We start from the raw sequence: 72,089 nt of genomic DNA, 5'->3' as shown, positions 1-72,089 counted from the left end.
GAACGGCCAGCCGTGATGAATGGGCTCCTGAGGGAATCAGGCTGGGCTTAAACATAAAATATTACACAATAAAAGCTTGCAAGGCAAACCATGATTTAAAGAGAGGGAGAAAATCTAATCCTGATGAGCTTGAGATGCATTAAATACACTGCAGTTTTGAGAGCTTCCCAGAGATGCCTTCTGGCACATAAACCATGGAATCCTGGGGTGCTTTGGGTGGAAGGCACTTCAAGGACCTCATCCCACCCCTGCCATGGGCAGGGATACCTTCCACCAGCCCAGGTGGCTCCAAGCCCCATCCAACCTGGCCTTGGACACTTCCAGGGATCCAGGGGCAGCCACAGCTTCTCTGGGCACCCTGTGCCAGGGCCTGCCCACCCTCACAGGGAACAATTCCTTCCCAAAATCCCATCTAACCCTGCCCTCCTGCAACCTAAAGCCATTCCCCCTTATCCTGTCCCTCCATCCCTTGTCCCTCCAGCTCTCCTGGAGCCCCTTCAGGCACTGGAAGGGGCTCTGAGATCTCCCCAGACACTTCTCCAGGATGAACAACCCCAGAAAGTTGAGGCATATGGGATGAATACAACTAAAAAAATCAACCAAACACCTGGAAAAGAGAATCAAATAATTCCTTCAAAATGTGTATTCACTACTGAGAACACACAGAAGGATTTCACACGGTCTCAATTCATTTGAGGGGGAGACAGCTGGGTTTGGAGTTTTTTTAAGGGAACATAATAAAGTACATATAAAACCCTGTTCTGCCCTTCACAGGACCTGAAGGGACCTTGGAAATAAAGAGAAATTTGAAGCAATCACACTACAGCAATGACCTTAGATATTTGCTTGGGGTTTTCTCTTATTTTCTGCAGTAAGTCTAACAGTGTCTAAATGAAACATTATTTAAAACCTTACAGTGTTAATTCCTAATGGAAAAGCCACTTGCTGGCACTGGCAGCCTTCTGCCATCTAGCAAAGACTCTGAATTTTAACAGGGGCCCTAAGTGGGTGTCACTACCTGGAAGAAGGCACTGGGTGAGGTTTGTTCTCTCTGAAATCCTGACCCTGCAAAGGCGTGGAGGAAGCAGAGCAGAGGAGCTGAGCCCCTCTCCCAGCTGAGATGTGCAGCTCACACTGCAGCTCCGGCCACCCAAAACCAGAGCTTACAGGAAGAAGGTCCCAGAATAAATCCTGATATGGAGGAGTTTGGGTGGTTTGATTTTTCTGGGACTTTCATGTCTGCAGTGGAACAAACCTGTGCTTAGCACAGCGTTATATTTAGCTCAAAAACAATGCAGTGCACAGCCTTTGGGTCTTTCATAGCAGAAAAGTCTGTAATTTAATTCCAAAGACTGCAATTGCCAGGGCTGCAGTGAGCTGAAACCATTCCAGCAACCAGAGCTAATCCTGTAAAAAACATGGAATATAAAAATAGCAGCCCTTCAAATGAAGGGAAAGTCAGTGCAGAGAGAACAGGCTACTGCTTTACAGGCATTTTATTGCAACACCTGTCACAGGGCACTGGCTTCATTTCTGCATCAATACCAGCACAAATTGATCAAATCTAGAGGTCTGATAAAGCAAAACATATTCGGTATGAAACACACCAAAGACAGGAGGGGTTGGATAGAAGTCAGAAAATCCACAGTTCACCCAACTAACCAAAAGCTTATTTCAATCAAGCCTAAACATGCTTTGTGAATTTTATTTTATTTTATCCTATTTTATTTCATTTACAAAATACATCTGAAACCCCTTTGTGGACACTGGTCTTTAGCTGAAAACACCACCACCATCATTTGGTGCCTCTTTACCCATCTTACCTTGTTATGTGATTTTCCTGAAAGTGCAAAGGCAGGGAAAAGAAAGGGCAAATAACAGTCATTCAAATATAAAAGAAAAATAGTCTATCCCAAAATTCAGGACTTTTCCTTGCACTGCAATCTGTTCTAATTTTAAACACAGAGTTCTGGTCACAGCTTTTAATTTTGTTGCTTATATTTTGCATGTATATGGGTTCCATAATTCCTGCATCCTTGGAGTCCATGAGAGTTTGCCAGACTCTCTGCTTTCCTTAAAGAGAAATGGTTCCACATGTAACAGCTGAATTTATAACACTGATTTGATATGAAAGAAATGAAAACAATGACCAGGCTGCCACAGAGGAGAAGATTAAGAAAAAGGGTCTTAAAAACTAAGGGAATAAAATCACAGCTGCTGCAGACACATGGGGCAGGCCTGGCTCACAGTTTTTAATGCCTCATGGGCACAAGGCTAAGTGCTTTCACCCAAAAGGCAAAATAAGAGACTCCCTCTGGATGAAAAGTCTTTTTTTTTTTTTTTTTTTTTTTTTAAGCATTAAGGAACAATGAATCATTTCCTAAAGAAGCATTTCTTCTTGGAAAAATCTGGGAAAGATTCAGAATATTCTTCATGAATGCAGTATTTAACAAATTCCTCCATGAAGTCCTTTATAGACTCTCCTAAAAAAACAAGTACTTTCCATGTTACAGATCACTCAATTCATCAATAAAGAGATTAATTTTGCAGTATAAACTATATTTAGATTCCTTACCTCCCCTGAACTGTGTTGTCCATCAGAAATAAACCCTCCTTGGTACAAGGCAGGGGTTGCTGTGACCCCCTTAGTGCTGTGCTGAGCTCTACAGGACAAGAATTGGACCAAGAGTTTCATGGATGTCTCATGCTTTTATAGGGAGGTGGTGGAGTTTCCATCCTTGGAAATAAAGAATAAAAATAAAAATATATAATGAATTTGAGAAAGCTACAGTACCTTCAAAATTAGCTGTGCTCTAAGGGAGAGAAGATGAAGATGACCACAGGAACTCTTCTGAGTTAAGGAATTGGAGTTAATAGAAATAGAAATAATAAAATTATTCTGTTTAACAGAATAATAAATAAAACAACTTAATTTACTAACTAAAGAGTAAGTTCAAATATAAAACATAAATAATTGAATAAAGTGAAATTCTATTATTCTGAGAAGCAGCTACAAAATTATGTGCTCTTTGAAGTACAAAATTGAGCTTTACTACATGAAACAACTCCATTTTTCATGTAGGCCACAAATCATCTTCCTAAGTACCTAAGACAGGTGATAACAAATTAGATTCCCACTCACAGAAAAACTTGCTCTCTCTTCTTCTGTACAGCAGCAGGTGCTAGTTTTAAAATGCTTTGCTTTAAGCACATATTTAAAGCAAATTTATGGGTAGGTTGGGAAAGAATATATCATTAAAAAAAGAGCATCGGAGAAGAACAGGGAGGTGGTGGAGTCCCCATTCCTGGAGGTGTCCAAGGAAAAACTGGCACTTGGTGCTGTGGTAGGGTTAACGAGGTCAGGATCAGTCACAGGTTGGACTCAATGGTCTGGGAGGGCTTTTCCAGCCTCAGAGATTTTGGGATTCTGTGTCTTAGGGCAGAGTTTGGGCTTTGGCAAAGTGCAATCCCAGGGGCAGCTCTGGGAGCCCCAGCTGGGTGGTGATGCCTCGTGGTGTGGACACAGCCCTAGGAAGCTGTGTCACCATCCCAAGAGCAAACCCTGCGGGACACAGGGAACACAACTGCCTGCCCAAATCACGTCTGCCCCACTGAGCCCACAGCCTCTCCCTGCTGGGTGGCTCCCGTTCAGCAAAGGTTAGTGTGGTACAAACCTCTGCTCACAATGGTGATGTCTCAGGTTTTAGCTTTTGTATTTTTTACATTCTGTGCTGCTTTAGTGTGTAGTTCTGAGCTTCATAGTAATATTCATTATTCTACCTACTCTCTTCACAGAGCAGGGAGGCAAAACAATTCCTTCTCTAGCTGGAGACCAAAGACAAATGATCCAAATCTCAGGCCCAAGAGCACAAACAGCATGGGCTGGAGAGAGAAAAACAAGAAGGATGGGATTTCAAGGGCTTGGACAATTAACTCCAATATGCAAATGGAGCAGAACTTATAAAAGTGAGAGACCCTGTGAGCGGTCATGCATTTTGTGATGATTTTGGTCCCTCTTGGGTGTAGCCCTGGCTGGGCTCTTGTGCTGCCCAAGGTGGATCCATTGAGGCCTCCTAATAAATCCCTGCTTTATTCTTTAGCTCTGTCTAGCCTCTGCTCTAGGCCAGACTTCTCAAGGCATCAATGGGATTAACACAATTCCACAAAACTGTGGGTTTATTCCCATTCCTGAGTACACAGCTGCCTGAAACACCGTCCAGGAAAAAATGCTCTGGGATATTTTTCAATCCTCTCAAGCAATGATTCCCTGACAGCCAAGAAAATAACCTGAACCCTTCAAGTTACTGTCTTCCCCCTGGTTTTCTGAATATTTTATAAGAATTCCATAGCAAAATAGGAAATATCTATGCATAAAGAATTATGGTATTGATTTAGTTCCCATAGTTATAAAATATAAACCAGGTACCAAAGAACAACCGTTCTCAACCTTTCAGTTGTTCTATTTTTGTATTCTATTTCATGTTCACAGCCTGATACAACATTATTGGCAGCAATCTTTGCTGTATCCTGGGAGTTCATTATGGGAGTAGATACTGGCTATAAAAACTTTTCTCCTGGATTCATAAATGGCAGTGATGAGTTGAATGATGATTTGTACATGTTTTGAATGTCCAAAAAGTATTATTTATCAGTTTTCTATAAGGAGCAACTAGTACATAGGTAAAGTACATCACAGGCTTAGACTGAGGAGGCTTGATACAGTTTTGCTGCTTTTCAAAAGGAAAAGTTTTCAAAATAATAAAAGAGCATAGAAATTCAATAAAAACAAAACAAAACATAGAGCTGACAGATGTTCTACATACTAAAACCTACCTGGCTACTGTCCTTCCTGGGGAGGTCAGTACAATTATTATGTGCAATGAATTTGCTTCATGTAGCAGCCTTCTTATTTTGGGTAAACATGTTGTAACTCATGAATTCAGCTCCTTTAGCTGCTGAAACAGGGATTGGCAGCCTCAGCCCTTCTGTCTCACAGCTATCCATCCATCCATCCATCCATCCATCCATCCATCCATCCATCCATCCATCCCCGTTCCTGTTGAGAAGACAACAAGGACATGTGAGCAAATCCACAGCAGGAGATGCCACCACATCATGCCCCACCAGCTGCCAGGAGTGGAAAACCCCAGAGTTTCCCACCAAACTTACCTGGTTTTCCAGGGTTTTTGTTTGTGTTGTTTTTTGTGTTTGTTTTTTTTTTTGTTGTTGTTGTTGTTTTAAACATCCTCTTCTCCATGTCTCCCCTCAGCATCCAGGGAGGCACAAGGCTACAGTCCTGGGACTCCACAGATGTAGAAGTGGAGGCTGCATGGGCAGAAAGCAGTGATACCAAATCCTTCCTTCCACCTTCCAATCCCAGCAAAACTTTTTGGCCCACCTGAATCCTCACTGAATTCTTCTATTTCTTTCAAGCCTCAATTTCCCCCTGCCCCTTCCTGCCTCATCCCTCAGCATCCCTTTCCAAGGGACATTCTGGTTGGTCCAGCAAAGCTGAATTTTGCCTTGGTGTTGAGGTGCTCCTAGGCAAGGTTTCTCAGGAGTACTTGACCCAAAAAAAGCAAGTTTAATTGGAAAGCTCTTTGTGCAGCCCTCTAAATGTTTGTGGAAGGCTCCTAAAGCCCAAGTCCTGCCTGCTAATCGTGCCCATACAGCTTTGCAGTATTTATCTGTTCACAATAAGCATATTTATCTATCCACAATGGGAAAAATGCAAAAAGAAAAGTCCTATGTGATTAGACCTGTCAGTAGGAAAAGGCTGTGTTGTGCTTTAAAAACTGCCAGGTGTAGTTGCCAGGATGTTCATTACCATGAATATTTTTAAGGAGCAACACCCACCTCACTGTGAAATTTTTCACTAAAACTGCTGAAAATGCACCAAGGTGCAGAAAGAAGGAAAAGGGGAAACTGGATTCTGAGGGCAGCACAGGAAAGCCCCCCAGGAGGGTCAGTGACTCACTGCCCTCTCCCCTTTTCACAGCCTTGTCTGAGAGCATCAATAAAGTTAAAATGTCCCAACCACTGATCGTGTTTAACCCAGGATGAGCTGAGGTTGTTACATTACTGCAGGCTGACACTGGAACAAAAGCAAAATTAAGCACAGAAAATGAGTAAAACTGCGCCGTTCAAAGCCTGAATATATCACATTTTCTTTGGCAAAAGCAATGCTTAACTCCAGTTTTATGCTACTATGAGCAAAAAGAGCATAAACTGGTACTTTTTTAGCAAATAAGAATAACAACCAATATTGAGCTCTCAATTTGTAGTCACTTGTGCTGTATGGCGTACACCGAGGCCAAGGAACAAGATGAATGTTCAATCATATTTCAGCACAACTGGAGACAGCTGATGGAAATTGAGGCTCTGATCCAGCAGACAAGAGAGAAAGTGGCAGATTCTGATTTTCTTTGTGGAAGTTAACATCTCACTTTGGCTCCTGTGTCCCTCTTAAACAAGGAGAGATGGAAAAGCACGTCAAGTCTATTAAGCTTTTGTGCAGAGAAACATTGCAATCCGAAATGTCTGTGCCCTCAATTGCTAAAAATGTCAGAAATCTGTCAGGTTTCATGGCTGCTGAAAAACAAAACAATAATAATAGAGCTTCTGCAAGATCTGATTTCCATCTGACATGCTGATAAGGCAGGCTGAGCAGAAATGAGACCAGCCTAGAAATGACAAGGGAACAGCACGTTCTGCCACTCACTGAGCTTTGCAACAACCCACAGCCCTCCTCAGAGTTATTAAGCTGATAATTTAAGTAATAGAACCAAAATACATTCCAAACTATCCTTTTGAAACAGACCTGTCCAGCTTGTTTTACTGATGCAGGTGTTTTCAGAGGCCTAAAATTATGTAGCTGTGATTCTTTTTGTTTTCTTAAGTGTCATGTGTTGCATTATTGCTGTTCTAATGTTTTTCATGTTAATGTTTTCACTTTTATTTCATACTGGAAATACAATTTGAAATTTGAAATACAATGCCTACGAGAAAAGCTTCTGCTTGAGTTTCATTTTATTTTTGGCAGAAAATATACATCCTTGAAAATAAATAAAAATAAGTCATATGGATTTGAACCCTGAGCTAAATACCTCTGAGGGATGTGTGATGGAGTTTTCCACACACTGCCAGAGCTCCAGGGGTGTTTGGACAATGCTCCCAGGCACAGGGTGGGATTGTTGGGGTGTCTGGGCAGGGCCAGAGGCTGGACTGGATGATCTTTGTCCCTTCCAGCTCAGGCTATTTCATCATTCCATGAAAACATAAAAGGAAGGCAGAGTTTTTTCAAAAGTGCACTACAAGGAGAGATGGAAAACAAAAGCAGTCAAGTAGGGTGCAAATGGCTTTAAAATCTAGACTCTGAGCACAGCTCAAGAAAATCTTTCCCTGGGTAGGAAGTCCTTGTCTGGCCGATCCAGGATGCTTTGCTCCTTTCCAGGAGCCCTGGGCAGAGGGACAGCCTCGGGCTGCAGGTGGAGCAGCAGAGGCAGAAGGGACAGAGATGCTGGAGCTACAGGCACAGGATCCAGATCTGTGCTCTGGCTGTCCCCAGGGGAACATCCTGGAACAATTCTGTCCCTGCACAGATCCTTAAGAGCAGGAACGGGCCTCAAACACCTGCAGTTAAACCTCCATACCCACCCCAAAATCTAGGTGCAAGGAGATAAGCGCCACAGGCCAGGTATCACCAGCTTCTCCTGGCCTGAGGGGTCTGGAACAGACCCAGATCTCAGACAGGATTGAACAGCTTTAAACTGACAAAGAGTGGGTTTGGATGGGATATTAGGCAGAATTTCCTTCCTGTCAGGGTGGGCAGGCCCTGGCACAGGGTGCCCAGAGAAGCTGTGGCTGCCTCTGGATCCCTGCAGGTGTCCAAGGCCAAAGCTTGGAGAAACCTGGGCTAGTGGAAGGTGTACCTGCAGGCATTTATTTGGGAGGAATAGAAACAGGCAATGGTTTCATTCTCTGCCCTCACAACAGAGGAGATTGTATAAAATTAATCATTTAATTTAAAAGCAAAACTAAACCAGCCACTAAAGCCTTTCCTTGCCCAACAGGATAAACTGTGAGTCACGGAAGAGGGATCTTGCATCTTGTTTCCTTAAGCATATTCTGCTAATTGTTTAAATAAGAAGGACTGAAACCCTTTCAAAGAGGTTTTCTCCCCTCCTGATTTTCATTTTAAAGAGTAAATTAAAAGTCAATATTCACATCTAGCAGCACAACAAACATTTTGCTGTGTGCACAGCTTGGAAAGGTTCTCAGTGGGCTGCAGCACTCAGGATTTGCCTTTCAGATGGGGATTTTGTGGTTGTTGAATATATCCTTTAATAGAGTTAGAAAGACTGCTTCAATTATTTGTCAGTCATGATTAGGCCTGACACAACCATGCAATCAACAAGCTAACAAGTTCAGCATCTTCAGTGCTGTATTATAACCACAACTGCTTAAGCAATTTAAGTAATACCTTGCCTGAATACCTTCATTAAAGGTGAAACAATCCAATTTTCATTTTTGTCTATTATAGACTCCGTTTAACCATGTTCATTTACAAACCCAGCCGTGTTATTTCTAATATCAGCAGAAATAAGTTCATGTTCAGTAAAAGCCACCACCCTCCACAGGGAAGTAACTGAGGGTGGAAAAAGTGTTTTTATGCTAATCTGAAGCCTTGGCTGAGGTTATAACAGTCCATTAAATCAATTTGGTGACTCTTTTTCAAGAAAGATCTGAACCCAGAAGCCTCCTCTGAAGGGCAGCCAGAGCATCAGGCTTTGTGTGAATTCTGTCGTTTGAGCTGAGTGCTTTGGTCACTGTACAATGACAAAAAATGAATTACTGAAGAGACCCAACCTCTTAGCTGTAACTACATAACACTTTCAGCTATAAATTAAATGAGAAAATAATAAGATAGCATTGGGAGCACAGAGAAATCAGACTAAATTAGTCTTCCTAAGGAGTTATTAAGCAAAGAGGTAAGGTCAGGTGAGCTTTTGCTGAACAGAACAATAGCAGGGAGCTCTAAAAACCACACAACAGCAGAGCTCAAGGCTGGTGGCAACACAAAGGAAGCATTATGTGCTAATAAATTGTCAGACCAAGCAATTACATCATGTCACAGAGAGAAGTGCTTACAACAAGACCTGAGATTCCAGGCCTCTAGAATTCTGTGACAAGACCTGAGCAAAATTGCACAAGCAGTGAGTGGGTGTTGTGTACCATCAATGATCCAGCAAAACCACCAACACTGGTCTGCCACGACTCCAGAAACTGCAAATGCACATCCTGACGTGCTGTGCTGAGATCATCAGGCTGGATTTGGAGCCTGTGTGCCCAAGGGCAGATTGGGGGGTTCTGCAAAACAAAATCCCCAGTCATTTTAAAATCATAAAAGCTTAGAATGGTTTGGTTGGAAGGAACCTTAAAGCCCTGGAGTTCCAGCCCCTGTGATACATAGAAATTGGTCCCATCTAAGTTAAAGGGAGGTGATTTCCCTTGTTAAATTATTGTCCTGATCAGCCTAAGCACAGCTCTAAGTCATGTGAATCCCCATCACACAATGGTGCTCCCTCTCCCAAGGCATCTGTCACCACCAGGAAAAACTGAGTGCTGCAAAAGTTACAGCTTGAGATTCCTTGGGGTCATCTCTGTCACAGCTTTCACAAGCATTGCTAAGGAGGTTTATATACCTGCTATTAAAGTGCTCTTTTAGTCTGCAAAGCAAATCTCAGAATGACACCCAGGGGTTCCACATTTAATGTTTCACAGAATGAGTTTGCTCAGTGTATGGGTAAAACGATATTTTCATACTGCTGGACACAGAGAACAGCAAAAAGTGATGAGCACTGCAGTGCTCTGTCTGCTGGCACTGTCAGAAACAGCCTGATGCAGTCCCCAAACTCTGCCTTTCTGCAAACTGATCTATTTTTTTTGTCCCTATCACCTTTCTTCTTGCCCTGCAGATGTACAGACACAAATACAATATTTAGTCCTGCACTTTTCTGACAGTGTATTGCTACAAAAATAGAATAAATCTCCCCTACCCACCAAAACAAAAGGCCTTAAAAATTAAAAAGACTTCTCAGGTTGTTTTGATGTGTTTCACTCTTGTTTGCTGCCTTTGGGAGGAACATCCATCTGGAAAGCTCTGCCCCTGCTCCTTCCACAAAGCCAGGAACCCTAAGGCAGCAAAGTGCACCAAGTTCTGGCAAAATTTCCCCTACACACCCTTGGCTAGTCCCTGTTTGTTCTCATTCCTTCCAGATCCTCAAATGGATGTGACACATGGCTGGGGCCCTGGGGCTCCAGTTGTGTCCCAGAGGGTCTGTGCAGCTCACAGCAGCCACCAGCCCCTTCCAGACAGGGGCAAGGCTGCAGCCCTTGGAAAGCCACGGCTGAACACAGTCCTGGGTGTGATGGGACACAGGAAAACACTCGGCTCCTTCCTCTCCACCCCTGGATCCTCCTGCAGTTTTAACAGAGCAACAGCAAGGTATCAAAATAACTTCTTAAATCCTCAAAGAGTGCAACTGGAAGCAAAGAAAGAAATCACTGTTTCAGGCTGGGGCTGAGTGGCCTCCCAGACCTTCACCCCAAAGCTCTGTGGGACACGAAGGACTGAGGAGAGCCGGGCCCCAGGGACCTGCAGGCTCCTCTCCTGGCTTCCCCAGAGCCCTGCATGAAGGACAACCCAACCTGCAGCAGGCTGAGAGGAAGGAGCATCTCCCACACCAGTGTGCAAGGACCAAGAGATCCCTGGAGCACTTTGTGTGAAAGTTCAGCGCCTCAAAGGTGAGGAGAACCCACCTTTCTTCCAAGGGCTGCCCTTGTCCAGGGGAAATGTTGGACAACACAGCCCTCAACAGGTTTTCCTGACCATGGACACAGAGTGGATGAGCCGAGAATTCCTCCCCATCCACACACCTTGGAACACTTTGGAAAATACATTTTTAGTGGCTGATCAGCGGGGAGAATGAAAGTTGCCAACAGCAAGAACTTTACGTGCCCTAAAAACAAGAAATGCATTAGCATCTTTATTACAAATGTAATTGGGTTTTTTTTTAATTTGTGATTGGGGAAAGGGTCACCAGTTAAAATACACCACTGTAAAATTTGCAATTTAAATTTCATTTCACGCTGGAATGTAGAAACAGTTTACATAAATAGTATCCATTAATCATTAAAAAGAAAGGTTAGATGTAAATTAGGCTGCTATTATTTTTTTTCCTGTGATTATTTATGGGTTGGTGATGAAATTTGTTTTCACAAGGAAGAAGAATTAAGGCATTTTTTTGAAAGCAAAATCACATTCCTACAGAAAGTATAGACTTCAAGAAAGGAAAACAGAGTATTTATTGCTTTGACCCCCAAGGGCAAGTGCAGAAACACAGAGTTTATTCTTGTTTACCTTTGAGGCAGAAGCCTTTCCCTTCATTCAGTGTAGCACCTTCTGTATTACTTCTGCCCAGACTACCTGTTTCCAGCAATCTATTTTTTATATCCCATTTTCAATTCTGGGGAGTAAAAAAAAAAAATACAAAAGCAAGTATCCAGAGGGTAGAGAGGCTCCTTCATCAGCTGTTGAGTGACTCAATGGCTCTGTGATTGGCAGAGAGAAAAACAATCAGCATTACCCCAGCCTTTCAGGACAGCCTTGTTTAAAGGTATCCAGCTCCAGAAATAGGGACAATCCCTATTTTTTCAATGCAAATCCCTAAAAGCAAATCTTCATGCTCTTTAGAAGAGTGTTTTCAGTCAATGAAGACATGGGATGTTCTGCATCCTGGGATTCTATGAAAAGATTTTGATTTTTTGTTAGTTCTGAAGAAGAGAAACTACTGTAGTTACACAATTTATTCTACTGTTTTAGGAAACCCTAGGGCAGTTTAAACTATTTCATCTCAACACTCTTGTTGCATAACTGATGGATCAATAAAAAGTATTTTCCCCTGGCTGAAAAAGGACTCTTATCTGCTCCTGCTATGGAAAAAAATTGAAATTTTTGTTACAATTATGTTTATATTCTCTAATAGTAATGTAACTTCCCTTTTTACAAACTATGGAGATCTCCAGCCGATGTTGTCAGCTGCATTTCCAGGCTTTGGGGGAAAATCTCTCTTCAAGTTTGTTCTACATAATTTTGCTTTAGTTACACTAAAATTAAACTTAAAAGATAGAAACCCGTACATAAAGATATGTTAAAAATCATGATCTGTGATTGAGTCATGGTCCCATCCCAGTTCCTCACAGATGAACTCGGCATTTCCCTGAATTAATCCCCACCACAAAAAGAACTTTTCCAAACTCTCCAAAGAATTTTGAAATAGAATTATAACAGAGAAAACCTGATTGTGGAAGTGACTCTAACACTCCTTTGCTCACTCATTAATACCCATCCTGTGCTTTGGAATCAAGTCTTCAGTGTCACTTCTCTTTATGAACTATTTGATTTCTTGTGGGGCCTTGGCCTGCAGCTGCAGCACCATTTTTTTCGTGATGTACTGAAGAAAGCCTGCTAACACTTGAAAAACAGCAGACAAATAGCACTTGCTGAAATTAAATAATTCAGAGTCCAAAAATCAGAAAAGGGGCTTTTTTTCTTTGCCATCTGATATCTTCAAGGTTGATATTTTATCAGTTCACAAGTGCTCATGGTAATCTTCTCAAGACGCACTTCAGTCTCCTATTTGTAAAGGATTACAATAGCACTTTTTTCCAAGCCTGGTGCACCAAACTATTCCCATTCCCATCTCTGTTCTTACATTAATTGTCCCTGCTTTAATAGAACTGATTCCAACCACAGAGCTTTATGAAAGCACCCGCTGAGGTCCCTACAGACACTCCAGAGCACCCAGGGCTCTTCAGAGTGAAGCAATTTCAACACCAGCCTTTGCTTGGGGCTGCATTCAAAACCCTCAGTCAAGGCTTCACCAGAGGAACTTTTTGTTTCCTTTTTTGTTATTTCACCTGAGGATGAAAACCAGCAAGAAGACAGAGAGGCTTGACAGCTTCTGGAAGCTCATTGCAGATGCAGGCAGAAGGAGTGCTTCGGTTTTAATACATTATCGACTACACCACCGGGCTGAACTTCTTTCCACTTGTTTTTCTCCCCTTCTCCCTTCATTTGAAGTGGAAAATGAGGTCACACCTTATCCCCCACTGAATGTAAAAGCACTAATAACTCCCCCCATTCACACTGGGAAAGAGTGAATAATCTAATTCCAAATCTCAAGAACAACTGTCAGGCTGAACAAGTTTCTGCTGCTCTCCCTGAAGGACAAGCACCAGCCCTTGAACTCTGTGTGTGGCCTTCATTACGGAGCCCTGGCACAGGCCCAGATGCTGTCTGCTCCAGACACCTCTTTAAAAAATGGATGAGGGCCTGGAGAGCACAGCAGGAACTCTGGAATCCTGCCCATTAGCATATTCATTAGGCATAATCAATAGTTAATATGTCACTTGGACGAAACATAGGGATTAAGTTATGCCTGTGCTAGGACTGATCCAAAAAGATTCATGAACATGGGGCCCATGGTTTGTGGTGTAGGGTGGAGCTCCAGGTGAAATGGATGAAAAATCAAAACCCCACAGTTCCTATAAAGATTTGTGGGGACGGAATGTTTATTACAGCACTGGACAAGTGAGGGATCGTTCCCCTTCAAAGGACATGCGTGCCCCTGAGGACTCACGATCCTTTTTTATTACTCCTTGCTAATTTACATATGTAGAGAATTTCACAATAGGTTTATGTATATTCATTCTGCTGATTTCGAGTTACACTTACAGCTAGTTACACTTGTACTCAGTTTTTGTCAGAAAATACAGAAAGAGCCCCTGGGTCACTCTGTTTCAAGGTTCGAGGAGTCCTTCTTATGTCTTATCTCTTCAGCTTGGAAATTCGCATTCTTTCTCCTCAGCTGGGGCAGTTTTAGTAGTGTTGCAAAGTTACCAGACTAAACAGCATATTTTACTTATGCTAGCAAGCTCAAAGTGGCACATTTCACCTAAATCCACATGGATTTCTACCCTGTTAGATTTTCACTCTGTCTCACAGGCATGAGCAGGGCTGGGCTTTCCTTCCTTTATGGAGGTGACACGGGGACTCAGCACACCCAAAGGGTGAGCCCTGCTGATGGTCACACCCCTTGCACCTCCAGGCATTTAGAAAAAGAGTTAAAATATTCTGAAAACGTATGAAACAACCCCTCTTTTGGCCATTGGATCACATTCCAATCATCCCAGTGTTTGGAGGACTTCACTGCTAACTTCTCTGACAGCAGCACCATGAATCAACATCCAACCCATGGCAGTGGAACTGTTCCTTTCAGAGTGCAAACCTGAACCTGTTTTATAATTAAACAATAATAATACAGATCTATGATAGGTTTATTTTTAAATGACCAATATAACTGGCAAGTGGACAGAGTTATAAACACTTAACGGAACAAAAAACTTCCCAAACCAGCCTTTCCCTTTCCAAGGACATCATCTCCCCTGTTCCCATCAGGACAGGGTGCAGGTCCTTCCTTTCCTCCCTCCCTGCATAGCCATAAGCTGTCTAGTACCTAGAGGAGAAAAGTTAAAAATAAATGCGCCTTTAATGCCATTTCCATTCTCCATTAAGTTGTCACACCAGGAGGGGAGGGGTAGAGAACACCAGATTGCACAGCATTTTGTAGAAGTGGTTGGACACCTCATTCTCCAGTACAACAGGGGAGGGAAGAGATGAGATAAAAATGTCATTGCAAAAATGAGAATTTCCTGCTCTGTATCTGTTGCTTCCTTTGTGTTTGTCTCCGTTTCAATCAGATTTAAGTGATGTTCCCTTGAATTTCATAATGATATTATTATCACTTCAGACACATTATAGTACTGTGATGCTCAACACAACAGTGTAAACTATTTTTCAACAAATTCTGCTTTAAAATGCGACATGAAATGTTAATGTATGAGATGGAGAACCCTACAGAAAGATTATGTAACACACTCAGGTTTTTCTTCTAAAAATCCATTTCCATTGAATTATTAGCTTTCCAAAATGAAATATTTCTGAAAGATGATTTAATTTCCCCAAGAGCTATTGGCCTTTGCTTGAAATGAGCTATTGGGTTCTGTCCCTGATGATTAATTTGGGATGTGATGAATAGCGTCAGATGCAGAAGTTGTGCTTTACATATATAAATGACATTCAAATTTAAGCATTTTCACCCATTTCACAAAAATGTTATTATATCTAGAAACTAAGAAGAACACAAGTGCGTTATTTAACAACATGATTTATGACAAAAATAAATATATTAGGAGTCCAGTCCTGAGACTGCTAAACAAGGCTAGGCTGTACAATTCCTCTGCACTTAAACATTTGCATAAACATTTTAGGCTTGGGTGTTATTTGTCTTTTGCTTTTAGATTTTCATACTCTTCATTTCTTATTATCAAAATACTTTTAAAAGGTTAGACTATAACTCCAGTTATGACTCCAACCCAAACTGGCTGCAGCAACGTGGGAAATCATCACACATGGCCAGAACCCCAGGCTGCATCCCAAATTGCTACCTCAACAAACATCTTCAAATGAGGAAAATTATCATTACACCCAAAATTCTTTCATTTAGCTGTAACTGACAGGTTGAACACAGATTTTTTTTTTTTTTTTTTTTTTTTTTTTACCAGAACACATTCACTGCCAGGCCACAAACAATTTTCTACTTAGATATGAAACACAAGAAACCCTTCTTAACAAAACTCAGACAAAAAGTAAAATAATTCACAGACACAGTTTTCCTCTCCATAGCTTCTCCAGCTCTCCAGTATAAATTCTCCCATCTCACTGTAATGTTCTACCCAATACACAGGAATTAAAGAAGAAATTCATCATGAAATCACAGAATCAATAGGGTTGAAGAAGAAGACCTTTAAGATTATCATGTCCAATGATCAAACCAGCAGCACCACCAGACTATGTCCTCGAGTTCATGTCTCTGTTGGCGGTGGAATTGTGGCTTTTGGGTTTGAGTGAGCTCATTTTTATAACCCAAATAGGGCTTCACATGCCCTGAATTCCATTCAGCGATTTCTTTCATGTAACCACAGCTCCTCCTTCAACTCACAAAGTGTTTATAGACTAGTCACACATCCAGTTCTGATCTAAAGATGTGGCATAAACTTCACCACATCCCAGCACAAGCTGCTCCCAAGATAATCTGCCCTCTTTGGTAAAACCTTGGAACTTATTTTAGCCTGAAATCACCCAGCTTTACACCTGAATTTAAAAAGTACTAGTCTAAAGACAGATAATAAATGGAAATTTTGGATGTACAAAAAAAAGATACCAGGCACTGACAGATAAAAAGAGAGCCACAAGTGTGTGGGAGAAGACCATCTCTATCTCTTTCCCAGGTCAGTGCAGGAGCCCAGAAAAAAGCGCAGGTGCAAACACAAACACCTTGGAAGGGCTTCAGAGACTGAGTCAAAGGAGGAGAGTCTGGATCTTCAGATATGTAGATAAAAAGGTTATTACTTTTTTATTACAGAATAAATGTTATTTCCAAAAGCTATATCTGTGTATTTTAAAACTTTTGTTTTATAGCAAAAGGCTACGGGAAGCCAAGGTAGGGCAGGGTTAGATGGGCTATTGGGAAGGAATTGTTCCTGTGAGAGTGGGCAGGCCCTGGCACAGGGTGCCCAGAGAAGCTGCGGCTGCCTCTGGATCTCTGGAAGTGTCCAAGGCCAGGTTGGATGGGGCTTGGAGCAACCTGGGATAGTGGAAGTTGTCCCTGCCCATGGCAGGGGATGGCACTGGATGGGCTTTAAGTTCCCTTCTTAAACATACCTTTCTGGGATTCTGTTATTTTGTGAAATTTACTGAATTTTTGAGCAGGTTTTTATTGATGTGAATGAACACAGACACAACTCCAAGGTTTCAACATTTTTCTAAATCTGCCAGGGGAGCTGTGGCAAGTGTACTGCATATCCCAGTGTGCAAGTTAAGGAAATTCAGGGCTTAATGGAAAGCTCATTGGGCAGCAACGCAGGGGAACTGTTGCATGCAAGGAGCAGCAGCATCCAGAAGTATTTATGAGGCTGGTAAAAACTTTAGAAGTAACTTGCTGTGCCCTTGAGCTAGCCCAGCTGGACTCCTGGAGCCTTTTTACCAGAGATAGCAGCCCTGACATTTCCAGATGGGACAAAGATGGCGAGGTCACTGCTTGTGACACCTGGGAGCCACTTGTTCTCTGCCTATTTGGGCTGAGGAAAGATGCAGGAAGGGTTTTTAGAGAGGTTTGTGGAGATAAGGGCAGCTGGAGTTGACCCTGTGTAGAGATTTTCATCCTGGCACCTGACCTTCCCTGTCTGCTCCTGGCAAAGAGCTCTTCCCTGCAGTGCCCTAACTAGCCCTGCTGCCCAAAGCCCTTCCAGCACTCAAGGGAAGGCCCCAGAGTAAAATGATTTATTAATCTTGCTAGAAGTTTGTGCCCTGGGACACTGATATACTGAAGAATCAGAAAGGGTAAAAAATTTTGTTTAGGCTTTCAGTAACAGAGCTTTGCTAAGGGGAAGAAAAACAAAAGGAGAACAAACAGGAACCCTTAGCCTCTGCCCCTGCTCCCAGGAGAACTGAAAATGATGATTAATAACTGATGAATGTGCTGTCTCTTCAATAGGTTGTGGATTTATGCAGAGATGCTGGATTTTATAATGGCTTTAATCCCAAATTAATTTGCAGCCTTCTGACAGTGGAACGTGGTAGAAGGAAGAGTGATTCAGGGCAGATTATGGTCAAAAGTGAATGGAAATCCTGTGTGCAGCTACAGCTGCAGGGATGTGAGGAGGAAAAAATAAGGATATCTGAGATAAAATTTACACCAGGGTACTTGAGCTAATACCATGAAACTTCATTAGAGGTTTGAAATCCAAATTGTATTCCAGAGGCTTAGAGCTCATATCCCAACAATACAGACTTGGAAAGCATTCAGGCTTTAACGGGGAGAAACACTGAATTTGTGTGCCCTGATATTTCCACACAGTTTCCCTACAGTGGATCTAGAGGAGACACTTCCCTCATGTTTCTGTACAGGTTGGAACCTGGAATAGCTGGTGTCTCTGCAGTGCCCCGAGCCCCTGTCCCTGTGGATGTCTGTGGAACCCCAGGATGTACTTAGACCTCTGGAAAAACAAAAATGTTTATGTTGATGCCGAGACTCTTAACTGAAATTAAAGCCTTCTCAGCTGAGAAACCAGAGGGACAATTTCTGAGTATTCTTCATTTAGCTTTGCATCATGGGCCTATGCAAAGACCAAAATAGAGCAGGAACTGTGGCTGTTCCAGAGCCAAGCAGGGAGGGGAGAGCTGGCAGGACCAGGACAGTGAAGGCTGTGGAGCAGCACAGCTTTGAATATGCATGAGGCCTTTCCATAGGCAGTGGATCAGATCCTTTCCTTTCCTTTGAGACTATATCTTTGATTTATCCTGATGGAAAGACAATGGGCCCTTCCAAATCCATTGACTTTTACATCAGCCATAATTTGAGATTGCCTCTCTGGGGATCACTTACCTTGGGGAGCAGGGAATTTCAGAAAGAGACAGTTTAATGTGCAGTGGGATTGCCACAGCTGCACTCTTTCTGTTGCGAGAGGAATTTTAGAGCTGATTTCCATGTAGAGTGAAGATAAAAGCTTTTCAGTGTTGGTTAACCTTTTTTTGGGGGGTAATTCTCTTAATAAGTTGTTTTGGTTCGCATCATTTCACACCATGATGTTTTTGTTTTGATTCCATGTCCTCTCTGTTGTTTGTCCTTGATTTTGGTTTACATTAATTTCAGTTCTATTTGTTAGATATGTTTTTTTAAACAAAGAGAAAGTTGTGGCAGCTCATTTAGAAAGATGGAATGATTAATGAATCTGAGGGTAAGTTTGTCTGAAGGCTCTTTTGCACTGAGCCTACTCCTATTGATTTTAATTGCCTTTCAGGGAAGTCCATGACTAATCAGCTTAGAGCCCATACATTTGGCATTTATATACCTACCCCTGGTATTAGGCTCTATTTCTAGGTACCTGTAGATTATTTCTAATTATTTTATAATTACAGCCTTGGATGCAGAAATTGAGCCTCCTTGCCTCTGTTAACAGTGGAAGGAGAGCTCTCCCTTGCAGTCACTTACACATGCAGAGCCATTCTGAGTCAATTGGTTTTATTATTACTGTGCTCTTCACACTCATATGCCTCAAATTGGACTGGAGCCATTAGAATTTATCTGCTGTATCGAGGCAATCAAATGACAAGGAGTGGTAGTCATTGAGGATGGATTACTTTGGATCTCAGTATCATTATTTGCCTTTAGAAATATAGGGAGACATTCAAGCCAAGGTGGGATACTTCAGGTTTTAATTAATAGTTCCAGAATGCTGTTATTAACTTTTCTGTGAACTTCTTTCATTAACTAAAGATTACAGGTATAGGTTGAACACATAAAGGGAAGGATGCAAACGGGGGGTATGATGAAGTCTGTCAAAGAAAAGGATTTTCTAACTTTTCCAGCAAAAGGAAAAAATGCAGTGCTCTTAATCAGATTTTTAGATTTTAATGCTGGGACTCTGACACGATCCAAAGCAGGTAATTTCTTGCAATCAGTAAAGCATGATCACTTAGAGGTAGAAAACAGCAAAGTTGTTAAATGACAGTAAGAGAGTAGACCATATAAATTGATTTTTAGTTCTGAGTGTATAATTTTAATCAAGTAATTAGTTTGGACTCTATATTTTTGAACTTGTGAAACTTTTCTGGTGTGAATAATAGAAATATGTCCTTCAAAAAGGGAATGGATTTTAAAAGGGAATATTTGATCTTACAGGATACTTGGCTTGACAAATATGATTCAGAACCTTCTCTCCATATAGTCATAAAGTTGGATTATGGCAGAGTATGCTCTCCTGATGGACTGCTTCCTGCTTCAGAGGAGTTGTTCCTGAGATCCTGACAGAGGAAACAACAGGTGACAGTGCTGACACTTGATCTAACCCAAGTGTCTAATAATGAATTTAAATAAATTATTTATTTAATTGATATAAATATATTTGGGGTCCCATCCTCAATACTGCAAGACAAAGTTGTATAAAGCCTCCATTACGTCTGTAGGCTCTTTTAGACAAGTGTGGGACCAGGAGTGGATCCAGCTGCTCCCAAAGTGTTCTCTGAGAAGGAGTTTAGGGAGCTGGGAGGCTCCTTCTGCACCTTGTGATGGGAGGGTGTCTCTGAAAAACCTTGTCTGGAGCTCCCATCCTACTCTACTACTAAGACAGTAGTAGTAACACTAAGCCAACAGCATTCTGCAGATTTATTTCTATTCCTACTACAGGATGATTCTGTAACCCAAGCTTGCAACCTTGCTTTCAGCTGGGAAATCTTCCTGTGAACAATCCTGCCCTCTCCTCTTTTGGGGTGGAGTTTCCAGCCCTGGGCTCAGCTCTCCAGGAGGCCCCTGAGTGAGAAGAGGGATGCTGGGTTGGAAATGTCCTCAGGCTCTTGCACTGCTCTTGTTCCCTGCATGTGCAAAGGCAGTGAGCTGGGTATTACACTCTTGGCTGCATGCCTGGCTCCTGAAAAACCACTCAGAGACATGCCACATGCCTTTGCTGCTGGAAAAAACTCCATTGCCTTCCTAGGGATGAGGCATCATTTCAGGCCTTTTCTGCCTCTGTGGCAGCTGCACCTTCTGTGCACAATTGGCTTCCTGGCCATACAGGCGCTTCCATACTGCTCTGCTCTGATTTGCTCTGTTTCAGTTTTATTTTATCCTGTTACTTTCTTCTGATTCAAGTTGAGAGTTCAACTGATAACCAATTTTTCTGTACTGCTGGTTATATTATGTCAGTAAGTGGGAACAGCACAGCCTCTCTGCTTTCACTCAATGGGAAGTGACATCCTGCTGATTAAAATTTATTGCTAATATGTTTTGATGAATGTTTCAGAGTCTGTTATTGGCTTAGCTTTTTCATTGCTGGATGCTTTTTATTTCTGTTTTATCAATTCTATTTCCTTCAATTGTTTTAGACATAATGTATGATGCTAATAACGTGTCAGCTTCAAAAATCAGGAGCATAAAATTCTATTTCTGCTGAAAACTGCAGTGAGAAAGGAGAGTGATTTATAATGTTCTTTAAAATTTGCAATTACATTTGTTGATTGAGATGCCAGTCACATGCATAAAAGTAGGGAAAGATGTTTGAATTTCCTGTTTCAAATTGTTTATTATGAAGTCATAATTTATAGATGGAAAGTGGGTTTATTATGTAAGCAAGCCACCTGTGATCAGAAGGACTATTCACTTCCCAGCACCTCTTCAATCCTCCTTTAAGCTTCCAGCACTCCTTGAGAAGACTTTCATGGAAGTTTTATGGCTGTGCAGTCCATTAATCTCTGCTCATTTTTTTTCTCTTTATCCAGTAATGCCACAGTCCAGCTCCCCATGTGGAATCATTCATTTTCCTTGCAGAGATCCGGGTCATGTACTTCACATGATCACATCAAGTTCTTTTTTGTGATAACACTTTGTAATGAAACCCACCTTGTGTTGGAATAAAGGACTCAGGCAAGTTCAGCTGTTGGCTGAGGTAAAAAGAATATATATGTAGGGTGGTGTAAATTCTTAGCTGTTTTCACCTGGCTGCAAACATTTTGGTCCTTGAGGCCCCTTTTAACAAGGCATTTTAGTGTATGATTACCTTTATCCACCATATTTCATCTCATCTATCTTTCATGTGCTCCCATTTTCTCCTCATTGACAGCAATTCCTCCAAAATGCTCCTGGAAGTTGGCTCCAGAAGTCTTTCAGGGAAAAGAATTCCTTCTGGAGCAATTCCTTTGCTGAGCAGGAGAATGGCCACTCCGTGGATGTGCTATTCCATACATATTTATGCTCAACCATGTTTTTCCAGCTCCAGCACTGCCAGCTGATTGCTTCTTTCCTATTTTGTCCTTTTTGCAAAGGATAAATGCTTTGGATAATTTCTATTACCATCTCTATTCTTTAAGAATTTTCCTCAACCTCAGATGTGTCTAAATTAGGCTTTTTTTGTCTGTTTGTTTGTTTCCCTCTCCCCATGTTTCTGCTTTGCTTGGCTTTCTACTGTCAACTGCCTCCCAATATAGATTAATTTGACAGTTATTTTAATATGGTTATTTCTCAGTCTTCCAAGTCCTTTAGGAAAATATTAAAGAATAGGAATGATAACCACAATTCCCTTGTTTCTGCAGAAGATGCCAACTTGGCATCCTCCTCCTCCTCCTCTTTTGTTTACATTCAATTAGTCAGGTTTTGCATCTGTCCAATCCAATTTGAATTAACATTTCAATTTCTCTTGCATGGAAAAAGAAAGCAAATGCTTCATTAAATTACATTCTTTATTAAAATAGCCATTGACATCTGTAAAGAAACTTTCTAGCATGATGTTTTACAATAAAAGTGGGTTTGCACAAACAAGCACAGTCTTGAAATATCTATCTCTTTTATTAGGTTGCAATTTAAATTGTCAGATTTTTAATGTCTTCTGAATGAGGGGATGATAAACTGATCTGAGAGCACCCACAAAAGCCATTTACTTATTCTCTCTTGCTACAGCTGGGCAGAAGAGAAGGAAACAAACAATTGATGAAGGGCCCATAAGTTGAGATGAGGATTCAGAGAAAACACTTTAAGGGCAAAACAGGTTCAAATTTAAATGTATAAGGTAAATTTATTATTAATAGTTTCAGAGGAGGATGATGAGAAGCAAAACAAGAATTTAAAGCACCTTTCTCCCCCAGCCCCCCCTCCTTTCCACCAACAGTGCAGGAAGACAGGGTGTGGGGGTTTTGGTGAGTTTATCACTCGAGACATTTTTCTGTTTGCTCAGGAGAGGAGTCTTTCCTCTGCTATGTTGTGGGATACCTCCCAAAGGAGACAGTTCTCCAGGAACTTCCCCAGTATGGCTCCAATCTCACAAGCAGCAGTCCTGCCAAAACTGCTGCAACACGAGTCACTCACCCATGGGATGCAGTCCTCTAAGGATAGGCTGCTCTAGTTTGGAAGCAAGGACCCTCTGTCTCCGGAAGGAGGGTCCTTCTCTCTCCATTCGTGTCTCCCACTGGAACACAGCTTTCTCTGGCATCCACCTGCTCCAGTGTGAGTGGATGGGCTGCGAGTGGATCTCTGCATCCCCCATGGATCCCCACAGGCTGCAGGGGTACAACTGCTTTACCAGTCCTCCCCACGGCCTGCTGAGGGGTCTCAGCTCTGACACTTGGAGCACCTTCTCCCCTCTGTCTTTTCCACCGACCTTGGTGTCACCATGTTGTTTTCCCTCACACATCCTCATTTCTTCCTCTTCTCTGAGTAGAACAAAGACTGCTGCTTGTAGGTACCATTGCCAACAAGTTCCACTGATTCAAAGATTCTTGTGAGATCCCGCAGTGCCGAGGGGTCGATCTTGTCTAGGTTCCACTTTGGGGAGATGCCTGCCGTGTTTTCACTGCCGACCACGCGTCCCCACTGCCATTGCAGGGGCAGCGGCCGCCGTGGCGCTGGTGCTGTTTGAGGCCTCTGTTCGTGCGGGGCGCCGGCAGGAGAAGCTGCCAGCCCTGCTGCCCTTCTGCCGGCAGCACGGCTGGCGGGGCGGCCAGGCAGGCAGGGCTCCTGGGGGCCATGCTCAGATGGCCCCCACAGCACCTCACCAGCCCTGGAAAAAACTGCCTGTGCGATGTTTTGATTTTCTTCTTAAATACATCATCACAGACAGGTTACCAACCTCTCTATCTGGGCCAGCAGCATGTCCATCTCCAGAGCCATCAGCGACTGGCTCTCTGCTGGACATAGTGGAAGCTTCTAGCAGCTTCTCACAGAAGCTCCTTCTGCAGCACTCCCCTGCTACCAAAAACCAGGCCGTGCCAAATCAACACACCTTCTTTGGGAAGGATCTAGTCAGTCACTGAAGCATACGTCTGATAGAGAAGGATGTGCTTAACTCATGTCCATAGTCAAAAAAATTCTTAAATTTCCCTTAACTTTGGGATGAGCTGCCACTGTGGGAAACTGGCTCCAGGGCTGCACTTCATATCTGTGCTTAAGCTTTGTGGTTCAGTGTTTCTCAGCCTTCTTGGCTCTGAGTAATCACTCAGAAAACAATAACAACAAACAAAATTTTCTTTTTCCTCACCAGGTATTTTAGTGGAACTCAGCTTTTCCTCCTGGCTCATTTGCCAAGAAAAGACCTGGTAAAGCAATGTCAATAGCTCTGCTGGAGCAAAGCAATAGCTCTGCTCCTGCAATCGCAGAGTAGACTCCTAATTATGGCATAAAGACATTTTATAACAAAGACATAAAAAATACCATTTTTATTAGCTGTTCACATGCCAGCTATAATTAATTCTACACAGGGAAGTTTGCTTTCAGTTCATTTGAACACATCTACTCTTAACCTGGATGACCGAGTAATTTCTTATAAACCCAGTCATGGATTAATGTTGAAAAGATGTAGGTGACCTTTTTTCTTTTTTTTTTTTATTATTTTTTTTAAACCCTGCAGCCACCACCTTGTGAATACATTAACTGGAAAGTCATTTCATCAGTGCTGCAAGACTTAAGTACTTACAAGTTGATCCCAGCTGTGTAAGATGCTGAGAAATGCTGGGGAAATGTCAAATATTGATTAATACAATAATATGTTTTATCTTGGATTTAATCTATGATTTAAATTGTAATTGTGTATCACAGGGGCACAGCTACTTCCCCATGGGCTGCAAGGGAATCTCAGCTCCAGGGCCTGCCCCTGGGCATCTGCAGGGCTGTTCCCCTCGCATGTCTTGAAATTTAAACAATAATTTCATGCTACACCTGTGAATGACATTTGTCAAATGTTTGTTAGAATATTTTCACTTATGCTGCTGGAATACTGTTTAAAGGCAGGATTAAAAATTGGAGTACAGCTGAAATTCAAGATTTTTATATGAGCTCGACTTTAGTTATTGAATTTGGAATCCATAGTAAAACTATGGGTGTCTTTCTACATTTCAGCCCTCAGAGAGGAAAATCCAAGCTCCAAGTGCCAGTGCAGTGCAGTGTTCCTAGATGGAGTACATGTTAGGGCCACTTCATGAGCCAGAAATGTGCAGTTTTCCTCCTGCAATGTGATTTTTTTTGTCAGTAACTTGGCATTAGCTTCTTCCATACTCACTTGTGAAATGCCCTTAGGAATGACAAATAGTTTTCACTTTCCACTCTTTAAAACTGGGATGGTAATTCTTCACTCAGGTGTGGATGTGGCCTCACAGAAAGGATAGAGGAGACCACCTTTTGTCCAGTTTGTTTCCTTTGGGTTTGCTCCATCCTGTGTTTTCTGACACTGAGATGCTGATGGGACAAGGAAGAGGAGCAGAGTCCTCTTCCAGACCGTTCACCTCAAATTTACCCTCCAAGCCTTGAAACTTCAAGTTTGCATGGTCTGTGTGAGCCTCAGATGGATTTTGGCTTGAAAGAAAGGAGTAGGAGCAGCAGCAGCAGTCATGGTTCTATATGGCTTTGTGGTTTTGTTTATTTGGATTTTTTTTGATAATTTGCTTTTGCACTTTAGTATTTTCCTAATAAATACCCTGCTATTTATTATGCAAAGAGATTGTTGTGTATTGTGGCATGAGTAGGACATTTACAAAATAACAGCTGAATTAAAGTGCTGGTTTGTAGACCAGACTGCAATCAGAATTTGATTTTGTGCGTGTCATCTTTTTAAAAAAATAAAAAATAAAAACAACCTAGGCGTGTCAACCTTCAGAAATTGTAAAAGCAGCATGGGCTTGGATCAAAACAGAGACTTGAGCTCTGTTCTTAAATAACAGGCAAGTTCAGCCCTTGTTTACATGCATGAGACTTTTACTGACAATGATGAGCTTTAGAGCTTTAGGTGCTACTGGTACAGAATACATAATGAATTGTGGAAAATAACTCAGAGGCACCAGCTTTTAAAAACACAGGCTTGAGATTCTTGCTGGGCTTAAGGAGGGGATTTAAAAACTCCCATGGAAAAGGGCTCTGAAGGAGTGAATTGCTCAGGTGTCTGCTTAGGATATGGCAACCTGGCAGAAAGCTGTTTCATGTCACATGTGAGACACCTGTTTCATATAATTTACTAGATGGGACCTGCATATTCTCCTGGAGCATCTCAGGGACACACTTTGTCAGTGCCACCAATGCTGGGATTAAGCAGGAGGGAGTCCTGAGACCTGCCCAGATCCAGGGATCCATCAGGACTGTGCATCCTCTCTTCCTCCTTGTAATGTGTGAAATTTCAAAGCAATAGCAACAGTAGAGAATAAAAAGCTTATTTGTACAAAACAGACTTTTTAAAGCTTTCCTTATAGTCCTAAAAGTGCTTTATTCTCATTTCCAGGAACAGACTGAAGCCAACTTACTTAAGTCTCAGTGGACCAGAATTGTTGGTTAACCTGATAAATAGTTTCCTGTACCAAGCACTTATTAGGAAACGGGGTGTTAAGGTCAGCAAATCTCCTAAATTTTCATTTTTTTCAAAGGAGCAACATTCTGCACATTTCATTCTTATTAACTTTTTATTCTAGAAGCTTCACATAACTCTTTGCCATAACTGTCCTTTCAAGGCAGCAGTCAGTGTTAAAAACAATGGCCTAGAGATAATCTGCTGGAAATCAGAGTATGTCTTTATATCCAGGCAGATGTTCTAAGGTCTTGCAGTGTCACCTGCACTGCAGTTGAGGTGTCCTCTGTATTCCACAGAACACTATTAAAAACCATCAAGCAATTAATCATAGCAAACAAGATTTAATATGCATGGTGACATTAAGAGCTGAAATGATGCTAACCTCTGAGAACTTCCCTGAGTTTTAGTACTTTTCCTCTGAGAACTGTGTTTCCTTTCTACCTGTAACCTGAGACATTGCAGCCCTAAATTCCTGAGGAAAATACATTTCACATGCACATGTCTCAACCATGTTCCTATCTTTGTTCACTAAAAATACATATATGTGATAGTGATTCATCCTGAGTTTCTTTTCTCTACAAAGAGAAATGCCTTTCTTAATTGTAACTCTTTGCTGACTGATTCAAATTGTTTCTTATCTATTCTTGTACTCCTGAATTACATTTCAGCTTTACACTCCATCAGTGTAGGCTCCCACAATATCATTTTATATTTTGACGTTTTCAAGGTATTAGAGAAGATATGGAATATATTCAAATGAATTACATCTAACTGCTTTCTGATATGTGCTGGGATATTAATCTTATTCACATTCATAAGGTGTCTGAAGGATATTTGAACTGGGCTATTCTTGTGAATTACCAGACTTGGGAAGATCTTTTTCTCAGGCAGATGGTAGCTATTGAAGAGGGGAAAAGTTTCCCAGTACTATGGTTAAACAAAATCCCAGAAAGGTTTGGACTGGAAGGGACCTCAAAGCCCATCCAGTGCCACCCCTGCCATGGGTAGGGACACCTCCCACTATCCCAGGCTGCTCCAAGCCCCATCCAACCTGGCCTTGGACACTTCCAGGGATCCAGGGGCAGCCACAGCTGCTCTGGGCACCCTGTGCCAGGGCCTAATCACCCTCACTGCCAAGAATTCCTTCCCAGTATCTATTTGAAACCTCTCCTGGTTCTACGTTAAACTGTTCCCTCTTATCCTCCCACTGTCTACCCTTGTCAAAAGTCACTTTCCCTCTTTTTTAATAGGCTTCCCTGTGGTACTGGAAGGCCACAATGAGGTCTCCCTGGAGTTTTATCTTTTCCCAGTTGAACAGCCTGAATTCCATTAAGAATCTTTAATTCCAGAAGAAAATAAGTCAAATATCTCTGAGTTCTGCACTGGAAAGGGTTTGTTGATCCTAGATGCTTTATTGAAGAAATTAAATGACATTTTAAGAAGAACTAAAAAATAAATACAATCCACTTCCCACTAGTGCAATATAAGCACTTTACTACCTAGAATTTTAGGCATCTGAGCACACTGTCTTGTGGAAATCATAGGACTAAAACCTGTGAAAAGTGTTTTTCCACACCTGTATGTGAATTTTAGGATAAATATAGGAAAGAAGGTAAATGCTAGCAGTCATAACGTTAACATGGACTATAGAGAAAGAAACCCCCTTCCCATTTGTGCCCTCAGATTGCCCAGTGCTATGTCCTCCTTTATCTCACTGCCCAAATGAAGATGCCATCAGTCCTGAGTTATGCCTGCAAATCTATTTTAGGGACAAAACTTTATCAGCACTTTTTTGGGTGCAAATGGGAAAGTTGAATTGAGGCTTACATAAAGGCTAGATCCAAGCAAGCCCTTTTCTTACCAAGCTCAATGCCAATCAGAATACATTTTTAAAAATCCAGATTATACAGAAGGTAAACTGAAATTAAAATCTGAAAATGCAAATCTTATTATCTTCTAACAAATCACATTTCACTTGTTTTAACAATAATGGTTGAAATTCAAAAGTGTTGCAAGCTTTCATCACCTTTTGCCATTTTTGTAGCTAGGTAAGTAAATGACCTCTGAGTCTGTCCCACAGAAGTTTGTAAATGGATATTTTAACAGGTAAACACCAATTTTAACCTTGGGTTTGTAGAGAAGAAGGCAGTTCCCTTTATCAGCAAAAGAATGGAGCCATCCCTCACCTCTGCATTTAGTGATGTTTGCACCCAAGTGTGTGACAAGAACTGTTCCAGACTTTGTGCTGTAAATTGCCCACTTTGGGGGTGAGTTGCAAATATCTCTGATGACTTTAGCTGGGACATTAAGCTCATTATCTCCTACAGAAGTTATGGGCTGACATCCTCTCTGTGGATGTCACTCAGTGGAGTTAGGAAAGCAGTCAGGAAAAAGGATTTTTATAATCCTTTGATTTACTCCTTTTAAGGAGATTCTGCTTTTAAATGGTCGATTTGAAAGCTATTTGGTACCAAAATTTGATGAGCTGAATTATTGAGTAACTTTATTCTCTCTCAGTTCTGGTCCACTCTGGTTATAGAACCTTTCTCCTCCCTGTTTTAACCCCAAAGAATTACACCTTCAGTTTCTAAATCTGGAAATAACTCCAGGCAGTGTACAATTGCCCCAGTCCTGGCTGTCTCTCCAGAGATGGACTGGATGCTTGGGAGCACATCACCACTACAAAACGTGCTAAATCCACATCCTCATGGACTGGTATGAACCAGGGCAGAAATGAGGGTTCAGTGTAAGGCAGCACATTGATCCACCCTCGTTGGATTTACACCTCTGAGGAACAGGATATTTGGGGAGTGTCCTAGATTAAAGGCAAGATGTATTCAATTACCATCTGTTAAAGGTGAGGCAGTTATCTTCTGTTAATTGGGCAGTTTTCCTTATCTCTTCCACAACCAATCCTCTCTCAGGGGAGGCATCTGCTGATAATGGGCTATTGGATGTCACTGCATGGCTCATAAGAGTTACACCACCCCATTGTGAGATGCCCTGCCCAGAGGGAGGAGCCAAGCATTCCTACTTGGATATAATTTGAGTTTCTAGGGCATCAGCACAGCTTTTTCTGCACTGGATTTCCCAGAGGAACAGCTGCCTCTTCTACTGCATCCTCAGAGGAAAACTGCACCCTTTTCTGCAGGCTCACTGCTCCAACAGAACCACACCTGCCACTCCAGGAGGACTGCAGTCATAATTCCCAACTGGACTGCTGCCAACACCCTGACTAAGAGGGTGTCAGGTTGTATTCAGACTCTGTCAGTGTTGTTTTGGTTCACTGCATTGTTTATTTTAACTTTTTTTTTCTTCCCTAATAAAGAACTGTTATTCCTGCTCCCATATTTTTGCCTGAGAGCCCCACTTAATTTCAACTTTATAACAATTCAGAGGGAGGGTGGGGTCTACTTTTTTTTCTTTTTTCTTTTTTCTTTTTCTTTTTTTTTTTTTTTTCTGTTTCAGGGGAGGCTCCTGCCTTCCTTAGTGTTGGAGTCCAGCACATCTCTCTGGCTGCCCTGGCTGTCTCAAGACCCTGGCAGGGGGTTCAGAGACCCCGGCATGAAGTCAAAAACATCTGTGGCTTCGATTTTAGCCTGTGGAAAAAGCTGTCAATTTTGTATGAGGAATTACAAGTCACAAGGGTTTTAGTAGTGTGATGTTTGAACTAACACAGGGTGGAAAAGTAGAATTTTGAGATTTTTAGAATGAGGTTCAAGGGCGTACAAGATGGAGGAATTTGGGCATGTCCTAGCCTTCTTCTCCTTCCTCTTGTTCTCAATGTCTTGGTGTGATGGTGGCACTTTTCTATTGGTTCAAGGTAGAGATTCACAGTCTAACATAGATGATAGGAATTGGCGAAGAAATTGTAAATATATACACATAGTTTTGAGTATATAAGGTGGGAGTCACCCAAGGCTCAAGGGCAGGCTGCCATGGCTTCCTTGCTAGCCAGAGCTTGGCAGGTCAGAGAAAGAATGTTATAGATAACTTGAAAGTGCAATGGGAAGCATTCCAGGCTCTTCCTTCGGTTGCATCAGGCTAGGGAAGCAAAGACTCTCATGATCTCTTGGGGTCACCCTGATCTCTTAACCCCGAGAGAAATCAACACCTTAGCAGGCACCTGTCTTTCCAAACCAAGGCAGGGAGCTTTGGGCACAGTGTTGCATAGAGATTTTGGATCACTCCCTTCCTGCACCACACTTCACTGCTTGCAAGCTCCAGACCTTCATCCTTAATGTCCTGACTGACAGGGGCAATAATACAATGCTGGAGAGGTTTCCTAATCCTCTGCTGGCAAGAAATTTTGTTTGTTTGCTCATCTTTAATTAATATTTAATTGGGTGTGCAGACAAGGGGTTGTATCATCAATTGTGGTGAACTGGCTTAGCTCTGTCGAAGCTAATGGTGCTGTATTGATTTATGCAGCATAAGAGGCTGACTTGGAGGTAAAGGAAAGGGCAGAAACCTTCTTCCTGGGAAGGAAATTAGAAAAGAAGGAGTCATGCTGGGATCTGTCGTATGGTAGTCACGGTGCGCTGTCTGCAAGGGAAAGGTGACTCCTGCAAAAATGGCTGGGAGCTTTTTTCCTTTCTTTTCTCCTCTTTATTTATTTTTTTTTTAATAATCTTACCATCATTGTGGAAAGTTTATTGCCAATTAACTTTATGGGAAGGGATGATAGTGGTGGTAAGCAATTAAAGAATATAGTCTGTATTTATGCAGAGGTGAGCAGAAGTAATAGAACTTAACTTGCTTTTTAAGCTGGGCCATAGCCTTGTCCCTGGATATAAGACTGAGATAAACTGCTGGGATAAGAACCTGCATTTTGTTAAAAATCAGAACATATTTTCTTTTATTTATTAGTGTTAGTCATAAAACTCCTATTGGATATAGCACACAAATGAGCTCCTTATCCATAAAATCATTGAAACATAACATTACATTTACTACCTGTGGTATATAATTAGGCTCCCGTTCACTTGTATAACCTTTTCTCCCAGCCATTGGTGATTTTGAGGGAAGCTTGCTTTCTATTAAAAAGTGAAATCTTAAAATGTCTCTCATTCTCTCTGTGCCCCACTCTTCAGAGGGTGTTATTTCAGACAAAGTAGGCAAATCTGCAAAAACAACCCCTAACTCTGTTTATGAACTGCATCACAATTATTGAACTTCTCAGTTATTTTCTCTTTGTGTGGTGAAGTTATTTATGTAGTCTTTCACTATCACTCCCTAATATAGCTTTAATTATAAATAAAATAATTACTCCATTAACCCATCTGCAATTAATATACAACACTAAAGATGATCAAGATCTGGCAGATAAGTTATTCTTCACCACTCCCATGTACAAAATGAAGTCCATTTTCAAAGTGAGGTTGCAGACTTGCTTTCAAGTTCAGTTATTAAATATAAATCTTAATAATTTATTTCAATCCAATATTTAATTTTTTTATTACAAAGTTTGAATTTCTCTAAGATTAATTTGGTGTTGAGATTTAATCTTCAACCAAGACTTGATACGTTATCCTATGATTTGTTTTCTTTCTTTCTCAGATGGTAGCTGCCATCACCTTAAATCCCACTGAGCTCCATGAGGATACCACATGAAGATGTTGTAACTGTCCTGAAGCAGGCTGGGGAAAAGCTGATCATTGAACCAATCCAATGAATATTTTCCTCTGAATAAAGTGGTCAAGCAGTTCTTACCTAGTGAACTTCCATTTCAGAAGCCTGAAGATTGGGCTGCATCCAGATTCTCCTTCAATCTCAGAGGGAAGAAGGTGGAATTCTTCATTGGCTTTTTTTTTTTTTTTTTTTTTCTAAAGACAGTTTTAGGAGCATGAGACACAAGCAGGAGGCTGAAGGCACAAATCTGATGAGGAGGGGCTGAGGGAGCTGGGCAGGGGCTCAGCCTGGAGAAAAGGAGGCTCAGGGGGACCTTGTGGCTCTGCACAGCTCCTGACAGGAGGGGACAGCCGGGGGGTCGGGCTCTGCTCCAGGGACAGGGACAGGAGGAGAGGGAACGGCCTCAGGCTGGGCCAGGGGAGGCTCAGGGTGGATATTGAGGAAAATTTCTTCATGGAAGGAGTTGTCCATCCCTGGCACAGCTGCCCAGGGCAGTGGTGGAATCCCCATCCAGGCATTTAAAACCATGTGGATCTGGCACGTAGGGACATGGGTTTGTGGTGGCCTTGGCAGTGCTACTTGGACTTGGTGTTCTTAGAGACCTTTTCCAACTTAAACAATTCTATGTAAATTTAAAAACTAAACCCAAACTAAAGTGCCTTTCAATTTATCAACAAGGTCTCTTTTTCTTTGTTGATAATGAAGAATTTGGTCTCTTCAAAGTCATGTTTTACCTTCTCTGGTAGAAAGATAAAACTCTGCTGTAATCCAGAAAAAAATATGGTTTTAGTCTTTCAGTTTCATCTGGGTCGTGTACATCTTAATAAAACCATGCCTGGGATGAATTTTGGTGTTCCTGTGCAATGGGATTTAATGCCCTGCACACAACTCCCTCCTTCTTGCACCTATTCTGCCACATCTTCAGAAATCCGTGTGACTTTGGAATGGTTCCAGTCATTGGTGAATTATTCATCTTTTAGGTTTGAGAATTTCAGATGGAGTGGAGGGAAGGTCATAGGCCCAAATAATTATAACATGGTCATTAATTGGACCAAATTAATCACTGTGCTCAACACAACAACCAGGAACTCTCACCTGCTGTAGTGCTGAATAGGAAAATCTTAATAATCACCTTCCTTCTTACACATGCAGGAATTTGAGAGTATTTGTAAAATTTTCATGCCAAAAGGGATTTCAGATTAAATTACAATCCCAGTATGCTTGTTACAGCATATATGCATTTTATTCCCTGTAAATACCTTTTAAACTGCTTTATGAGCCTTCCTCACAGCAGGTGCCTGGTTCAGAAAGCCTGAACAAATGAGGATTTGGAATTGCATTTCCAGACATGACAGAGGAGAATATTCCACAAGTGCTTCCATGAACAAAAATGCAAATTTAGAAAATCTTACCAGGTTCCTGCCCTCAAATCTCTCCATATTTTTACTTGGGTAAATGCCACTAAAAATGTGGCCTTTAGATTTTGGTCTTTTGAAGTGACTCATTTTTGCAAACAAAATTTATTTTAAGAGGGTCTTCCTGGACTCAAAACTACTTTGAAATATTTTATTGGAAATGTATATTCCAAACAGTGTATTTGCATCTGTCATTAACTGTGAAGGACAGCTCCTTAATGCAATCAAAAATAAATTGCAACTCTAAATAGGAAATTAAAATTAATTTTTCACACAGCAGAAATGCAGAGGAGACTGAGTAGGCTGTAACTAACATGCAAACATTCAATATATTGCTGACCTGCAACAGGTTTTTTATTTTCAGTTTTCCCCTGAATCTTCCACTCACATTCCACAATATTCCACTTCCAATTGTTTGTTTTTTTTTTTTTTAGTTTATTTTTAAGTTGTTTTTTTTTGGTTTTTTTTGAGATTTCTTTTAGCGGGGGTTGGGTTTATTAGAAAGGATTGTGGTACTTGTTGATATTGCTGGATCATATGCATGTGCTTAAAATGGATTTTCTCCATGCTTGGAGCCAGATGTGCATATACTGCTCACCATCCCCTACACTGTCCATCACCACATCCATCTGAACCCTCGTGGGAACAGCTACTCAGAAATAACCCAAATCTCTTGATTTTCAGATTCTTTTTTTGGTTATGCAGCAAAGCCTGAGCTGGCCATCCAACCTCCCTTACTATAAAATCATGAAGAAAACAGTTCAGAAGATTTTAGTAACAATTAACTTGAGTTTGTAGTCAGAACATTTCAATCCAAGCGTTGCAGAAACCTCTTAAATGGTTCACTTGTGATATTGAGCTGTTCTGTCTTGTAGGTAAATAATTCAATATACACAGGGATGCAGGAGTCCTGAGAACTGCTCGCATGACTCTAAAACTCACTGAAGACTTCATCAAGCTTGGTAATGCTTCCTTAATTACTGAAACTGTAAATATTTTGGAGCAAACACATTCTGTGTGATTTATGGTACCAATTTTGTGGGTTAGCTGCTCTTGGCCTTTCAGTGGGGTGGGCTCTGTTGAGTGGAATCGCTGGAGGTTTGGATGAGGTGCTTCATTCAGACTAAATGTGAACCAGGGAGATTTGTGGGGAACTTTTGATTACAGTAAATGGACCAGATCTTTTGGTGTTGCCAGGTAATATGGGAAAGGCAATAAAGGATGGACACAGACAAATATAAAGGTGGTGTCATGGTATTTTACTTCCAACGTGAGATCTGTGTGGAGTCCTTAGGAGCTGCAAGGCTTTTCCAATGCACAAATCCTCTCTAAAATGAAAAAAAAAAAAAGAAAATCTGGTTTGAATGGGCTGTGATTTTTATATGTTTTTTAGGTGGTGAAACAGAAATGTCCCAGGGTTGTGTGGCACTTTGTGTCTGCACTGCAGCAGTGCTTTTCACTGACTGCTGCCTTGTTGTTTACAGCTCCTTCCTATAGTAAATCTCCACTATTGTTTTGTCTTTATTGGCTGTGCCAGAAGGCTATGGAGCTAAAGCACATCACAGCTCTCCTCCAATACTTATGAACCCTTTTCCATTGCTCATCCATCATTTTAACTGGCAGTTATCTTGATGTAAAATATCTGGAAGTCTCCAATCACCTAGAATGCTCAGGATCTGGAAACAGTAGGGATTTTGGAAGCAACTGTTCATTAATAGAAATTATATAAAATTAGCATGAAAAAAAAAAAGAAGAAAAAATATTAACTGTCTTGCTTAATTTATTTCAGAAAGTTTTTCCAGCCCAAAATCATGTCAGCTTTCCAAATTCTTCCTCTGGCTGACTGATTTTATGAAGCCTGCATCCTTTCTGCCAGTCATTTGTAACAGGGAGAGATCCTGAAAAGACACATATTTAAACATCCCTTGTTTTAAAGTTATGTCCCAATGAGGTGGTTCTATAGGGCTGTAGTCTTCTCCCTTTGTCTGTTTATTTAGGGTATAAACCACATTTCCAAGCACCATGCTCACAAGGTAAGGCACAGACTGACCTTTCTCTCTGAGTTAACAGCTGGTTTAATCAACGCATCTATGCAATGGTTGGACTTAGATGATTTTTGAGTTCCCTTCTGTTGGAATTCTGGATGCTAAGAATTTTAAACTTTCTGTGGTTAAAGGCACAGACCCACAAGAGAATACTGCATTTGACCTGAGGTCATGGAACAGGCTTTTAAAATTGATTAATAGCAGTGGGATTACAGGTGTGTAGTTGGTTAGAATTGTGTAATATCACAGGGTGGAAAACTTAGAATTTGGGATTTTAGAATATAGAAATAAATATGAAGCAAGATGAAGGTTTGGGGATGGAGACAGGTTGTTCTTGTTTACCTTCTTCCTTCTTCTTCATAGGTTTGGGTGATGTTTTGTGATTGGACAGAAAAGTCCATATTGCAGACTTTGAAGGATCAGTTATTGGGTTAGAAGGGAAAATAATCTAAGTGTCCTTTCTTAATTGGATAGTTCAGCCTTAAAAGACTTTGAAACTGCACATCTGGGGCCATTTTGTGCCTTGCTAATGAAAAAGCTGATGAACTCACAACAGTGAGACTGTAACATAGATAAGAAATAATGAACACCTGAGTCTGAACATAAAATACCATCTCAAGTGCCTTCAATCCCGACCTCAAGAAAGCAATACCTTCCACCCCAGGCTGTTCTGTGTCTCTGTGATAAATGGTTTTCTTCTGGGTGAAGAGGAACAGGACAGTCCTGGCTGTGTCCATTTAAGTGTCCAGATCACCCAGCAGGCTGTGTTTGGACAAGCACGAGTTTAGAACAAGCGCAGCCAAGGCAAAGACTTGGAAAAGCGTTTTGTCCTCAGAAGATTCAGCTGTTGCACAGGATTCAGAACAACTGAAGGGCCAGTGAAGGTGTCCCTGCCCATGGTGGGATGTCAGAATAAGATGGTTTATAAGGTCCTTTCCAACCCAGACCATTCTGTGATTCTATATTTGCATAGCCTAAGCTTCCAGAAAAGAAACTGAGTTCCTTATTCAGTACTCACTGGGAACACTGCACTGAAGGATTATCAAAAATCCTCAGGGGTTTGTCTGTCTTGGTGTGATTGAGCCCAGTTGGATGCCCAGTGCCCCACCAAAGCCCTTCCTTCAGCCCCTTCTTCAGCTGGACAGGGGGAAGAAAATGTAATCGAAGGCTTGTGGGCTGGGGTAGGCAGAGAGAGAGATCACTCAGCAATTCCTGTCATGGGCAAGACAGATATGACTCGGTGAATTTATATCAAATCTGAGTAGGTGTAAACTTAACACCCCTTCCTCCCACCCCTCCTTTATCCCTGGGCTCAACTTTACTTCCAAATTCTCTCCCTTGTTTCCCCACAATGGAGTTTGTTTTCCCAAGTTTCCCTGTATTCTTTCAGGAATTCTTCACTATTTTTATAGCTAGACTGTGCTAGCTGTCAATACTGTTTGAAGAATTGGCTGATTGTTCCAAGTTAACCAGCTCTGTTCTATTTGGGAACTTGATGATGATGCCTTTGGTTGTCTTTAGTTGTTCCTGGTAGAGGGGAGTCGTGGAAGTCAAATATCCCAGGGTATTGCCCATCATTAATGGACAATAGGATGGAAAATGGGAACCTCAGGTTTGCCAGTGTTTTATACTTCACAAGCTTTAGATAATGCACTGCAGCAATTTATTTGATTTTAATGACAGAGAGGAGGAAACATGTCATTTTTCAGTCATTTCACACATGCCATTAGCAACATAATTTGAAAAGATAATGATTTACAAGCCACCTGCTGTCTGGCAGATGCTTAAATATTGGCACGTGCTTGGAATGTGGTATGGAAGATATCTGAGGGGTTTAATTGCCCACTAATGCAATAGCTTCTGTTCTGTGCAGGTTAATGAGGGAGAGTTGCTTTGGAAGTACATCTGCCAGGGATCCTGTTTATTAGACAACCAGCAAGGATGATCTTCACAGGTTTAGTCACTTTTTTGCAACTGTTTCAATATTAGTTGCTTCCAAATGGCAAGAAATGGGGAAGAACATCAGGCTTGTAATAAAAGGAGACCTTTGGAAAGCATTTTGAGAAGGAAGCTCATGTCATGACCTAGTATGTCAAAAACAGTGACTGATATGTCATCTAAAATGTACTGAGGATGTCTGATCTGCTCAAGAGTGAGTAGATAAAGTCATGTCCATCAGGAGCCACTTTTATGAAAGGCCCATGGCATCCCCAATCCTGTGCTAAGCTCAAGGTTCCTCCTGAGTGACACTTCCAGCAGCTCAGGCTCACATCTTGCAGTGACTGTTGTTTATTTATGGATGCACACATTCCTTTAGTGCACTTAACAGCAAAGAGCTGAAGCAAATTGGCACCATTTTCCACTAAAATTTGAACCTTGATCTAAAGAAGACACCTGGATGGGAAACAAAGCCTTTCACGTGAGTACCCCCAGGGGAATTGGCATCTTGGTCCAAATTCAGTCCTGAAACTGCATTTGCTTACTCCTACTCCCTTTTAGTGAAAAGTAAGAAAATCCTCACCCTGAAACCCAGAAAATCTCACACATCAATAAGACAAACTGGCAGTCACTGTGACAGCACTGGAATTCTGGGGTTCTTGGATAAGTGCCTGATGCAGGAGCAGCACCCAAACCACTGATTCCACAAGTGGACCCAAGCCAGCTGCAGACTGGGAACCCATAATGTCAGTTTTTTATGCATATTGGTGATGACTGTAAAATGTTGTAATAGTCTTGCAGACAACAAGGTAACAGAGTCACCACCAATGCATTTGTGAGGTTTGTGCTGGAAATATTAGAGTGGGAATTTGCTTTAGCCACTCCAAGGTAGGTGATCTCAGGCACTAATCCAAGCCAGGTGGAAAAAGCTGGATGTTAGTTAAATGAGAGAATTATAACCTACTAAAGCAGATAAAGGAGCAGAGCTGGTGCTTTAACCAACCTGGGCATCTTTGCACAGACAAATCTGGCCAGGCTAGAGATGCCCAAGCTGACTTGAGTCACAGCTTTGGTACAGAATTATCTTTTCCTGTCTCCCAATGCCGTCTACCAGATGAATCAGATAACTATTTTTTTAATTCCAATTTTTTATTCCAACTTGCAGTGATACACTGGAAGAAATGACCACCCCTCTAGGTTTTTCAAGGTTGCTGAAAATTCAGCATCATTTGAAAAACTGGATTTTAAGCATTCTTGTATTTATCCAGTTTACATAAGGATTAGAAGCTCTGCTAAATCCGTCTAGGTATAAATTTCAAACAATGGCTTGGAGAAACATCTATAAAAATGGAAGCACTAACAGTCTCCAAATGTTCCCCTTGATGCACAAGTCTAAGTGAATTGTGGAGCTGCTTCAGCTACAGCCTCATTCCTTCTCCTGTGATTCCCAACTATCTTAGCCATAGTTTTGAGTGATTAATGATTGAAATGTTATTTAAATCACTGAGCCTTCCTCTGTCAGAATTCAGAACTAACTTGCTAATGGGGAGAAAACTGAAAAATCTGTTCATTGTTTCTTTCTTCTTCTTTTGAGAAATGCTAAAATCTTGGCTATTTCTGTTCTCTGCTACAAGGACAACATAAAGGGATGTCTCAGAAGGAGTGATCATGTAAACATTTGCCCCTGACAGATAAAGCAGTGAGGAATAAACTGGCTCTGACAGCATTAACAAATTTCCAGTGCTGGGTTTGAAGGCATTAGCTGTGTAAAGGTTTGATAATGCTGTGGCTTTCAAATGATGGTCTCAGCAAAGTGCTTAACAGATTTGTCTACTGTTTCCCATCTGTAAATGACTACATAATTTACACTTTTAATGGGTGTTAGATTACCTGTCTGCCATTAGACTCTCAGGCTGCAGTGAATGAAAAACAGAAAACACCACTTTCCCAGGACATAAATTATTTGTTATCCTCACTGGCAGCCATGTATCAACCTCTGTGTCACAGCACCGTGGCTTTGGAAAACCCCAATAAAACGGATGGTTATAACCAGCCATTAATTATATTTAAGAATTTCTGTCTATTACCCACAGAAAGACAGCTGGGGAAAGGTTGTTTTATCATTGTGGCTGGTTAGAATGATGTTTAATCAAAACAGTGATGTTGAACATTGATAACCTGGGGAGATAATCTCTGCCATAATAAAGGTGACCTTTAAAAAAAGGTTACTTCATTGAGGCCTCTTTTTTTTCCTTCTTATCTGGCAATAAATTGGAGCATTTATTATGCCATTAGCAGCATTTAAAATCCTAAAATAAATACTGCAGTAGGTTGAGCACATACAGATAAAACACTTGAAAATATTTCAAGGTTTTGAAGACATGTAGGAGTAAACAGGACTTGGTGACCTAACTTGTTATTATCTTTTTCATAAAATCACCTGAAAAAATCCTAAAAAATGAATGGCTGCACGGTTAATAAACTCTGTAGAAGATAAGCTATAGCCTTTGAATAGGTTTCTATGTCTGAAACGGTATGATAGAGTTCGGATAGAGAATTTTCTTATATAGCTTCAAAGTAACGTGGAAATTAAAAGGAATATCATTCCTCATGTGCAAATTTATTAGCAGGCTTTCTGTCCTTATTGGCATGCAATGAGGTCTCCTCCATCTGTGTGTCACACTGATCAATCCTCTAAATTATGTTCATTGATGCATTTCTGGTGTATCCTCACTCAGCTCCAAACCTTAAAAAAACCTGGGGGAATTGAATCCAGCCTTGCTCTAAGCTGTTCCTAAACCTTTCCACTTGGGCTAAAACTTGGGCCAGACTTCCTCTCTCAGTCTGGCCACTTTCTATGACTTTAACCCCCCCATCCCCCCTAAATCTCTACTCCCGTCCCAAATTCAGGGACAGAATTTGGTTCTCCCTGGGGACATGTGGACAGCAGCACCAGGGGAGAGGGGTGAGCTGCTTTAAAGGAGAGCTTTGGTAGCTAAAACTGGCCTCGGTTTTTGATGGAAAATGTTTGCTTTTGTACTGATGGCACCAGAATTTCTATCACAGAATTTGCTGGTTCATTTCCTTAAACAAGGCTGGTAAAGATGAGCTATTTCCTTAAGTACACCCTGCCAGCTGAATTTTTTTTGTCTTTTGTCCATTTTCCCAATATGGAATATGATCATTTCCCTGATTCCCAGCCGTTGCCTGGGCCTCTATTACCTAAAGGCCTTTTAGCACAAATGAGATTTTCAGTTTCTAATCTAATCTTGAATGATGATTTACCCCTCCATCAAACAGGCCTGTACTTTGTGTCTAATTTACACCAGTTTTGAGGGTCTGATATAGTGCTTATTACAGCTATTGCCAGTGTGATATGAACAGACCTGTTGTAAATAAGAATTAAACCCTGTAACTCAGCCTACTAAAATAATCTTATTTAATGAAGTTTAATTTCTGTCAGACATCCTATTTCCCATTGTGTATAATTAAACTCAAAAATAACTGCCCAGCAACTAAAAAGTGTTAAGAACAAAGACAAGCTGCAGTCTTGAATTTATTAACAATCCACTGTTTATTTGCAATGGTAATCTGCTATTTATATGTTAACAATAAAATTAAATTTATTTGTTCATCAAGGTATATTTTGTTATAGTGACTCCAGCTACAACTTTTAGGACCTTATGGCATAAATCCAAGTATTCCTAAGTAGTTATATCCAAGATATGAAATGTAAAATTAATACAAATGTGGGAAAATAATTAATACTAAGAAATTGATTGGCAGTCTCAGTGAAAATGTCGTCTTATTTGCATTACCAAGTTGGTATACCTTGCTAGTACTCCATTTTTACCTTAAATTATATTTTTCTGTAATAATTCTAGATAATCTTTCAAACCGAGGTTTTATGGGTGTCATTATTTCACAGAGGGAGAAAAGAAATACAACAGGGTTGTGAAAATTTAACACTCCATAAAAGTGCCTGTCTGCCACACTGCCAGCCAGGAGAGATGGGCCCCCAAACTTCCTTTTATTTCCCTAGAGCCATCCCAAGGCTGGGAGAGGCACCAAGTGCTCCCAAAAAGTGAGGGAGATAGCCTGTTTTGAGCTGAAATTCTCACTTTTAGGGTGTGAACTGAAATATCTTTAACTTAGGGCACAGCCTGAGCTTGGCATTGGAAAGAAGGGCTCGGTTCAGGCAACACTTCTGGTATGAATTCCAGAATTTCCAGGTGAATCAGAGGCATTTCATCTGGGCTTGTAAACATTTTTTCTTCGAAACAAGTACCAGATTTTAGCTAGTGTAACTCAGATTTCCTGGTAGTCTCTCACTCTTTCTCAGCCACTTTAGGGATCCTGTAGCTGGGACAGTCAGTAATTATCCTGCTTTACCTCCAAGTGAGTGAACCCTGGTGCACAAGGACTGACATCCATCCCCTTCAGGCCATTTATTGATCTAACTGGAGCAAACTTTTGAGCATCACTGTTAAATTAGCAGCAGCCCAGAAGTGCTGAGGTGCGTTAATTCCCAGAAATTACATTGCTCAGGGAGAGTAAATCCTCCCCTTTCTGCTGTTACAGACTATTGTTCTGAAATACAGGTCAGGTTGCTGCTTGCTCATATAAATTGTTGTCTAAAAACTAAACCATTCCTGCTCCAGTCATTGCACAGATATCTGCTCTGGTGCCTTTTTGTTGCTGTTACCCTCTCACTCCTCCTCTGGCTTGCTCAAGTTATGTATGTCAAGTGTGACAGAGTCACATCCCTGTGAAATTTTGTGCTATGACCAATTGATTTAGTTTGTTAAAGTAATTCCTCATGTAAACATTCAATCCTTGCTGTCCTTTATTCCTCCTGCTGTACTGACTATTAACACGGAGTTAGAATCGATTGTGGCTGTGGAAGGTTTGTAGATCTTGCACTCAGCTTGTGCTCTGCTGCACACACAGAGCTGCTGAGAAGAATTGATGATTCTTTACATGTCTCTTCATGAAACACAGGGAAAATGTGGGAAATTGCTGAGTTTCAAGAGCTGTAGGCTGCCAGAAGAGATTTCACCAGACAGAGCTGCTCTTTGGCCAAATAATGGTGCATTTTGCTCTCAGCAGCTCCCTGTAATTGTGTGTGCTTGTCATTCCCACTCTGCAGCTTCTGTCCTTTACAAAACCATTTCACTTTCCACACCAGTGTGTGGATTGCTCCCCTTCCCTACTACTGGTGCTCCCTATTGGGGCTGCTCAGCCCTGCCACTCCCTCTGCTGCCAGGGTTTCTCTTCCTTCCTGCAGTACTGCCATTCCTCCCCATTCCCTCTGCCTGACAAAGCTGCCAATTATTCTTGGGCATGTCCCACTTGTGGAACACTTGCCATGGAAATGAAATCTCTACAGCATTTTTACTGAGGTACCAACTCTCCCTACACCAGGTGCTGGCAGAGCATCCCTGAACATCTGACTCCCTTTGAAATCCAACAGCTGCTTTTCCATTTAATCTCACACTTGTCCTTACTCAGGGAGAAAAAGCAAACTCCAAAACAGCCTGTATTTTGGGTTGTTTGTGATGCATTTTCTAAAGGTTATGAGTGAATTTAAAAATCTATTGAACCAAGGCAAAAATAACTGATCCTGACTGAAGGAAAAAAGCCAGCAGAAATTTCAGGGACGTTTAAGAGCTTTCATACATCAAACTCCTTTCCAAATGTTCTTAGACACCTTGTCCTTTCCATGCAGGGCTGGAGAGCAGGCTCACTGTCTGCAGAAACGCTGTGAAGATTGGGGGAAGAGTGACCTGGGCTGACGTCAGGCAGAGCAGATCCCTTGCTGGCCCAGAGAACATGGATTTGACCTGCCTGGGAAGGAAATGTAACGATGAAGTGTCTGGGCTCAGAGTATTCAGGGTCTGAGCACCCCAGGAGTGCAGGGAAAGCAGCTAAGGCAACATCAAATGCTCAAGGGATCCTGTCCCACACATCAAGGCAAATGTGCTGTTCATCACTGAATAAGCACATTTAGAAATAAGGGTAAAAATCCTGAGCAGAGAGCAGCACCAACCTCCTGGACCTGGGACTTGGAAGAAGGGCTGGAGTGACAGGACACAGGGAATGGCTTCCTGGGGTATTCACATTCTCTGAACAGAGACAGACATGATTCTTTCTCCCAGGATTTTTCCTGGGAAGTTGTGAGGTGCAGTGAGAAAGTTCAGAGAAAGAATAAAACTATTCTTATCTCCATTTGCTGCTCCTGTTGTTTGGCACATGTGGAACGTGTTATGGGAGATTGTTTACTAAAGAGTAAATTTATTAATTGGACACTGGTGATGGTTGTTTGGATTGATTGGCCAATTGGACAAAGCTGTGTTGTGACTGTCTGGAGACAGTCATGGGTTTTTTCCCTGGGTATCTTTTTACTCTGCTATAGTTCTAGTACAGTATAGTATTAATGTAACATAATTTAGCTTAATAAAAGCAATTTATTCAGCCTTCTGCATCATGGAGTCAGAGTGCGTTATTCCCAGTGTGTTATTCCCTGCTTCAATAGCTTCCCACATCCAGAGGCAGCATTAGATGGGATTTTGGGAAGGAATGGTTCCCTGTGAGGGTGGGCAGGCCCTGGCACAGGGTGCCCAGAGAAGCTGTGGCTGTCCCTGGATCCCTGGCAGTGTCCAAGATCAGGCTGGATGGGGCTTGGAGCCACCTGGGGCAGTGGGAGGTGTCCCTGCCCATGGCAGGGGTGGGATGGGATGAGCTTCAAGCTCCCTTCCACCCAAACAATTCTGTGGTTCTATGACTGCTTAAAAACGTGACAGTTGTCACCTGAAAGTGGCAGGTTTTTTATATTAAAAAAGTGTATGTTCCTTGTAACCCCCTTGTCTACAAAAATCAGGTATTTGGTATGCACTTATCAGGTCCAAAGTACTGATGAAACTTGTATGTGACTTAAAAAGAAATAAGAATGTAATTTTGCATTCTGAATTGTGCTGCTGGTGACAGCAGTCAAATGGCAGATTTTCAAGGGCAGGAGCAGGAATAATCATCTTGGTCAAATTACAGTTTTAATTTAAGAAAAACTTCTTTCCTTACCAAGAATATTACCATGCATATTTTCATTTTATTAGTTTATGTACACAGCCACTAAATTATTTGCATGTTATAGGATTTTATTTTGTACTTAGCAAATGAATGACATCCAAGCAATTTTAGATTTAATTTGATCAATATTTAATGAACTATAATTATCATTACAACTCTGAGTTTTGCACTGCTGTATATTGCTGCATAATGTTTAATCAAGGGGAGAGAGAGACTAAAATATAACTGGAAAACAGCTATAAAGTCTATGTTAAAGAAATGTAGTGGGATTATTAACTAAATTACAGCAGTCTCATTTAATAATTTTCCTAGTTACAGTTTTAAGATTGAATGTCAAGAGCACTTCCCTAATTTATATATTTAGATGCCTGCAATATATATTTTTTAAAAATACATACACAAAGACCAAAATTACTCTGTGATATCAGAGTTTGAAATCTCTGTATGATTGGGAAAAATTCCCAGGTGCAGTAGCTGGGAAAATGGGAATACCAGATAAAAAATATATCAGCTTATATGGACAAAAGTGTCAAAAGATTTGGTTTATACATTGGTAAGGGCCAGGTATGAAAATATTGCAGGAATCAGCAAAACCATTTAATGTATCTGAAAATAATGAAATAGGTCAGGAAAATACATTAAAAAAATGTAATTTTAAAAAAGTTTAAAATTTAACCTCTTTTTCCACAAGATAAATATTTATTTTCCTCAGAAATGCAGGTCAGTGTTTAAATTTAGTCATAGCAATGTGATTCCTCAATTTTGGTAGTTAAGTAAAGCTTGTGGACACTCTGATACTGCCAGTGAGATAGAAATACATGTGTGGGCAAAACTCATTAGGAAGTTTGGAAAAAGTCAAAAACGTTCTGTTTTATAAAATCTCAGAATTGTTTGGATTAGAAAGAACCTTAAAGCCCATCCAGTGCCTCCCCTGCCATGGGCAGGGACACCTTCCACTGTCCCAGGCTGCTCCAAGCCCTGTCCAGCCTGGCCTTGGACACTGCCAAGGATCCAGGGGCAGCCACAGCTGCTCTGGGCACCCTGTGCCAGGGCCTCACCACTCTCATAGACAAAAATTCCTTCCCAATATCCCATCTAAACCCTCTTAAATTGGATAACCAGCATTATTTCCTCTTGTAATTTCCCAGTTTCAACTGGAGCTATGTGAATGTTTCAGCCATTTTTGAAATTATATTCTAACAGCTGATCTCTGGAGTTTTTCCTTTGGCTCCTGAGAGGTGTGAGTGCTCCTGTGGCTTACTCTGCATTATCAAGGGACAAACAATGGCATTCTTGACTGTGGTGGAAGGAAACCCTTTTTCCCAATGAGCCCAGTATTTTCACACCAGAGTTCTTAATCCTAAATTTGGTGTTGCACATGTCGGATGTGTGAGAGCCTGTGCATTTTTCAGTGGCCTTCAACTCTGGTTTTAGAAGGGAATTTTCTGGTGAGCATGCAATTATCACACTTAATAGACACCAAAATAAAGATACTCTTGGAGTTTTTTGAATATTTTCCACAAGTCTTTATAACTTGTAATTACTTATAAATAAATTTCAGCCAGCAGCAATGCCTTCTACAACTCTACAGCTGTGCATAATGTGAAAACACACTTTTGCAAAGCCATGGCATGACTGCTTTCCTTTGCAGTCATTGATTTGTCAGTGTGAGAAGCTGTGGCAAAGCTCTGTCACTGCACTCCCATGGAACACTGCCAATTCTGTCAGAGGAATTACAAGTCACAAGGGTTTTAGTAGTGTGATAGTGAACTAACACAGTGTGGAAAAGTAGAAATTTGGCACTTTTAGAATGTAGTTTGGGGGTCCAAGATGGAGGAATCTGGGCATGTCCTGGCCTTCTTCTCCTTTGTCTTGGTGTGATGGTGACACTCTTCTATTGGTTCAAGGTACAGATTCACTGTCTAACATGGATTTCAGGAATTGGTAAAGAAATTATAAGCATACACACATAGTTTTGAGTATATAAGGTGGGAGATGCCCGAAGCTCGAGGACAGACTGCCATGGCTTCCTTTCTGGACGGAGCTCGGCAGGTCAGAGAAAGAATGTTATAAATAAGAAGAAATAAACAACCTTGAAAGTGCAATCAGACTCATTCCAGGCTCCTTCTTTGGCTGTGTCAGGCTAGGGGAGCAAAGACTCTTTATGATCTCCAGGTCACCCTGACCTTTTGAACCCCCAGACATCAATGAGTAGGGAGGAAGAGAGCTCCTCATGGTCCTTTGTGTTATTTTCCCAGCTGAGCCATATCTATTAAACTGCTGTCAAGGACTTCATGTAGTAAAAATGAGAGTTCTCCCTTCCTTTTGTCAGAGAACTCTCCAATCTTGCTTCCACTGGATTACAAATCTCTCATCAGCATCCCTGGCACCTGGAATTCTTCTCTGCTTTTATGGAAACTGAAAGTGATCATTACCAAGCAGAACAGGATGGTGTTTTGAAGGAATTGCAGTGGACGCATTTGTTTTGATGGATGAAAAGGAAGTCTCACTTGAGGAGGGAAACAGTAATTTATGCATCACTTTAAAGTAAAAACCAAGAGCTTTGGAGATAAATTTCACAGGAAACAAATCTGGTTGGAAATAGGAGCTAATTCTAATATTATCACAGGACGAAGCTGCAGAAACCTACCTGGAGAGAGAGCAGCAGGGCAGGCTGAGAAGACTGAATTCCTCAGGAAATGCTTTGTGATATGCTAGAATTGGATATGAGACAGCAGCTGAAAGAAAAAAACAGAAAAAACAAACAGGTTTTAGTTTTGAAATAACTTTGGGATTTGTGGCTGCAATAAAGAGTAAAGACTTTTCAATTATTTTTTGTTTTAATTGCAGTCTAGGTAAGTCCATCTGAAGCAGTTGAGCCTGGTCAAGCTGTAGATTTTCACTTGGATCCAATTCCAAACTCCAGACCCAAGGCAGGTCCCAAACTGAGTTGAGTTTCACCCATCACAAAGTTAAAGAGAATGTGAAAAAAACCCCACATATCCTAATGAGTCGTGTGAAAACCGCATTATTCCATGGCCTTTGATGAAAATATGGTGAGGCTCAGAGGTGAGATCTCTACAGAGACAGCTGAGAGAGAGATCTATAGAGTTCTGTTAGGATTTCTCTATGAAATTAAATCAGAGGATATAAAGAACAATAAATATGCCTGACACATCTATGTACTGTATGTGAAAATTATCCTGCTCCTGGGGTGGTTGGTTTTGGTTCAATAATTCAGGTTTATTCTTTAGCAGCATGTCCTCAGAAGAAAATCTGTAGTTTAATTTTGTCTGTGCCTGAGTAATTGGCAGAGAATTCTTGTTGTTACATGGAAAGATTCATTTTTAGGATTTTTTTTCCTTTATTTTCCCCTTATTATTCTCACTCTACTCTCAGGCCTACAAGGTAAGAAGCCACAAACAAACAACACAATTAGGGAAAGAACAGAAATACTCTTTAACATCTGTTCTTGCCCAAACAGGAGAATTTATCTAAGACAAAGGTAAAATAATTATAGTATGTTTCTATTTCCACTTGAGAAAGTGTTTCTGCACTCCCAGTTTCTGCACCTGTTTGGAACTCTCCATATTAGCAAAGAAATCCCTTGCTCTGCATCTCCTTGGAAGTGATTTTTCCTATCTCTTACTCTTTGAAACACCCCCCTTACACTAATTTATTTTTAACTCTTATGTTAAAGGCTTTCATGAAATAAGATTTTTCAACTTCATATCATTAATAATTTAAAATACTGGTTGTTACTGAGCTACAACATAACTTGTACATTGATTTTCCTTTCAATACTACTCCAAAATTAAATCCCTGGACTTAGAGATACAAATGTTATTATCAAAGTTCTCAAGCAGAATAATAAGGAGATACCAATAACCATCTAGTCTACAAAGCAGAAAGAATTTTGTTCTGTAGGAATTTCACATATACATAAAACTATTTTGGATTAAATGCTGACTGCTTCACAAGTAAAATTTGCTCACTGGGATTGTGGAAAACAAGGCTGTTCATGGAAACTTATAAGCATGCACACAGAACAAAACACACAAAAAATCAGCTATGGCACTGCTGTAGAAGTCCCCAGTTCAGTGAAAAATCATCCTGCCCACATTTTCCAGTCTGGAAAAAATATATAGGCACTTACTCTGTGCTTTCACATCTTGAAACCCCAGAAGGATTCTAAAATTCTTCAAGATTTTTGCCCTCCCCATCTAAAATAGATTATTTTCAATAAATGGATCATATTAGAACCGGTGCCTTAGAAATTAAAGGGTTTATGGTGCTCTATGAGCTGTCCCTCACTCACAATTGTTCTTCATTATCCCTCAACTCCAGCTGTACTGTGCTTCCCATAAAACCGACTGCGTGCCCACACTGAGAAATGCTCTGGAAATGGCACTCGAGGCTCCCTGAAACGTCTCCCATAAATGATCTGGAGTCCCTGCAGAAGAGCTTGGGAAGGTTGTTCTCCCCTCAGCTCCTCACATGTCATTATTGGCAAATGCAGCACAAGAATGAATTTTTGGCTCTCAGCCTGCTGTGGGTAAGCTGGCTCCAAGCACGGCAGGTTTGCCACTGCTGCTCCAGGAGGAATGTGGAACACAGCAGCAAGGAAGGAATAAACAGTGGCCAGGAAAGGACAGTGTAATAGATGTGGGGAAATAATGATAGGGCTAAAAATAAGTGTGAATAAGGGTCCTCTGTGATTCTGGAGTTCTGAGGTAAGAAACATTCTGCTTGTGCTTGGAGCAATGCTATACAAGGTGTCAAACACAAATGAGCATTGGGGTGAGTGTAGGGCCTTGACTGATCCTCACTCTGTGACTGTGACACACTACTGAAAATTCTGAGGGGATCAAACTCCCTCCCCACCAAAAAAAAAACCCAGGTCATCTTTTATTGATTTAAAAAGTACAGGAATTTGTTTCACATTCCAACTTTCCATAGAAAACTCTTTCAAAGCCCAGAACAAAAACATGTGGATGGCTGAAGATTGGAAATCATAGAACAACAGAGTGATTTGGGTTAGAAGAGACCTTAAAGCCCATCCAGTCCCACTCCTGCCATGGGCAGGGACACCTTCCACTGTCCCAGGTTGCTCCAACCCTGTCCAGCCTGGCCTTGGACACTGCCAGGGATCCAGGGGCAGCCACAGCTTCTCTGGGCACCCTGTGCCAGGGCCTGGTTCCCATCACAGGGAACAATTCTTTCCGAATATCTAACCTAAATTCCCCCTGTTTCAATTTGAACCCATCACTCCTTGTCCTGTCGCTAGAGTTTCTGATGACATTTTGTGGTCAACTAAAAGCTCAGTTCAGACTTCTATACCTACAAAAAGCCTTGCTGAGCTACCAAGATTCCCTGTTCAGGAACCCCAAGAACCGTTTTGTATTCTTTACCCAACTGATGATAAAACAGTAGGGGGTAGGTTGCTATTTGGTAGTTATTTAGATGTTCACTGGCATCATGGAATTATTAAGGTGGGAGAAGACCTTTAAGATCACCAAATCTTCATTCTAGAACCACCCCCATGTTCTCCATTAAACCAATTCCCCAAGTGCCAAACATTGACTCTGTCCCCACCCCTGCAGAATGAGTTCAGTTTTATTTTGGAGGATGTATAAGGAATCAGATCAAGTCATGATCATCCCAGGTTTCCCCTTTGTCAACACCTTTCTACTTGGGGTATTTCCACACCTAAGGACCACAAAAGAAATTAATGTCCCAGTGGCTCCACTGTATAAAAGAGCAAGAATTTGACTTTGTATCATCCTTTTGTTTTAAAAGAAATCTAGCCCAGGAAGCAGTGCAGCACAAAGGACACGCTGTCTTACTTCCCCTAGAATTTACATGGAATATTAATCAATGAAGAATTTTGATAATTTATGTTCTTGACAAAGGTTGTAACAAGAACAAGAAATGAGGGAAACTAATTCTTCATATGGGAAACAGTAAAATTATAATTCACTGTAATCGCTGCCTTGGATTTTAATTTTCTGGTTCCCTTGGGCTCCACAGTAGAAGAAACTGAAGGACCTCACAGAAGAATTAAAAAGGGATTTATATCAGTGAAAAAATTGACTCATAAATAGTTATAGATTATATTGCAAGTTCTCATCAGACCGGTTGAAACCAAAGCAGAGAGCCTAATTTAGCTTGTCAGGGGTTTTTAATAATGATCCTTTCAATTAAAAATCCAGTAAATACATAATGGAAAACTTATATTGTTTTCAGTAAAAAAAACTGTGGAGAGAGCTGATGGAAAAACAACATGCCAGATAAAATCTCTCCTTCCCTCCCATCTGCTTTCTCTCAAATTTTACTCAGATTTGAGCTAAAAACCCAAAAAAAAAAAGCATCAGCACTCCACCATTATCCCAGAGAGTCAGGGAAATGTAGTTCCCTGCCTGCAGACACCACGGACAAAGCTCAGATATTCTGCCTTTTGTTCCCAAAAGTGTGGGGTTTGGTGCTGGGAAGCTCGTGCAAGGAGATCCTCCTGTCAGGGCAGAACTCCTGTGCTCACACTGCACATCTCACCTGCTCTGCAATCCACTGGCGTGCAAGAAGGGAAGGGGGTGAAAAGAAATCAGTGAGACAACACCCAGAGTGAGACAACAGCATGGAAATCCTGTATCAGGAAGCCTCAGCTTTGTCAATCTCTTCCCCACAGAAAAAAAAAAAACCCCACAGCTATTACTCAAAAGCTGTTCAAACCCCTTTCTCAAACACAGCCTGCACTTCCCAGTGGAATGAAGCACCACTCCCCTCAAGGAGTGCTCCTGTCACTTGTTCCCTCTTGGAGAGCATCTTGGCAGCATCCCAAGGAAATTCAAAGTAGACACATCTCGCTGTGGGACATTTTCACAAGTGCTCTGCCATGAAATGCTGCTCTGCCCACATTTTAGGGAACTTGGGTTTCACCAGAAAGCAAAAGTAAAAAGTAAGAATACAATAAGGAAGTGATAACTGAGAAAGGACATATTGCTATTTTATTCTTATAAGGAATCCGATTCCTTGGCCTTTTTAGCAAGGAATGAACTTTATTTTAGCAAGTAGCAACTTTATTTTAGTGGAAGTTCATTCCATTTATCTGTTCTTCAGCAAAAGATGATCAGAGGGATGGAACACCTCTCCTGAGAGAAAAGGCTGAGACAACTGGGATTGTTCAGCCTGGAGGAGAGAAGAGTCTGATAAGACTTTATGAGAACTTTGAGTGCCTGAAGAGCACAAGGGACAAGGGCTGGAGGGACAGGACAAGAGGGAATGGCTTTAAGCTGCAGGATGGCAGGGTTAGATGGGATATTGGGAAGGAATTGTTCCCTGTGAAGGTGGGCAGGCCCTGGCACAGGGTGCCCAGAGAAGCTGTGGCTGCGCCTGGATCCCTGGCAGTGTCCAAGGCCAGGCTGGACAGGGCTTGGAACAACCAAGTGGAAGGTGCCCCTGCCCATGGCAGAGGTGGAACAAGAGATTTAAGGTCCCTTCCAGCCCAAACAATTTTGGGATTCTGAAGATAACTTGGCTCTTTCCCTCCACTCAGTTTTGAGCACTCATGGAAACAAAAAAAAACCCAGCTCTTGGGAACAGCAAGGGCTTCACAGCACAGGCTGGACAAGACCTCTGCCATGTCAGAGCTGGACATTCCCAAAGTCATTAGGAATGGAGCAGCAGGAAAAGCTGGCAGGAAAAATGCATCCTTAAGGATACAGGAAGCTCCTCTGTTCCCTGTTCTTTTCATGACAGTCCATCAGAGTTTGTCCCTGGCTGGGGACAGACACCTCCTGCACCCACGGTGCTGCCTGGTGGATACAAACCTCTGACATTCACATTCTCTGGACAGAGAGACATCATTCTGTCTCTCAGGAGAAGCACAAAGAGAAGAAGAGAAAACAATCTTTATCTCTGCTCCTTTGTTTCCCCATATGGAATGTGGCATGGAGATTGTTTACCTGCAGTGATTGCTGGGTTGGATTCTGGTGAAGGTTGTTTGGGGTCAGTGACCAATGGATCCAGCTGTGTTGGACTCTCAGCAGAGAGTCACGAGTTTGAGTTAGTTAGGTAAGTAAGTAAGAAAGAAATAAGTAGGTAGAATAGTATAGTATCTCTTTAAATAGTATATTAATATAATATAGTATAGTTTTAATAAGGCTATCCTTCAGCCCTCTGATCTGGAGCCAGACATCATCATTTCTTCCCTGAGTCAGGGTCACCTTTTTTACTATACAAACCCAGTCAGGAGCACTGGAGAAAATATAGAAAACTCTTATTTCTTGCAAAAAGAGAATGAGGATTTTTGGTGGGAAGGCAGATTTCTGGATAAAAACATGCTTTTCTCTCTCATGCTTGAGCGACATGCGAAAATAGAAAAAAAGCAAATCACTTAGTTCTGTCTTTACTAAATTTTCTTTTGGTTTTGCCTGAGGTTCCCGATGGTGTCTCTGCTTTTCCCGTGTCTTTCTAATAAACCAGCAGAGTTTGCAATTTGTATTTTTGTATGTGGTGGGTAACCCCACGCTTTGTGAGGTTTCACATGGCCTCACACAGGCAAACCCATATTTCTTTTCATTTGTACCTTGTTACACAGCAGTTTAAATGTATAAAAAGCAAGTTTTGCCCAGATTTTTCCCAGGCATAGCCAGGCTAACCCAGAGGGGGTTTGGGCACAGTAGTTCCCTGCAGCCTTCTCTGTTTCCAAGAAAACACAGAGCTCATCTCCCTCTTCCTACCAAAATCTGCAGCAAATCTTAATTTTCAGCCCGAGAACCCAGCTGAAAAATGTGTTTTCTGCAACACTGTTGTTCTTAAATGATACCAAAAATCAATTGTAATTAAAATAGAAAAAAAAGAAAGGCACCAATACAAAGTTAAAAAAGCAAATCTACACATTTTTCAAGAATACTGAGGTGTGTTTACCTCAGTCTAAGCACTGTCCCCAGATGGTCAGTTCTTCACTCAAAGAGTTGTCTACCTCCAGTGCACAGTCAGTGCTGTTACCCGAGGAGCTGTAGGCAATAATATTTAGTATTTTATTTTTTATTCCAGACAGGATGGTTTGCCTTCAGCTGTGGAATTCTACACCCTTCATTCTCAAGGCTAAATATCAACACCAAAAAAAGAATTAAACTTATACACAAGACTAATAAGAATGAGCCTGATTAGGCCATTATTCTACAGCATTGGAATTATTTTCTGTAATACTTAAAAAAACAGATCTTTTTCATGTTTCAATTTGCACTGATATAAAACCACATTTTTTTTTTTTTAAGAACGAAAACCTACCTTATAAGTATTTTCCTGTTTCAAACAAATCCTTTTATCTAAGGGTGAGCCCAGGTTGTTACTTGAGATTGTTTGCATAAAATCTCATTAGCCTATTGATTCTCCTTCTAACACCTTAGGTAGTACTTCATTACCATGCAAATAGAGACAGGCTTTTTACATATACCTTAATGCAGCACTGATTATTCTCCTTTCATAGCACCGGCAACAAAGCCCCGTAATGAAAGTCATCAATAATTGTTCAACAGGTGAAAGAGATTAGAATCAAAGAGACACTTTCTTATCAGCAAGAGCTTCCTTTTCCCCTCCAAAACACAAATTTGGCTGATTACCATTCTCAGGGATCTGCAAGGCTCCCAGTTTCATCTTTTCCTCCCACAGACAGGCACAGTGCACTGCAGGGTGAGATGTTTTGGAATTCAGAGTGCAGTCCGGGACCCGAAGGAAGCAGTGGTGCTTCCAGTGCTGCCTTCTTCCCCCAGTTCCCAGCCCTGTCCTTCCAGACAGTTCCAGTGACGGCTCTGAAGCACCACCTCAGCTTTTCATTCAAACACTTCTGATGTGGAAGGTCCCTGCTTTAATGTGGCACACGGCTTGTGAGAAAGAACAACGGAATCAGAGAGTCATGGAATGGTTTGTGTTAGCAAGGACCTTGAAGATCAGACACCTTCCACTGTCCCAGGTTGCTCCAGCTCTGTCCAGCCTGGCCTTGGACACTTCCAGGGATCCAGGGGCAGCCACAGCTGCTCTGGTCTGGGTGATGTTTGAGGTCCCATCCAGCCCAAAGCACTCTGTGATTCTGGGAAGTCATATTGACAGTGGCTACAAATCTATCTTAATCTTAACCCTAGGTGCACTCCAGGATGTCAGCACAGCATCTCTGGGACTGTCCTTGGGACAGAGTTGGAAGTGCAGAAACTCCAGCAGGGAAATGTTTGTTGGCAAACAGCCTCTGCTGGGATAGAATCACAGAACCCCAGAACATCCTGAGCTGGAAGGGACCCTCAGGATCATCCAGTCCAGCCCCTGTCCCTGCCCAGACACCCCAATAACCCCACCCTGTGCATCTCTGGGAGCATTGTCCAAACCTTCCTGGAGTTCTGGCAGCCTCGGGGCCGTGCCCATTCCCTGGGGAGCCTGGGCAGTGCCAGCACCTCTGGGGAAGAGCCTTTCCCTGAGCTCCAGCCTGGCCCTGCCCTGGCACAGCTCCTGCCACTCCCTGGGTTCTGTCCTTGTCCCAGAGGGCAGAGATTGGAGCTGTCCCTGTGCTGCCCCAAAGGTGGGGATGCCAAAGGTGTCCTTGCAGGAAGTGTAGCCCAAAGGAACCCATGCTCTTCACAAAATGCTCAGCAGAGACTTTGGTAAGGAGCAGAACAGAGAGGAGAGGGGAGAAAAAAAAATCCAACAAAGCAGATTGGAAAGGCAGCAAAATGCAACTGGCTTCAGTGGTGCAAAAATGTCTTGGGAGAAATCCCAGCATGAAGCAGGTAACCCAGTCCACCTGACTGAACAGTGATTTTATTGCTGCTTCTTTCATGTGATCACACCCAGGAGCTGCCATTTGAGACACCACAAACACTATTGATAGAGGCAGGCACTACCCATGGGGTGACATTTGTGCAGAGCCAAAACAAGAAGGGAAGGGAAGGGAAGGGAAGGGAAGGGAAGGGAAGGGAAGGGAAGGGAAGGGAAGGGAAGGGAAGGGAAGGGAAGGGAAGGGAAGGGAAGGGAAGGGAAGGGAAGGGAAGGGAAGGGAAGGGAAGGGAAGGGAAGGGAAGGGAAGGGAAGGGGGCTGGATACAAAACCTACTGGGGTGAGAACGCAAGACCTACATGTGACCAAGGTCCTCTTCTCCCTGTGACCGAGACAGGAGCCAGGGAGTGGCAGGAGCTATGCCAGGGCAGGGCCAGGCTGGAGCTCAGGGAAAGGCTCTTCCCCAGAGGTGCTGGCACTGCCCAGGCTCCCCAGGGAATGGGCACAGCCCCAAGGCTGCCAGAGCTCCAGGAGGGTTTGGACAACACTCCCAGGGATGCACAGAGTGGGGTTGTTGGGGTGTCCTGAGCCAGGAGTTGGACTCAATGGTGCTTGAGGGTCCCTTCCAGATCTGGAGATCCTGTGACTCCATGAGCCATGAGCAGAGGTGTGCACAGAAGAAACAGAGGGATGCAATAGAAATGTTGGAGGCAGCCTCCAGCAGTTTTTCTTTAACAAGCACAAATGCAGGCACAGAGCAACAGCAGCACTACAAATGTGGCTGTGAGAGGCAGCAAAATACACACCTGTTGGTGCAGAGTGCTAATTGGGGGAAAAAAGTAAAATAAAAAACACTTGGGATTTTAACTGAATAAAACACTTCTTACTTGTTTCTCCCAAAGTTAAGCACAATGGGGTCTCCTGTGTAGGCAGACAGTACTTGTCTGTTAAATTTTCCTGCAGAAAACAACCTGTAAGAAAGAAAACATCAAGTAACCAGCCAAATAAAGGAAAGGGAATTTCACTTTTATGTGCCTATAGTTTATAATGAATTGGGCCCAATTTCTGTAGCAATTGTGAGCTGAAAGCCAGAGCTTTGCTATAATTCAGTTTGATTACTATTGTTGACTTCCTTTTCAATAGTTTTCCTAAGAACCAATAGAAAAAAACAAGAATCTATTATCAAAAAGTCCAGCAAGGAGGGGAGGAGGAGAGAATACACAAAATAATAAAAATGTATGTTTTGAGTAGAACCTCATGGAAAGGATTTACTCCACAGGCAAATTTTACTCCATTGCCAAGAAATAACAAGTGAAGAAGCAAAAAAATAAATATGTCAGAAATTCTATTGTCTCGTCAAAAGCAAAGCATATTAATTGTGTAAATATAAATGTAATAGTAATGATATTATTCAGCTCAACCAAAGCCAGCTAATGAATCCCACTGCCTAAAAGACCCTGCTTCACTTATCAGCATTCCAGTCACAACTGCCACAATTTCCATTTGCATCGTCAGAACACAGAAGTGGCTTAAAAGAAAAGGCAAAAACCCTAGAAATGCATGTATAATATTTACTAATCACTACTAATTCAGAAAGATTTAGGAATTTGTATGCCTTCAGCTGCCAAATATCATCTGAAATGTTTTAATACTCTCCAAGACCCTTACTGCCCTTTTAGTTGCAAATTTTAGAAAGGATTATGTTTTCTTGCTTGGCTTCTTTGCACAGAAATTGTGCTCTATGCAAGGAATCAGCATTATGTGATTAACACAGACAAGAAACAATCAATACAAATAAAAAGTTTAAAATGGGCTGGAGGGACAGGATAATGAGGAATGGCTTCCCACTGCCAGAGGGCAGAGTCAGATGGGATATTGGGCAGGAATTGTTCCCTGTGAGGGTGCTCAGGCCCTGGCACAGGTGCTCAGAGAAGCTGTGGCTGCCCCTGGATCCCTGGAAGTGTCCAAGGCCAGGCTGGAGAGGGCTTGGAGCAACCTGGGACAGTGGAAGGTGTTCCTGACCATGGCAGGGGTGGGATTGGATGGGCTTTAAGATCCCCTTCCATCCCAAACCATCCTGTGGTTCTGTGATTCAGTGGATGGCGTTGGTAGCACCCAAACCAATGTAGGATAGGAAAGAAATACCATATTCCTGCCACTATTAGGGAAACAATTTCAATACAATGATACTTATCATCCAAAACATATCAGTCAGAAAACTTCACGTCTTTAATGGAAAAGATAAAATTGTTTTGATCATGAACAGGTCCTGGCCCAGGATCATCCAAATTTGCTGTGCTGCTAATTCAGGGTGCTGCTGCTAATTGGTCCCAGACAGCCTTCTCCATGTTTGATGAACTTCAGAAAACGGAAAAAATTAAGTTGATAAAAAACACAAACCCAGGGCTTACTCCAAAAATCTGTGGGTCTTTGGGTTTGTTTTTTTTTATTGTTTTCCATTTTCTAAGCACTGCAACCCATAGATCTAAGCATGTGTTGATCAGCCAACCCCAAAACAAGATTTTCTGAATACCACTAGCAAAGGGAAGAGAGGAAGAGAGAGCCCACCAGTTCTGAAAGGATCTTTACAGGACAGGGTCAGTGTTAACAAACAGAAATTCTACCTGGTACATACTGGATACCAAAGAAATACATGAAAATATGCAGCTGGGCCTATGGCTGAGTGAGTTTTTTCTATCAGAATTCACTTTGAAAGTTATTTGATTATATTGAACTGTGACAGATTGTGAGACATTTTGCACTCCTTCTTAAAAATCTACAGTCTGAGTAAATCACCCTCAAAGCTTCATCTCTGTTAAATGAAATATAAGACTCAGTATTAAAGAGCAAAATTTACCTGTTGACAGCAGTGATGGACTGTCTTTGCTCTAAAGACATTGCTTAATTAAAAACAAATGGGGTTAATGTGAGTTAAAGCTACAAGCTCAAGTGCAATCAACAGTCAAGTCAATCTGAGAGTGGGGTGACCTTGAAAGGAGAATGTTTTCACTCCTTAAACACATTGCTGACTTTGGGGAAAGAAATATAAAGTTTAAAAAGAAAAAAAGATATGAGGTTGTTAATAGGCTGTGAGGAAAGGATCTAAAAGAAAACAGTGTTGCATCTTGCTCTTCTGTGGCCAGTGAGACAAGGACCTATATTTTTAATTAATATTTTTCGTGCACCTTCATTTATCTCCACCATATTGTTCTCCCTAAGTGTCTACAGTTAAATCAAAAGAGACACTCACTAGGGAAAAATAACCCAGTCCAGCCTAACAACAACAAAAGTGCTGTTATCCACAGGAATACCACAGCTTCTAAGGAAGAGAGAAAATCAGGGAGCCATTAATTAGAAAATTAGTTCCAACCAAGCTGGCAAGGTTTATTTTCATGTCGAAAATGGGAATGTTGCTGTTTACATCTCTCAGAGGCCTTTAGAGATGCCAACTGTGAAGAAATTTAGAAATGCTCAAAAATAAAGGAATTTTTTCTACACTTCAAGGCACAATGGCAGAAAAATCAACTTAATTATATCCCATCTCCTCCACCAGCACATGAACAACTGGATGTGTTGAGGAGTGAGAGAGCAGCCAGCCAGGACCACCCCAACCCACTTTTTATCCATAAAGATTCTGGAAAGCTTGGGAAAAGTTTTTTATGAAACTTCAGAGAACAAGAGTCTTTAGAGGATGCAATTCTGCCAACAGAGCCCCAGCCCTCCCAATGGGGAATTTCCACTTGGACAGGGGAATTTCCACAGGCCCATGAGGAAGTTCCCAGGGAATGAATAAGATTATAATTTTAAAGCACAGTTACCTGCACAAAACTTATTTCATCTTCACAACTCGCTTGATTGCTTTTCCCATTATTATTGGAAAGTCATTCCAGAACCTCATTTCCTCTATCTGTGAGCAAACTTCTGGAGTCCAGCCGGAATTTATGAGCAGACTATTTGAAACCACTCATTCCTATGCTAACATTTCCCTAGAACTTTCTTCATTGATTACTTTTCTCTCTAAAGTGCCTCTCCAGACAAAGGCTATCGCCTGTCAACTTTAATTTCACAACGTATCATCATATAAAATAGGTCTCTATTTCTTTAGTCAATCTAATAATTTCAGAAAAATATGGGACATTTTGCAAGATAAATGTTGGAGAGCCAGGATTTAACATGAGTGATGGGAGCTGGAGTAAGGGAGTGCCTGGAGGCAGGAGGCCTTGCTGTGCTCCATCCCTCTGCTCCCTTCTCAGAAGTGACACCTCCAAAAGGTGCTTTGATGGGTCTGAAACAGGCAATAAACCTTTACAAAAACGTATCACCTACACACAAAATAAACCAGGAGCTGTCCTCTGTTATAAGCAATTTCCAAGGATTAAAGCACTCAATCCTTTCCTTTCTTTCCAAAACAAGGGTATATTCCCCTCTTTTTCTCACTTAAAATACAATTTAAGTCTTGCTACCAAGGAATAGAAAAGGTTACAGAGACTAATTGTGTCACAATTCATTTTCTCAGGAAAGTTCCCAAAATCCCAGACTGAGGATTAAAAGATCTAGCTCGGGTTGGTCGTGCACAGTTCCCAAAGCCAGGAGGAGAACTAGCAGGAGGAATGCTCTGTCTGCAGGAAGTAGTCCTCAATTTGCTTCAGGAAAATAATATGCAAAAAGAAGAGTCTCCCATTATACAAAGGATTCTGAAAACACCTGCAGGCTCCAGAACTGTTGGTTTTGGGCAAGTCACAGATTTTTTTTTATGTCTTCTCTCTGTGTCTTTTCTAAGTGTGGTTTCCATGGTCCACATTTAGAAAAAAAAAAGAAACCATTTTTTCTAGGTGTTTGCAAGATCCTGCCTGTGCTGTCCCTACAGATGGGATGAGTAGGTGGGAATAGTAAGAAAGGCAATGACACCCAATCTGACCACAAACAGCTCAGTTAAAGCTAAACCAGGCAAAAAAACACATTTAGTGGGTGGTTTGGGGCTGCTATAAAAGAGGGGAAGACAAAAGATTGGGCTCGTGTGGTGCTTCATGAAAGGTCACAGGAGAATTGTGACAAACCAGAACAAAATCCATTTCTTCCCCAGCACCAACACAAGGCCATGCTCTCCTCCAGACCAAGGTTATTTGTCTATCCATGTCCTAATTTGCTGATAGGCATCACACACTTCCATTCCTTTTCATTCAAAATTAGATAAAAGTTAGGAAATTGGGCAGCACACCGTGCCCCTGCAGAGAGACACTCATATATTCAATGTCATCCAAAGTCTCCCTGATGTGAGGAGCCCAGACTAATTTACTGCCTCTCCTAGTCTCAACAAAATATAAACAACATCATTTACTCTGACCTGTGGTGTGCTGCTTTCCCTTCTATTTTTCAGATATGTTTAATAAGTTTCAGAGAAGCACATATGCAGAATTCAGAGACCAAGTGACAGGAATAATTTACTGAAACCTGGAGATCCACATCCCTCTTGTTTTTAACACAAATGGCAGCCTTCACTGTCTTTAAAAAGGAGACTGAGGAGCTGGGCACTATGCATTAGCCAGGTTTAAAACTCTCTCCAGGAACTTTCATTTCCTCTGAAATAGCAATATGAGAAGAAAACTCGAGTCAGGATCTCCCTCCAGGATGGGATGATTTAACACCACCCACCCAAAAGGATAAATGAGCCCCCAAAACCAGCTCTGTCTGGAGCCAGAGGTGAAAGAAGGAATTTAACAGATGCCATGGGAGCCACAGTCCTGGCAGGGCAGCTGCTCTGTGCTTGGAATCAGGGACAATTCAGGGAGCCAAGAAAGCCCAAGCCTTTAAAGGCAAGGTGTCCATCTCCACCCCAAAGCCTTCATCCTTCAGGTGCTGGGAGAGCATCTACTTCCAAGAGCCCTTCTCATGGCTCTGAGAGGTTTGGAGAGTTTCTGTGCCTCGTTAAACTCGGGTCTGGCAAGGCTGGAGAGGATGTCCCACCCTCACACAGGGAGGGAGATCAGCCTTTGGATCCCCGGCAGGGATGTTGCCCAAGGCATTCACGTTCCCAGCCTCCCTGGAACACCCCAGAGCAGAGGAAATGTTCTGTGATTTACTGCCAGCAGTGCTTCTGCCCAGAGCACTGATTAAAATTTGGCTTGGGCAAAGGAGCAATAAATGAAACATAAAAGAAATAAAATTTTGTGGGGTTATTATCATTGCTGCTCTCATTTCAAAGGAAATCCAGATGGGGGGATTTCCCAAGAAACTCTGGTTTTCTTAAAAACCTCCTAAGAGCAGATTGAAACTACAGCCAGCCATCCCCACGGTGGGACTAAAAAGAAAGCAAAGGCTACAAGGAAATTGCAGCAGTTAGAGACACTTGGGGTTTATCCCGGGACAGGAGGGAAATGCCTGAATTCCTGTGGCTGCTCTCTCTGTGATCCCAGTGCACCCTGCTCAGCATCCCTTCTCATTCACCCCTTCCAGCCATTAGCACATCCTCGGGCAGGGTCGATTTCTGGCTAATGCCACTGGCAACACTCAGATGCAAAGAAAAATCCTGAGCACTGATGTCCAAGATATTATTTGGACCAAACAATGCATTAGAGCACGTGCCTTGTCTACCCCGTGGCATCACTTTATCCTTTAGCAACTATAAATCCAGGAACTTGCTCTGATCCTGGAAGAACACGAATCTGGAATCTCAAATCTGTGTATTTTGCTGGCTTAATTTATCAATACTACAAATGAATATAATTTATTGAATAATAGCAGTGAATCTAAAAAAAATTAAATGCACAAATGCTCCTTCTATCCTGCTACTCAGTAATAGAGTGAATAAAATCCAGTAAAGGGGTAGAGTGGACAACTAAACACTCAAATATTTCTCTCATGCACCAAGATGTTCTGAATCCTTGCCTAACAAACCTCTTCCAAAACAGAGAAAAATACAATAGAATATTAAATAAGAGAGAACACAGAGTTTAAAGCACATCCTGCATTGGTAACAGGGTTTTGTGGGGTAGCCATAGCAAAATAATGCTCTGGGGGTTGTAAAAAAACATGAAATCCCATACAGGCCTGGATAAAATTTATCACTTTTTTACAAAAGTGGGCTGCCATGGGGCTCTGGATTCACCCACTGAGGATTTCCCCCCTGGAAAGCCCAAACACACAGACACATGTCTACTCAAATGCATCTTTTATTTCCAAGTTAAAATTCTCAAATAATATTTTGGTCTGATGGTTGCAGCCACGCAGATATTAATTTAATGCCTGTAAATTTAAATTAAGCTTGGCAGCCTGTGCATGGAGCAAAGCATTACCTGTCCCACATATGAGGCAAAGAGTTGACAAGCTGCTTCCTTTCTGCCAGACAAAATGTTAATCAGGGTGCTCCCCAAATTAATGCTGGGGAGCTGCAGCAAATTTAGGGGCCTCTGACACTTATGAATTATGAATTTAGCACTCAGTGTTTAACTAGAGCCCAGATATAATTAATATTAGCTTGCCTGGAATGCAGGAATAAGCAAACTAAAGTGCCTGTGGGTACATAATTTTTGGAGCACCATGATGACACAGCCAGGCACTGTGGAAGTGTGGAATGAATGTGACTCCCAAGAGGGTGGAGATAGATGTGTGCAGCTGCTCACAGGAGGCACCCAGCAAAACTATTGATTAAAATGTCATACTCAGGAAACTTGAGTTCTGTTTTGAAGCTGAGCTTTCCAGAGTTTTCCCTCTCCATCCAGTCCTGCAACACAGGGAATGAAGAAACCCCAATTTCCCTCTTCCTCAGCCACTGGACTTAAACCATCCTTTACAAGCTGCTCAGGTTACCCTTTGTATCCCAAAACATGCACATGAACAGGGTAGATGACATTTTTCCAAGGAATGTGATGGAGCCACAGAGCTCCTGCTCCCATCTCCCAACACACTGCTCCTGTGCACCCACAGTGCTCTCCCAACTGGATATTGAAAAGCCTCAGAGCAGAAGAGCAGCCCAGGTTAATTTTGGATGGAGTTTGATAATTAGAGTTATCAGACAGTAGGAGCCTTCCTCGAGCATGTTTGAAACTCCCTCAAAGGAAAAACAATGTGATATTGTGAATATATTATTTCTTTGCAAAGATAAAAACTAGACTCGTGCTGTGGTCATCATAAAGCTTCTCTCAGTTTTGGTTTCTGATGTTTTTCTGCACTTTCTGTAGATCCTGATCTGTTTCTTCCAGATGTATCTGCTTTAGACAAAATAATCTGAAAATCTGTAGTTGTGTGACACCAGCTTACTACAGCAAACTAGATCTAAAAACATTCACAGCCCACAAGTCCATCCATTAAATGGATGGCTATTTGCATAATGCAATATATAAATTCTAAAACCTGCAGAAAATAGCTGAGATATTTCAAGGTTATAATGTCTTGCACCAAGACTCTGAAATTTAATCAGTTTTGAGAATAAATTTGTTCTGGCTCCAGTGTCCCAGTGCCCAATTCTCCCTGCATTGCCTGGTGGGAAACATCCTTCTAGTGCAAGCCAGGGAAAACTCAAATTAACTCCTGTGTAGAAAGTTGTGCTTAGAATCACCTTTTTTTGAGGAGGTGGAAGTTTGGGGAGCAGATTGTGGTCAACAATGAACCTGCTTGACAAGGTCAGGTGGTTTGTGAAGAGAAAATTGCTGCCTGTGTAAAAGTAATTAGGTTGCACTGAAGAGAAGCTGCCAAAGTCCCAGAAGCCTCCATGGGGTAAAGCAGAGTAATTAAAGCAGTTTTAATGCCTATTTCCAGCAGCAAAGTCTGGCTCTAACACTGGCTGTCAAAAAAAAAAAAAGCACACAGAGGTGATGAAATTGCATCATTTCATAAAATGCTACTACTAAATAGCAAGGTGCTGGTGCTGAAATACCCAATTATCTATCCACTGGAATATTAACTTCTGTGCCCACACTGCAGGAAGCAGAAGTGGGAATTTGGTGCAGTCACATATTCCCTGAGCCTTTACCAGCACCTAAAGCCTTGCCAGCAGAGCAGCCCATGACTTAATTTCCTGTGCAGCTCCAGCTCATGTTCTGCTCTGCAAAACCCCCCAGAAGGGTCAGCCAAAGCTTTCTGCAGCAAAAAAAAAAAACAAAACACATTGACAGAAAGTCTTTGGAGCAAGGGAAAAGCAGAAGGAGCTTTAAGAGCTTGAGCAGAAGCTGGATAATCCAAAACTCAAGTTTTCCAGGCTGCTCAGGTGAGGGTGCCTGACCTCAGCTCAGCTCTCCAATACCCAGACTATAACAGTCTTGGATTTAAGCACCACTTCTCCTCCCACATTTCCTGGGAACAAATTTGCCATTAAGACCAAAATTCCATCTACCAAAGACAGGACCCAAAGATAGCCTCAACTGGTAAAGAGATAAGACTTAATCATTTCCTGCCATTAGTGATATTTCTATAGATCCCATAAATTGTTGAGATTTGAGGGGTGGGTGTTGTTTTTGCCTTTTGTTTTGTTTTTAATTAAGCAAAGCAGACAATTTGTACTAACTCTGTAATCTTCCCCTCACCCACAGAAGAGCTTTGAACAACAACTTCTTCCAGTTCTTTCCATTTTACCTGTGAGCTCAAAGCCGACTTTCCTCTGCTGCTGACAAAGTGAACCTGAGCAGTGGGAAGCCAGTAAATCTCAAGCAGCAGTGATGCTTTATGTACCTTAAGTACTGCAAGATTAAAAATGTGGTTTTATCACAGTGTGATACCGACGTTAATAACTCGTCTGGAGCAGGAATTCAAAGCTTTCACTATTCTATAATTGAAAGTAGCCCAGTTGCACACGGATTCAGGTAGCAACAGAGGAGCTCAGATCATCTTAGTCAGTGTTTCACTCCAACAGGAGCCTGAGAAGGGCAGTGGAGCATCACTCAGTCAGGCATTACCAACACTGGGGTTTGCATTAGCAAATGAAGCTACATGCAAGTCACAATCCCACGCCAGCCGACTACAAAGCAGGTCAGGCATGCAGAAAAATTCATTCGTGGCACTTGCTGAAAGCAGAGGGAACATTTACATTTCAGATTTTCAACCCATCAGCAACAGCCTTACCTGCTGCTACATTCTCAGTTGTCCCAGCAACGAGCAATTCCTTTTCTTTCAGCCTTTTCATTATCGCTTCTCCTTTTCAGTAGGCTTTTGTGAGACAATTATTTCATAAATCTTAATTACTGTTTCATTTTGTTTTGACTGGGCTCAGCATAACAACTGCAGGCTGTCACAGACAGCAGCTGTCCCTCCAGCACGGCCACGGCCACCGCAGAGCTGGCCAAAGGAGCCAGAGCAGCAGGAGCAGCACACTGGAGGGGTTTCAGGGCAGGACAGAGGGACAGCCAGGTGGACACAGCCTGGGAAGGCTCAGGAGGAGCTGCCCTGGGCTGGCTGTGGCATCTCCACAGTAGCAGGGACAGGGTGGGTGGCCCAGGTGACAGGAGGGAGCACGGGAGGGAGGCTGGACTCACTGCAGGGAGTGCTGGGCATGTCACAGCTCTGACAAGGGTGGGGGGAGGCAAAGGCACAAGAGAGGCCAGTAAGGAGCACTCTGGTGGAGCAAGGAAAGGAAAGAAACCTTCCTCAAATAGTTTGAAGAAGCCTTTGTCCTGCCTGGGAGCTCCTGAACTCACTTTGCAGAAAGTTCTGCTCATAGGGTGGGCAGGACAAGCTTTCCAGCTTGCTAAGCAAAAGGAACATTTAAACTCTTGTAACTCCTTTAAAATCACCGCTCACAGTTCACTTCAGCACAAGAAGCCAAACAGCCACCACCAGCAAGAGCAATTTGAAACATTCATCTGGATGGCAGTGCTATTTCACATCTCCTCTTCAGCCATTGCTGGCATCCAACTTAGCACAAAACCCAGAATCTGAAATAAAAGCAGCACTTCCATAGCTGCCCTGGAGCACCATTAAACTTGGGCAACCTTCAGTGGTGGAGCTGCAAGTTAATTTTTTAATTTTCCTTAACTGATTGCAGCTAGCCATGTTGTTCCTAAACCCTATCTCACCTCCACACTTGGTTCATCCACAGACTTTTCAGGGAGCTGTTGCACATTTGGTGCTCCCTTATTCTCTAGTCCTTAGACTGAATCAGGAGAAGTGCATCTCCTTTCACTGTGAAGGATTAACTGCAGCATAAAACAGCCTGAGATGGGAACACTGCTGTTTTAATCTGAAATGCAAGGAACTCTCAGACCTTTGTGCCTGTAAGCCAAAGCCTAGAATTAAACACAGGATTTGGTCTGAGACCTTAGGAAAGGCAAACTTAGGTGCAAGAAACAAGAATGTGGATTTATAGTTTAAAGCACAGACACATTAAGAAGAAGATTTAGAGTTTTGGAGTTTAGGATATAGAAAAAATAAAAGTTACAGAGGTAAACAAGGAGTTTAGAATGCAGCAATGCATGTTTGTGTGTCATAACATGATCGGCTAAGAAAGCTTACACTGTAGCATGAGTCCATAAGACAAAATATTTAAGGACTGAGTCAAAAACATAAATACTCTTATTAGCAGTGTTTTATTAATCAATAAATCCTTTAAAAGTCTTGGAACTAGGAATTTTGTGACCTTCTGAACCATGCTGTAAAGATGTGAGCCAAACTCACCCTTCCTGCCGATGCAGAAAATAAGAAAATAAACCTCATCATTCAAAACAACTCAGAAGTGCCGTCTCTAACTCATTCAAAATTCCGTCAAAAATCCCCATACAATGCTCTTGTGCAGCTGCATCCATCTGGGAGTTGTGGGTTTTGTCCACAAAGGGACACAGAGCAGCTCACTGCCTCTCAGAAGCCACCACAGATCCCAACAGCAGTGAGCTGGGAGCAAGATGAGGTTATAGACAAGGTGCTAATGCTCAGGAAATTCTGAATCACACAATATCCTGAGCTGGAAGGGACCCACAGGAAACACCCACTCCATCCCTGTCCCTGCCCAGACACCCCAACCATCCCACCCTCTGCATCCCTGAGAGCATTGTCCAAACACTGCTGGAGCTCTGGCAGCCTTGACCACTGTCCTGATTTACCTCTGTCCAATAGAAGAGTCAGAATGTCATTTTGACAGCTTTTGGTTATAATTTCACCCCCTCCTCTCCCAGGGCACACAATGCACCTGGTTTTAAAAGATGATAAAAATGTCAAGGATGCAAAAATGCTCTGTGTGTGTCCACAGCTTTGGACCTGAATCAGCTCTGCAGTTACAGTCATCTCTGAAATCCAGCAAAAGTCTCTGGGCACAAACTGTCACCATTTGTAATTCCTAAATCAGCTCAAACCAGCCCAAAACACAGGGCTCAGTTCTGCCTGTAAGCCTGTGAAAATGGTTCTCAGTGCATACACATTGCTCATTTCCCACCTGGATTTCCTGCTATTCCATCTCATTTGTGCAAATCAGGCCCAGCTCATGTTCCTGTTCCAGGTCAGGCTGCAGAGGAGCAGGAGCTGCAGCACACAGGGAAAGAAAAAACAATTCACTCCTCCCTTGTAAATCAGAAAGAAATGATGTAGGCAGAACACAACTCGGGCAAATCCCTGCATTTCTGATTAAAGAAATCTAAAGGCAGCAACCAGAAACTTGCAAACACCCTACAGGAATTTAAAAAAAATCAATTTGTGCAGACATTTATACATTTTTCAAAAGTAAGAATATTTAAATGAAGTGGGTGAATGTCCCAAGGCGGAATTGAAAGAGTTTTAGTCAGCCATAATTTCATTTGAAAAGCCTAATAAAACCCCTGGATTTAAATTCCATATATCATTCTGCTTTTGTTTTGCAGTTGTTGAAAATGCCATCACAAGGAAACAATGTACACCATTTCTAGTACTGCATATTTATAGTTTATGGCTTCTTTATCCCAAGAAATTGCCACATACATAAAGAAAATCAATCTTTTCCATTTCCAAACTGTTTTAGAATTTAGGTTCATTTTCATTTATAAGAATTTGATCTGGTCTATGAGAAGTCAGATGGAAAAGTTTCTACCCTTTACAGTCAGGAGAAATATGTTCATGAGAATTTTTAGTCTCTGCAATGTACAAAACCTGAGATATCCCTTTACATTTTATTTCCTGATGCTCAATTTCTTTTCTGTTGCCCGTTGGTGATAACAATTCCTTTGGGACATAATGAGTAAAACCCAAAGTTTGTTCCACACAAATTCTTCCTTCCATTAATAACACTGACACGGGTAGAGATGCTGAGGCACTTTCTGTGCACTCAAAAAAAAAAAAAAAAAAAAAAAAAAAAAAGAAGCTGTAGAAGCATTTTTGGTTATATTTATCATCAGATGCTGCAATTAAAGACTGACAAGTTTGCAAAGCAAACAAAACAGAAATAACAATTGAGGCCACACCTCTGGGGGGAATGGGAAAGCCAGGGTGTAAAATTATCACCTCCTGAACCTGGTCAGCATGGCCTAACACAGATCTGGAGGAAAACACAGGTGTATGACATAGATATATAGGAATTTAGCTCAAATTTAGCAATTAGCCCTTTTGCTAAATGCATAGAACTTCTGCTCTGAGGCCAGAAATCATAAAAAGTTGTGAGTCACTGCCACAACTCAGTCTATGTGACCACTTTTCATCCTTAAAGGCTCAGACAATTCAAAACTGTTTGTCTGCCCTTCTTCCCTGTCAAAAATGCAACAATTATTTAAAACTCTGAGTGGAAGCAATAACCAAGAGAAAAACAGACTGGTGCTGCCAAATTTTTGGAAAATGGCTCATCATTTCTTATTCCATGTGGCTGGTGACCAGCTCTGGGGTTTATGTTCCTGCTGAGGAGAAGGAACCAGGAAATCTTTGAAGTGTTGGGTTTTCCCTCTTTTCAAATAAAAAAATATGTCTGAGAAAATGCTGACACCACTTAGCAACCAAAGTGATGGGAAAATAACCTGGTTGGGAAGTCACCTGCTAGAGTTTAAACCATTACCTTGAAAAGCAAAGGTGAAACTCAACAATGCAAGGCACAACTCCTGAATGATCTGCTGGGGAACGCCCACACAGGCAGGAAGGATTCCCCACAAAATGGCCCCAGAATTGATAAAAACATATGGAGAAACTGTTTTCCAGAAATGATTTCCCTGTTTTTGCTGTCAGTCTGCACCAGCTCCTGGTCATCATAAATAAGAACAGGCAGAAAAATCTGGAACCTCAGTGCAAGGTATGAGAGGGGAGGAATTATAGGATTATATTCTTTTTATTTTGACTCAGGGTTATATTTTGCTTAAATTTTAGTATGCTGTGGTGAAATCTAAAAATCAAAAAGTAAAATGTGCACATGGAGTGGCATTGGGAGAGGCTGGAGGACCTTCTGTGTGACAGGAATAACTCAGGGAGGGGACAGGGAGAAGTGGCACAGAGAACCCCTCGTGCCAACACTTCCTCCTCTAGGATTTGACAGCAAAACTCTTGTAGGACACAGGAAAAATTCAAATCCACAGTGAAACTGAGAGGCTGAAGCTCTCTGCCAACAAGTAACAGTGATCCTCTCCAGCATTATGGGGGAATTTTGTCTTTTGGAAATGTGGAGCTTAGCAGGAGTTCCAAAACACTGTTGCATCTCAGGGATGAAGTGAGTCAATTCTAAACTAATATAAATCAAAGTAAACGTGCAAATCTGCTCAGGCAGAAAGTACAGTTTGTCTCTATCCTACTTATATATTTCTGGCACTTCCTGAGCAGTTTCAATCACTTTTATTTTTTTTAATGAGAAGAGACGCCAGTCTCAGGAATTGCAATATAATTGTGAAATTTAAATGTTGCCATCCAAGTATATTTTCATTAATCCTTTTTAGCTCTGAAATATCCCACCAAGCTGCTAATATCTAATAATCCATTTAAAGAAGCTGAATGTTATCTGTAAAAATTAAATTGTTTACATTCACTATGGCTTACTGTAAATAAAAATGCTCATTTATTATTTAAAATGCAGCAGAGCTTGGTGAATTTTGTATTTCTCTTGCTTGGTTTTGGCTCTAACCAACTCCATAAATACATTAGCACCATCTTTTGGCTAAACTGGGTCCTGACCTATGTTTGTATCTTTTCCTTACAAGTGGGGTTATTGCAGTTTCCTGGAATTTCCAACTTTTTGAACATGAAGAAGGGCCAAACAGGGAAGTGAAGCTCAGGCTATGGACGACAAACCAACCCAGACAACATTTTCATATCTACACTGAGGTGCCTTTAAATTGTTGCAGCCCTAAAACTGAAATATGTAATTATTTTCCTTCCCCTAGAATTGTGTAAAGGTGATTTTTTTTTTTTTGTACAAATACAAATCACCTCCACTAATTATTAATCAGATGCTTGTTTGCATCATATCTTTTTCATAAAACATGGAATTTGGGCCTGCTCTAGGGATTTGCTGCTACTTTGCCATTCACTTGTACTTTATGTTACTAGATATAAAAGGCTCTAAATTCAGAGTTAAGGTGGTTTGTAAAAGTATTTTCCCCTTTTTATTTTACCTTAGGTTTTAAATGTGTTTCCAGAAATTATTTGAAAGGTGGGATGAAAATGCAACTTCTGTTTAGGCAAAAATACCCCTTCCCTCATGTATTCCCTTTATCCTTCTGACATCCCATCAGGAAAACCATCTTACATCCTTGCTCTGCTAATGGTGCCTCAACAGGATCACACCAGAGCAAGGATGGAGGGAATACATGGCAAATAGGACAAATTCTGTACTTCAGGACACTGTACAAAATGGACTGCTGGAGTTTCAAAAGTAACAGGTTGGGGGTTTTTTTTGGGGGGTAGGTTTGGTTTCTTTTTGGTTGGTTTGGTGTTGGTTTTTTTGTTTCTTTTGGGGGGTTTGTTTGTTTTATTTTTAGTTGGTTTTGTTTTGGTTGGTTTTTTGGGTTTTTTGTGGTTGTTTTTGTTTGGTTGGTTGGTCTGGTCTGGTCTGGTCTGGTCTTGTTTGGTTTGGTTTGGGTTGGGTTGGTTGGTTTGGGTTGGTTTGGTTTGGGTTGGGTTGGTTGGTTTGGTTTGGTTTGGTTTGGGTTGGTTTGGTTTTTTTGCTTCTCTGGATCTGAAAGGATTCTGGATAGACATTTCAAAAATGAGCACCTGTGGAGCACAAAGGACCTTGAAAAAGTGGAATTGTCTTGCTGAGGATCCTCTCAGTCCAGTTGCAGCCTCACTCCAGTGAAGTGTCCCAACCTGCTCCCATGGAGCTCTCCGGAGTTGGCCAAACTCCTGTGGGATCACCTGGACCTGCAAGGGAAGGGTGATGAGGATCCTAAACCCCTTAGTCTGACCTGGAGAGAACAAACACACCTGCAGGTCACTCAGGGGATTTCCACCCCATGAAATCAGCACACACACCGTGGGCTGCAGAGGAAAGGGCACTTCAGAGCAGGACAACAGCCAGCTGCAAGGATGGGTGGTTTCAGACAGAAAGGACACGCTTTGGCACAACCTTCTGTTGAGTTTACATCATCCACAGACATATTCATCCCACCAGAATCTCCTCTGCCCCATTTGCAAAAAAAAAAAAAACAAAAAACAAACAAAAAAACCAAACAAAAAAAAAACCAAAAAAAAAAACAAAACACATCTTCCCAGGGCAAACCAGCACGAATTATTGTGTATTTTTAGTGATATTATCTATATTCCAGCAGGAATGGGATCATTTGGACACTGTGTCTGCAAAGATCTCACCATTCATCACCACCCTGGTCCAGGAGTGCAGATACATCAGGATTTGCCC

At 41.7% G+C, this 72,089-nt stretch overlaps 1 protein-coding gene across 3 annotated transcripts; it reads right to left on the bottom strand.

The window, feature by feature from the left end:
- Positions 1-34,784: 34,784 nt before the first annotated feature.
- On the bottom strand, positions 34,785-67,178 carry LOC144246744 (uncharacterized). 3 transcript variants are annotated; one of them, XR_013340413.2, is made up of 5 exons: positions 65,429-67,178; positions 56,263-56,346; positions 53,537-53,625; positions 47,262-47,349; positions 40,359-43,372 (listed from the first exon to the last, which is right to left on the bottom strand). XR_013340413.2 is itself a non-coding variant. In XM_085586626.1 (4 exons), exons 1-4 carry the CDS (start codon positions 65,487-65,489, stop codon positions 34,792-34,794), a joined length of 312 nt encoding a protein of 103 aa, XP_085442752.1. In that variant the 5' UTR covers positions 65,490-67,178; the 3' UTR covers positions 34,785-34,791. The 3 variants fall into 3 exon arrangements, 2 of the variants coding, with proteins under 2 accessions (XP_085442752.1, XP_085442751.1); XM_085586626.1 differs by lacking the exons at positions 40,359-43,372; positions 53,537-53,625 and adding an exon at positions 34,785-34,870; XM_085586625.1 differs by lacking the exon at positions 53,537-53,625.
- Between the last annotated feature and the right edge of the window lie 4,911 nt (positions 67,179-72,089).

Source organism: Lonchura striata, chromosome 8, assembly GCF_050655825.1.
Source record: "Lonchura striata isolate lonStrDom1 chromosome 8, ASM5065582v1, whole genome shotgun sequence".
NCBI classification, from domain to species: domain Eukaryota; kingdom Metazoa; phylum Chordata; class Aves; order Passeriformes; family Estrildidae; genus Lonchura; species Lonchura striata.
The sequence above is the reverse complement of the archived record's forward strand: the minus strand, read 5'-3'. Positions and strand labels throughout refer to the sequence as shown.

Bases quoted from the DNA above. Each gene is read 5' to 3' on its own strand.
- LOC144246744 (XM_085586625.1), bottom strand. From the start codon at position 65,489: ATGAAAAGGCTGAAAGAAAAGGAATTGCTCGTTGCTGGGACAACTGAG. The intron at 56,347-65,428 runs GTAAGGCTGTTG...TCTTTCTTACAG, and splicing joins AACTGAGAATGTAGCAGCAG to GTTGTTTTCTGCAGGAAAAT. The intron at 43,373-47,261 runs GTAGGTTTCTGC...TTTCCTTCCCAG, and splicing joins CCCTGCTGCTCTCTCTCCAG to GCAGGTCAAATCCATGTTCT.